Source organism: Cucurbita pepo, chromosome LG11, assembly GCF_002806865.2.
Source record: "Cucurbita pepo subsp. pepo cultivar mu-cu-16 chromosome LG11, ASM280686v2, whole genome shotgun sequence".
Lineage (NCBI taxonomy): Eukaryota > Viridiplantae > Streptophyta > Magnoliopsida > Cucurbitales > Cucurbitaceae > Cucurbita > Cucurbita pepo.
This window is the reverse complement of record NC_036648.1, coordinates 3,989,240-4,057,517: the sequence shown is the minus strand read 5'-3', so window position 1 is coordinate 4,057,517 and position 68,278 is coordinate 3,989,240. Positions and strand designations below refer to the sequence as shown.

The window sequence follows — 68,278 nt, the reverse complement described above, 5'->3', positions numbered from 1 at the left end:
AAAAAAAAAAAAAAAAAATCGTTTGGATATAAAATAAGTGAAGAAGAAAAACTGGGAATTTTTGGTACTTCTCCGTGGTACTTTCGACTTTTCACCTAATAACAAAAATCTTTTTTTTTTTTTTAATTTTTTAATTTTTTTTTTTCCTAAAAAAGAGCTTTTCACGTTTCAATGGTTCTGTCCCCACCTGTCACTTAACCGACCATCCTTGAATTCAACAATAGTTTCGGATATTATTTTCATTTTTTTCCTGTTTTACCCTTCCCTGTTGTCGGTATTTACGCCGCCACCACCGCCGGAGTACTCAGCGCGTGTACCACACGCGCTGAGCACATGGTTTGTTTTTCGGTGGTGGAGCTCACTTTGTGAATTTTTAGTCAACGTGCCTGTGATTACGGATTTGACATCTTCCTGATCGTTGAATTTCCATTTTCCCATTAAATTCTCTTGTCTGGTTTTCCCGAGTCTCACTCGGTAACTCGGCGGTGACTCGTTTTAAGGAAATCTTTGATTTGGGTTTATTCTTAAACATGAATCAGTGATCATGTTCTATGAATTATTCATGAACAACTTCGATTTTTGATTATATCAGGAGAAAATTCCTATTGAAGAAGTGTTTGAGCAGCTGAAATGTACAAGAGAAGGTTTAACTTCCCAAGAAGGGGAGAATCGTCTTCAAATCTTTGGACCCAACAAGCTAGAAGAGAAAAAGGTTTGATTTTTTTTTTTGGTTTATCATAGAGAAACGAGGAGTTTTTGTTTGATAATTGCTCTGTTTTCTGATGTGTTTTTGTATTGATATGATCAGGAAAGCAAGATTCTGAAGTTTCTTGGGTTTATGTGGAATCCCCTGTCTTGGGTCATGGAAGCTGCAGCTGTCATGGCCATTGCCTTGGCCAACGGCGGCGGTAGGGGCCCCGATTGGCAGGACTTCGTCGGTATCGTCTGTTTGTTGGTTATCAACTCCACCATTAGTTTCATTGAAGAGAACAATGCTGGTAATGCTGCAGCTGCTCTCATGGCTGGTCTTGCTCCTAAAACTAAGGTAACTACACAGATACTCATATTCATTGCCTAAAATTGCTTTTTGGATCTTCAATTTGCGGTCGTTTAAAAAGGCGTTTAAGTGTTTTTAAGTACTTAGAAATTTATTCGAAGTAGATGCTTAGCCGACTGTGAGTTGTGAAGGTACGAGATTAGTAGTCATTGTCGTAGATATTCGAGGTTATACGTAAGTGGCGCGTGTGGCTTGAAGTAATGGTTTTTGTTGGTTGTGTTATGGTGTTAGGTTCTAAGGGATGGAAAATGGTGTGAACAAGATGCATCAATTCTGGTTCCAGGAGACGTGATTAGTGTGAAACTAGGAGACATCATCCCGGCTGATGCTCGTCTTCTCGAGGGTGATCCGTTAAAGGTTGATCAGTCTGCGTTGACCGGAGAATCACTTCCCGTGACGAAGAATCCAGGGGATGAAGTTTTCTCTGGCTCAACTTGCAAACAAGGAGAAATTGAAGCTGTTGTTATTGCCACTGGTGTCCACACCTTCTTTGGAAAGGCAGCTCATCTTGTTGATAGCACCAACCAAGTTGGACACTTCCAAAAGGTTCTTACTGCCATTGGGAACTTCTGTATTTGCTCCATTGCCATTGGTATGCTGATCGAGATCATCGTCATGTACCCGATCCAACGCCGTGCCTACCGAGATGGAATCGACAATCTTTTGGTTCTTTTGATTGGAGGCATTCCAATTGCTATGCCTACTGTCTTGTCTGTCACTATGGCTATTGGGTCTCACAAGCTGTCCCAACAGGGTGCTATCACTAAGAGAATGACTGCTATCGAAGAAATGGCCGGTATGGACGTCCTCTGCAGCGACAAAACCGGAACGCTAACTCTTAACAAGTTGAGTGTCGATAAGAACTTGATCGAGGTATTCGTTAAGGGCATCGACAAGGAACATGTCATTCTTCTTGCTGCAAGAGCTTCTAGGACTGAAAACCAGGATGCGATCGATGCTGCCATGGTCGGAATGCTTGCTGACCCGAAAGAGGTACGATTATCTTCGATTGTTAGTTCCCTTTTCATTATGCTGAGACAACTCTGAATCAAAGTGCTGACATGTTTTAGGCAAGAGCTGGAATTAGAGAAATTCACTTCTTCCCATTCAACCCTGTTGATAAGAGAACTGCTTTGACTTACATTGATTCTAATGGAAACTGGCACCGTGCTAGCAAAGGCGCTCCCGAGCAGGTAACATCCCGTTCGATACTGTCGTGGTTGTTGTTTATCATGCCGTATAACCATATGATCTTTGTGAACAGATCTTGACACTTTGCAACTGTAAAGAGGACTTCAAGAGGAAGGTGTTTTCTGTGATCGACAAGTTCGCCGAGCGCGGGCTTCGATCGTTGGCTGTTTCTAGACAGGTTTGAATCTCGATGCTCGATAAAATAGTTTGTACGTAAACTTTGATCCTTGAACTGTTCTTTTTGTAATACGTTCACAGGAAGTGCCTGAGAAAAACAAGGAGAGTCCCGGTGCTCCATGGCAATTCGTCGGTCTGTTGCCCCTTTTCGACCCTCCGAGGCACGACAGTGCAGAAACCATCCGAAGAGCTCTCAACTTGGGTGTGAATGTCAAGATGATTACTGGTAATTCACTTAAGTTTCATGGAAATTCTTCTCATCGTGTTCGTTATGCAAACACCTGACTCGGTCGAACCCGTATACCAGGTGATCAACTTGCTATTGCTAAGGAAACTGGCCGACGACTTGGAATGGGAACGAATATGTATCCATCTTCTTCGTTACTCGGCCAACACAAGGACGAAAGCATCGCTGGCCTCCCGGTTGAAGAGTTGATCGAGAAAGCTGATGGATTTGCTGGAGTATTTCCAGGTGATGACAGTTGACTATATCACGAGACGTCGATGCGACATTTTTGTTTACAATCCTCCTAACGTTTTCGATTTTAATGCAACGTTTAGAGCACAAATACGAAATCGTAAAGAAGTTGCAAGAGAGAAAGCACATTTGTGGAATGACAGGAGATGGTGTGAATGATGCTCCTGCTTTAAAGAAGGCAGACATTGGTATAGCTGTTGCTGATGCTACCGATGCAGCACGAGGCGCTTCCGACATTGTTCTTACCGAGCCTGGATTGAGTGTTATCATCAGCGCCGTGTTGACCAGCAGAGCAATCTTTCAGAGGATGAAGAACTATACCGTAAGTCGACATACTCGACTCGAGTTATATGTTTTCGGGAAAGCGCTTAACCGTTTCTCCTCCTCTGTTTTCTCTTTGACAGATTTATGCAGTTTCGATCACTATTCGTATTGTGGTACGTGTGCAGTCCTTGCTTAAACTCGATTCAATCGTTTCGATCCGATTTTCTTTGATCTTATTCGATATATTCCGTTTTTTCTTTTGCAGTTTGGTTTCATGTTGATTGCTCTCATTTGGAAGTTTGATTTTTCACCGTTCATGGTTTTGATTATTGCTATATTGAATGATGGTGAGTTCTTGTCCCTTTGATATCTCCATAGAATCAAAGCTATCAATATTGATAGGCCTGTTTTTGTTGAAGGTACCATTATGACAATTTCAAAGGACAGGGTGAAGCCATCACCATTACCTGACAGTTGGAAACTGAAAGAGATTTTTGCGACCGGGGTAGTACTCGGAGGGTACTTAGCGTTGATGACGGTTATATTCTTTTGGTTAATGGAGGGAACGAACTTCTTTTCGGTATGTTTCGTGCTACTATAGCCTTAGAATCATTTGAAAAATACTTTGATCCAATGAGTTACGTTCTTGTTTGTTAATGTAGAATACGTTTGGTGTAAGATCGATTCGTCATAGTGAATATGAAATGATGGCTGCTTTGTACCTGCAAGTGAGTATTGTGAGCCAGGCTTTGATTTTTGTGACTCGATCGCGGAGCTGGTCGTACATCGAGAGACCTGGACTTCTATTAGTCGGTGCGTTCTTCATTGCACAGATGGTAAGAATGAAGTAGAATGGTTTAGACTAAATGATTCAAACCAAAGGAAGGGTGAAAAGCTAAAACGACGTTGTTGGTGTCTCAGGTTGCAACGGTGATCGCCGTGTACGCGGACTGGCGTTTCGCAAAGATTAAGGGAATCGGATGGGGATGGGCCGGTGTCATCTGGTTGTACAGCATCATTTTCTATATTCCGCTCGATCTCATGAAGTTTGCTATTCGATATATATTGAGCGGAAAGGCATGGCTCAACTTGTTAGAAAACAAGGTACATCTTTCTTTCTAGTTTCTTATAGTGAACGAACGATTTGGTGAACTCTTATTCATACTACTACATTGTTGTTATCGCGCAATAGACTGCTTTTACCACCAAGAAAGACTACGGAAAAGAGGAACGAGAAGCTCAATGGGCCCTTGCTCAAAGGACATTACACGGACTTCAACCTCCCGAGTCGACAAACATCTTCTCCGAAAAAAGTAGCTACAGAGAACTCTCGGAGATCGCAGAGCAAGCTAAGAGACGTGCCGAGATTGCAAGGTATAAGATATAACAACACCATTCACATTCACATTCATATTGGAAAACCATTAGTATTCTGAAATGTTTTTCTGCTTTGGTTTCAGGCTCCGGGAGCTGAACACGCTCAAGGGTCATGTCGAGTCGGTCGTGAAGTTGAAGGGACTCGACATCGACACGATCCAGCAACACTACACAGTGTGAAAAGTATTGGTTCCTCCAATGAAGTAATGAGTTTGATTCACTTTGCTGTGCCAAGGAAAGAAAGAGACAATGTTTGAGAAAGAGAGAGAGACAACAAACAAACAAAAAAAAAGATCCTAATCTTGACAAACCTTTCCAACATATAGGGAGCTTGTCTGTCTGTCTTGGCTGCCTTGCCTTGTAATTTTTCTAGTTTTTTTGCTTACTATTTTTCTTCCATATGTATTTCCAATATTAGTAACATAAAATAATTCTGTTTGGCTTCATAAACTCATCACCATAATGCAATTTTAAGCATTAAATCAAATTTCTATATCCGATTTCGTTCTTAAACTTTTAAAATTTGTATGCTTCGAGAAAACTAAGACGAATGGACACCTTTCCTTTGAATTTGAATAGCTCACAAATTTGAATTATAATTAAAAAAAAAGTTCTATATGGCCTGTCATAAAAGACTAGGTATGCAACTAGTTAGTTCCCTGCTTGACCGACTAACATACGTGTGTGAGCCAGCCATAAAAGACCCATCACTACTAGAGGTTAGTTAACAATCATTTAGAGCTCCAACATAGTAATATGCTAACATCATAGGCATAAGAGAAGCGACCTTGTGTATGGACCAACTAAGATACATATGTGTGTTGGATGTAACCAACTCCTCGCTATTATACTTTAGTTGTTAACCCTCCAACAACCCCATCATAGTAACCTAATAGCACCATAAATACGAGGGAAACAATTCCCTGCTATACCAAGTAGTGGTTAGTTTACGACCCTCTAGCATCCCCATAGTAATTCTCGTGTCATGCTATAACCAAATTGGTTGAACCAAACCTTATTAAACTAGCTCAGACACATCGGTAAATGGAAACCAACCTACACGGTAACATGGTGAGATTTCAATTTTTAATAAATATTATTTCACGGGACTTTTAAATATTATTTTTTGGTATTTGTTTAAAATTTTCTTTAAAAAAAAAAAACTTCGTTCTTGCTCTTTTTTTTATATTATTTTTATAATATTAGATTTGTACTATTTTGGCATTCTTAAAAAATCTGAATATATTAAAAGAAAATGAGTAGAATGTTTTGTTTATTTTGACTTTGATGTAGTTGGCCACTCATTGACANACTTCGTTCTTGCTCTTTTTTTTATATTATTTTTATAATATTAGATTTGTACTATTTTGGCATTCTTAAAAAATCTGAATATATTAAAAGAAAATGAGTAGAATGTTTTGTTTATTTTGACTTTGATGTAGTTGGCCACTCATTGACATAGGAACAAGAGAATCCAACCACACATTCTTTATAGAGTTTGTCAACGGGTTGACTTATCTCTCCAAAATTGTGGTTGAAAAGTCAACGAAATCCAACAATATTTTTATTTTAATTGACAAATTTAGTCTACTTCCTCTAGTTGTTTTATACTTTTAGAGAACAATTTAAAAATTCTACTCGTTGAATGATAAAAGTCCCACTTCGACTAAAAATTCTACTCGTTGAATGATAAAAGTCCCACTTCGACTAATTTAAGAAATGATCATGGGTTTATAATCAAACAATACTATCTTCATTTGTATGAGGTCATTTGGATAAGCACATAGCAAAACATGAGAGTTTATGCTCAAAGTGGACAATATCATACCATTGTGGAGAGTCGTGTTCATCTAACATGAAAAAAGAAATTTAATTATAGGCGTACACGGGTTGGTTTGGAGAAATCTTTTAAACCGTCCTAAAATGTAACAGACGTTAAATATTCTTAATTTTCATAAAAAAAAATGTGGGGTAGTCAAGTTAGTCTGATTATGAATGCCCTATGTAGCGTTTTAAGTATTAATGAAGAATAGTATTTTGAACCGACCCAAAATGTTGTTAGGAATCACGACTCTCCACAATGGTATGATATTGTCCACTTTGAGCATAAGCTCTCATGGCTTTGCTTTGGGCTTCCCTAAAAGGCCTCATACCAATGAAGTTAGTATTCTTCACTTATAAACCCATGATCTTCCACTAAATTAACCAAGGTGGGACACTCACTCCCAGTAAACCTCAACAATCCTCCCCTCGAACAAAGTACACTAGAATGTTTGAGAAAGAGAGAGAGACAACAAACAAACAAAAAAAAAAGATCCTAATCTGACAAACCTTTCCAACATATAGGGAGCTTGTCTGTCTGTCTGGCTGCCTTGCCTTGTAATTTTTCTAGTCTTTTTGCTTACTATTTTTCTTCCATATGTATTTCCATTATTAGTAACATAAAATAATTCTGTTTGGCTTCATAAACTCATCACCATAATGCAATTTTAAGCATTAAATCAAATTTCTATATCCGATTTCGTTCTTAAACTTTTAAAATTTGTATGCTTCGAGAAAACTAAGACGAATGGACACCTTTCCTTTGAATTTGAATAGCTCACAAATTTGAATTATAATTAAAAAAAAAGTTCTATATGGCCTGTCATAAAAGACTAGGTATGCAACTAGTTAGTTCCCTGCTTGACCGACTAACATACGTGTGTGAGCCAGCCATAAAAGACCCATCACTACTAGAGGTTAGTTAACAATCATTTAGAGCTCCAACATAGTAATATTCTAACATCATAGGCATAAGAGAAGCGACCTTGTGTATGGACCAACTAAAATACATATGTGTGTTGGATGTAACCAACTCCTCGCTATTATACTTTAGTTGTTAACCCTCCAACAACCCCATCATAGTAACCTAATAGCACCATAAATACGAGGGAAACAATTCCCTGCTATACCAAGTAGTGGTTAGTTTACGACCCTCTAGCATCCCCATAGTAATTCTCGTGTCATGCTATAACCAAATTGGTTGAACCAAACCTTATTAAACTAGCTCAGACACATCGGTAAATGGAAACCAACCTACACGGTAACATGGTGAGATTTCAATTTTTAATAAATATTATTTCACGGGACTTTTAAATATTATTTTTTGGTATTTGTTTAAAATTTTCTTTAAAAAAAAAAAACTTCGTTCTTGCTCTTTTTTTTATATTATTTTTATAATATTAGATTTGTACTATTTTGGCATTCTTANAAGTACACCCTTTGTTCGACACTTTAGTCACTTTTTGACTACACCTTCGAGGCTCACAATTCTTTGTTCGATATTTGAGGATTCTAGTGACATGGTTAAGTTTAGGGCATGGCTCTGATACCATGTTAGGAATCACGACTCTCCACAATGGTATGATATTGTCCACTTTGAGCATAAGCTCTCATGGTAATGTTGAACACAATTCACTGTGAAAAACACTCGCACTCTTTATTAACACCGATCGAGAAGAGAATACAGGACACTCTGTAGAATACTTCTGCTTTTTATTGTTTTTGGATTTCTTGGATGAATAATCTAGGTAGGGTGGAGGGGTATTTATACCGAGCCTAAACAATCTATATTTAACCAATCTAAATCTAGACCTACCAGATTTGTATCTAGACCTAACAAATCTGAATCTTTCTCCTAAAATATCTAGATCTCTTACTCCTAAAATCTCTACTAAAATAAATATACTGGCTGGTACAATAATTGGGCTTGACTCTATTGGGCTAGTACAATTATTGGGCTTGACTCTATTGGGCTAGTGATGATATTTCAATAAATGTAACTCGCCCTATAATAGCCCAAGCCCATTGCTAATAGATATTATCCACTCTCCTCGTTACTTAACACGTAAAAATTTCATACATTGCTAAATCTTCTTTTCCACATAGAAATTTCCAAAAAAAAAAAAAAGGATTAAATTGTGTTTGTTTCAACCAAACATCTAAGAACATTCACCTGCAACTCAAGACATTTTATGTAACTTTCAGTTTGTTTCAACAATTCTTCCTCTTCCAAACCTCCATTAAAACCACCACCACCATCGCCGCCGCCGCCTCCACCGCCGCCTGGTATGATCTTCCTCAGCTTCTTCAACCCATTTTCCATCTTCTCTTCCTCTTCTTCTTCTCTTTCTAAATGTTCTCGAGAAAATTTCAGTGTTTGGAGAGAGAAATCAAAGCCATTGGCAACTTTTGTTTGAAGAAGCTTCTTCTTTAGAGCATTGCCCCACGCAAATTGAGTAGCTGATTCAGCCATTGCCATATCAACTTCAAACTTCACAAGTTTATGAAATTTTTGTGGAGAAAGATTATTTGATGAAATTTTTACTAAAGATTTCATCAAATATTTGGCATACTTTGTTGCAAATTTGTTTGGATCTATGGAAAATACCCTTCTTTTTCTCACAATTTGCCTTCCCATTCACTCAAAATTTAACGATGTGGGAATGAAAAAGATTGGAACTTGAACAACAAATTGAAGTTGGAAGAGAAAAAAATTGATGGGTTTTGGAGAAGAGAGGGCAAAGGAGGAGTCTATGTTTATGTAGCAATGGAATGATCAATCATGATGGAGAGACTTGGAGAGAGAATTTCAAAATTAAAGAAAGAATTCTTTTGGTTAAATTACATTTTAGTCCTTGGACCTCACTCGTTCACAAAGTTACGAATCTGAGAAAAATGGAAAAATGAATCATTTTTTATAAGGGTGTGGAAACCTCTCTCTAGCATACCCGTTTTAAAAACTATGAGAGAAAACTTGAGAAGTAAAGTCTAAAGAAGACAATATCTGCTCGTAGTGAGCCTGAACGGTTACATATGCACGGTAAATTAGTTTAGTTACTCTAATGGTACGATTTAATATGGGAAAGAGGTCACATGGGTTCACATGCATGGGTTTTCCTTAGGGTTTATAAACCTACCTGAAGATGGACCCTTTGGGCATGTGGTTATGCAAACAAAAACACCAAAACCCCACTTTAAATGCCATCACATGGATCTCTCTATATCATCAATATCAAACTTTTTGTATACTCTCTCTCTCTCTCTCTCTCCTCCCATTTCAAATCAAAACAGCTCATTTATGCCATTTCATAGCTCTTTTTTCACTAAATTTGGTTTGGTTCTTTTCCCATTTTGTGGATTTATTTGTTTGTACTCGTCGACTCTTTTTGTGAAAGGTTTGATCATAATTCGGGTTTGTTCGATTTCAGTCTTTGTTTACACTGAAATCTCTACTTCATGCATGTTATGACAGTCTTTCAAAATTCATTCGGGTTTGATTTTATTAACTATAGATTCTCTTCAATAAAATAGATTTTTACTTGAAATTTCAAGAGAACCCATGAACCGACTCAATCTATAAAATTGTCATTTATTTGAACTCAACCCAACCCAAAACGGACGAAGGTGATATGACAAAGTCGGCCACGACCCACATTAGCGAGAGGTAGGGCAAGGATGAGCAAACAAGTGTGGGTCGCAAACATTTGACGATCAAAATGAAAGGATGGAAACACAATCTTTGAATGATTTAGGGTTAGCAGAGAAATGCATGTGGGCAGTGGTGGCCACAATTCATTGCAATAATGCTACATCTCACCAGCTGCATTCAATTTTAACCCTATTTTAGATATGGCTATGATTTGGATCATCTATATATTTGAATGTGGGGTTTCTCACTTTTGAACTGTTATTTCATCCATTTATTGCATCATTTTGTTTGGACGCCGTTTCGTTTGTACGGAATTACGATGCGAAAATTATAGATCTATCTAAGAATCTCGATCGATGATTAGACATTTGCATGCCTGTGTGCTTACTTTATATAGATATCATGTGAGGATGTCTCCGAACATGAAATAAGCGGTATTTTTTTTAACGAATTTTCTCCATTTATTTTAGTTAGGAGTGTTTACGAGTTCGGTTTGGTTATTATAACATTTTTTTTAGACGTAGCTCTATTATTTAGATTGTCAATTTTTTTAACCTAAACAATCTTTATTAAATAATTAACTCTACCTAAACAATCTTTATTAAATAATTAACTCAATCTAACAATAAAATGTTTGTGTCCGTTATAATTGTTTGGGGACGTTTGCTTAATTTTTTGTTTTTATTTATAGTAAAATGTTGATAGATAAAACATTCCAACTCAATTTCAATATATTTTTTAAAAATTATATTACAAAAACATAAAATATATATTTTTTAAGTTATTAGAGAATGAATAATTGAGAAATAAAATAAACTAAAACGTGTTCCCTTCAAGACTTCCTCGGAAGGTTCTAAAATTTGTCTACTATGAAGAAGGTCTAAGGTCTAGTCTTACTTTGACTAGTGTCTCGTACCATCTGTTGACTGGCTCTGATACTAAATTTGTCTACTATGAAGAAGATCTAGCCTTACTTTGACTAGTGTCTCGTGCCATCTGCTGACGGGCTTTGACATTAAATTTGTCTATTATGATTTTAAAACATGTTTATCAGAAGGAATGACTCATTCCCCTCTTCAACCGATGTGGGATCTCATGATCGACCCCCTTGAGGGCCCAACATTCTCACAGGCACATCTTGTGGTGTTTACCTCATACTATTTGTAAGAGCCTAAACCCACCATTAACATATATTATTCTATTTGAGCTTTTTCTTTAGTGGCTTCCCTCAAAGTTAGCCCAGTGATTCATACTTTGATACCATTTTTGGGCTTTCTCTTCAATGGCTTTCCAGCCCTACTCCCATTAGTGATTCATACTTTGATACCAGCTCAAGCTCATCGGTAGCATATCAACTTCTGAATTTTTTGTGTGGAAAAATATAAAAAATGAATTTTTTTTTTATGCTTCTACAAGATTATTATGATTTATTCAAAGCTCAAAGGTTTTTCATATTTGTATAACCCTTCTATCCAAAAATTTCAATGTCTAAAAATTATTTTTTACTTTTTCTTAGCAACATCTTCCTTTTGAAGTAAATCTATATACTAATTTAAATAGATGCAGAAATGAATTCTAGGCAGCATTCCAAAGCCTTTATCATCATTCATGATACCAATATTCACTGAAATGATCCAATTATTTGTCAGTTTCTTACAGTTTGTGATGTTCAAAGTGATGAATGCGACCAACTTGAAAACAGTTGAATAATGAAATGCCAAAAGGAGCATCACAACAGGAAAATGCTGGAAAAACCCAACTTAGCTCATGTAATTATGAACAGGATCTATCTTTGCAATACAATTTGGGAAGCCTTTTAAAGCCCACAATGGCTTGCCAACTCACCCTTCTCACTAAGAAATATGAATGCTCTAAATGGCTTGCCAACTCACCCTTCTCACTAAGAAATATGAATGCTCTAATTTGTCTCACTAAGAAATATGAATGTTCTAATTTGACTATTGCTACCATGGCCAAAATGTGGTAAGAAGTTAAAGGCAAGTGAAAAAAAAAAACACATAAATAAATAAAATACAGAGAGGAATGGAGGGAGGAGAAGAGGCGACCTTTTTCAATTCTACTTAGAACTCTGAGAAGTCAAAATTTGATGTGGATAGAACTCTTCAGTTCAATCTCACGAGAGCTTAAGGGGATGAACTGCAACTCCGTTCCAAGCAGCTGGGATTCTCCCCCACCTTCCTAGTCGAGGTTCCTGTCATGAAGTTCATATAATGTCAAGCACTGAGCAACCCGTTACGCTCTTGGCATAGCGTGTAGACAAAACTTACCAAGGGCGAAGACAACTGACTGACAATTATCTTGCCAAGTAAACAAAATCCAAGAAAATAGAAGACAAATATATTCAATAAGAGAAAACAATAATGGAAGCGATATGAATCAAATTCATCATAATGTCCACAGAGCGGGCAGGGGAAGCCTCCCCGCCACCTATTTCATTTCCCATCTCCGCAAACTTTTCTATTTATTTTTGCGAACTTCAAAGAAGGCTAGCAAGCACACCGGAATCTACCGTAAAACAGGACTGAAGTTAAATTTGCATCATGATTACCTGCCCAACTCCAGCTACCACAAACTTTCCAGATTTGGCAAAAGTCAAGGAGTTCACAAACCCAACCTGGAATCAAAAAGATTAAGCCATATGTAAGCAATATACACTAGACTACTACACCTTCAGCATAATTGAGGTTGAGGCAACTCCAAAAATAAATAATAGCAATGATGCATAAAGCGGAAGTCGAATTCAGAAACGGGGTATTTCCAAAAGCAAAAGATATGGAAAATAGAAACAGAGTTATTTCAAGCAGAAGTCAAATTCAGAAGGTGCCCGAAAGCTCTTCTTGGGGTGGGGGTATACAAGATTACAAATTCAAGCAAGTTCTTGAGTAATATAAGCCACATTCAAGTTATTGATGTAAAGTAAAAGAGAAGGATATTGCATACCAGAGGGAGGTCATATAATGGTCGAACATCTTTCTTATCACTTGTGAGAGTCCATAAACGAACACAACCATTGCCAGCACCCGATGCAGCAAGGTCACTGTTTCTACATACTGAGACTGAACTTACCCAAGAGTATGCCGACGAACTGTGAGAGGTATTATGATTCGCATCCCCATTTCCTGCAAAGTAAACAAAAGTTACGATTTGATAATAATTTGACTAATAATGGGCAAAAGAAAGGCTATTAAAGTGAACTAAAAGAAAGAATGAAAGAAATTAGAAGATGTAAGATCCATCTTGCATGTAGGATTGTAAGAACACAGAAAGACCAACTGACCAAGTGAAGATTATGAACTGGTTTGTGCATTAGTGGCAACATTAAAACTAGAAATAACCACCAATCCCTCTCCAGTCCAGTGATAATTTGCAGAATGATTGAAGAGAAAAACATATAAGATCCTTGAAGAAACTCATACCCATACAACCATTGGGGATGGCTCCATTTTCCTTTAGCTCCAAATTTGAGCAAGACAATGAAGAAGGATGAGCATTTCGTACAATATAAACAGGCTTCTTTTTTAATGCAGTCCATTGCTCAATACTGCCGTCGGATGATCCAGATAAGAACTCGTCATTGCTAATAAAACAGCAACATTCCAAGGATGATGCAGGCGCACGAAATACTAAACGGGACTCCTCTGGAACCTGTTTCAAGCATCCAAAGCAATAACTAGTCAAAATATTGAAAGGAAAATAGAACTACTGCAGGTACACAAGCATGCTGCCCGAACTTACATTAGCAAAAAGAGAAAAAAAAAATGGCAAGTCCACTAAGAGAATCATTAAAAACTGAAAGTACTAAAAAAACGGGGGTCTACCTTCCATAATTGCATACTCCGATCACGTCCAACAGTAAGTAATCTTTCTTTCCGTAGGCAATCGATAGTCAATACTTCGCTTTGGTGACCAAATAATGTATTTATATAAGCTCTGTCCTCCACATTCCATATTTTGACAGTTCGATCATGTGAACCAGAAAAAAGTTCTGAGGTCCCTTGCCTGAAAGTCAAACACGAAACAGGTCCTCTATGACCAGGAAATGCCTATAAGAAGCCACAACAAAATGACTGAGAAAAGCCTTCGACAGCTATCATACTTCATTTTCTATCCTACTTCCCCCTCCTTTTTTTCCTGATAGGTCTCCAAAGGGAGGAAGAGGGAAGCTTCCAATCAAAGTAGTTAAGAAAAGATAGACACTGAATTTGGCATAACATTGTCCATACTTTCTTGATATTCATTTTTGTAACTACATATCCTATATTTGGGTCATTTGGAGGATCCTTTTGCAGCTTCTTTGGTTTATGTGGGATTTTTACCTCTTTCTTTATATCAATGAAAATGGTTGTTAAATTTAAAATAAAGAACTTAAAGCCCCAATTGAAAAGCACAACAAAAGAAGGATAATTTCATAAAAGCCTCATATATTTATGCCACAAACCCAACCCAAATTAGTTTTGGTTTAGAATTGATCTCAAGAGTTTTTAACCATGCCATGTAAAGTAACAGTAAGCAATAAGTTATAGCAATAAATAGCAATTACCTGAATATGCTCTCTTGTCCGAGTATCCCATATATGCACATGGCGGTCTAAGCCTCCACTTGCCAAATATCGACCATCAGAACTGACTGCTAACGACAAAGTGACTTTACTATGCCTAGTAGCTCGACCTTGGGGGTCCTTAGCACCATGCAATCTCAATGCTTCATCACTGGGCCATTGGTACTTTTCCCATTTACCACTATCTACATCCCAGTGTAAGATGGTACCATCCTTAGATGATGAAAACCCCTTCAAATCATCCTCGGATAGAGCCACAGCTGTAACGGACTGTCTGTGCTTAACCAAGAGTTGAAATTCATCGCTAGCTACTGGATTCTGAACCCTGAAAGATGTATAATCATTAACAATTTAAAGCCACCATGCACCTCTTGAAAAATATTTGAAATTTTTTTTACACATTTTTTCTTTGCCTCTGTTTTTTCCCTCACATACAGGATCTAAGAAACAAGCATATCATAGGAACATGCTCTCCAAGCTTCTTTGTAAACATCACAGTGATTGTTAATGTCAAAAAGCATATAGATTTTTAACGTGCTATGAACTTGGAAAAAACAAGAACAATAAACAAAATGTAATCAGCAGAAAGACAAATAAGAGATTCCAACGAAAATTAAACCAACAGAAACCAATACCGTGAAGCAATTTCTCTCCGAACCCTTCCACTATCTTCGAGCTGCTCCTGCTGAAGAATCTGAGCAACAAGTGAATCTTTTTCGCCTTCGTCGTTACTCTCATCCTCATCCTTCTCTTTATCCTCCCTCTCCTTTTCTCTCCTCGCAATTTCCCGAATTTTCTCCAAGTACTCGCTAGCTACTCTCTTCCTTTTCTCGTCAGCAGTTTCTTCCTCAAACTCCACATCCTCAGCGCTCACGAACCCATTGTCCTCGTCTGACTCGCCGCTCTCAATCTCATCATCTACAATCTTCCTTCGTTTCCTTGATTCAGAGCTAAAGAAAGGGTCTTTACTAAGTGGAAAATTCTTCCCCTTCTTTGCCCCTTTGGGAGGAGCCAAAGTTTTCTTCTTCGCCATCTTCACTACAAAACAGAGAAGGTACAAAGAGACGCAAATTCCTCAAGCTGATTACGATTAATTATTTGCACTGACAGAGAAAACAGCCATAACAAAAGCAATAGTTAACGGCAACTCGAGAGAAAAGCGCCGCCGCCGTTCATGTTCTTGGGAAGATAGTTTTTGTTCATGAAAATGGTTTCTGAAGCAGAAGATGAAGCATCGCCGGAGAACAGAAAAGGAACGACAGAAGGAAAACGCACCCGCCGCCGCTCGCGGAAGTTCGTTGGTTGCTAACGAATCGCCGAGAGAAAGACTCTGAACAGTCCTTGGGACGCTGCCGTCGCTGGGAGAAGCTCGCCGTCGCTTGTCGGGGAGGCCAGTGGCAGCGCGGGCTGAAGAAGAAAACGTAAGGGGTTGCGGCTGGGTTTAACGAGACGGAGAGGGATGAAAAATAGTCTTAGGGTTTAAGGAAATTTCTATTTAATTATTAAAATAAATATTTCTAATCTTAATCGGTGATTAACTGAAATACCCGCCCTTTTTTAGTCTCCAGATAAACATTTAATATCTATCGTTTATTTTATTATTTTTTAGTAAATTAAACTAAAAAAATTTAATTCATGTAGAAATTTTTATTCATTTGTATTTTTATTGATTAATTCATTAATTAATTAATATACCAATATATTAAGTAATAAAAATATTCATTTGTATTTTGTATTTTTCAATCAATTCTAAATTTAACCTATTTTAAAATATAAAAAAAATTAATAAATAGAATTAGTGATTATAAACAAATTCAAATGACTATCGTTTATTGTTTAGATTTGAAAACTTGAATTTCAAAAATATTTGTAGAAGGTGAGAGGAAATAAATTATTTGTCAAAGAAGAAATTTAATTTTAAAAAATAAAAAAAATACATTGTTATGAAACGGGTATAAATTTTTTACCAAATAAGATTTTTTAAGATAGTTTTCAAATGCAAAAGATTATATTCTCGTCCAGTAGTTAAGATATCTTGCTTTCACCCCGAAGATCTCGGTTTAATTCCAAGCAACGAAAAATTTTGTTTCATTTTAAAAGATATTTGATTTACATAGATATTGATTATCTTTAATCCATTTTTTATTTTGGATATCTGCATAACTGTGAAGAAGTTTAGAGGCACTTAGGACATAGAAGCATTCATTGTCACCGGATATTTGGCTTCCACCCAAGACACTGAAGTTCAATTCCTTCTTTTCATTTGGAAAGATATTTGATTTACATAAATATTGATTATCCTTAATTCATTTTTAATTTTTAATATTTGTATAACGGTCGAGAAGTTTAGAGGCGCTCAAAATAAAGAAACATCTATTGTTGTCCAGCGCCCAGTGGTTAGTATATTTGACTTTCACTCAAGAGACCTTGAAGTTCAATTTCGGGTGCGCTTAGGACATAGAAACATTTATTGTCGTAGCAAGTTAGGATATTTAGTTTTCACCAAGGAGGGCAGGATTATTTATTTTGGATATCTGTATAACTATGGACAAGTTCATTCATCCTAGGTTAGGATATTTGGCTTTCACCCAGGAGACCCGGGTTCAATTCCCGGCAATGCAAAACATTATTTCATTTTGAAAGATATTTGATTTTCATAAATATTGATTATCCTTAATTCATTTTTCTTTTGGATATCTGTATAACCATCGAGAAGTTTAGAGGCACTTAAGACAAAGGAACATCCATTGTCGTCCAGCGGTTGGGATATCTGGCTTTCACCCAGGAGACTCGGGTTCAACTCCCGGCAATGGAAAACATTATTTCATTTTGAAAAAGATATTTGATTTTCATAAATATTGATTATCCTTAATCCATCTTTCTTTTGGATATCTGTATAACCATCGAGAAGTTTAGAGGTACTTAAGACAAAGGAACATCCATTGTCGTCCAGCGGTTAAGATATCTGGCTTTCACCCAGGAGACCCGGGTTCAATTCCTGGCAATGGAAAACATTATTTCATTTTGAAAAAGATATTTGATTTTCTTAAATATTGATTATTCTTAATCCATCTCTTCTTCGGATATCTGTATAACCATCCCGGCAATGATTTAATTCCCGTCAACATTTTTGATTATCCTTACTCTATCTCTGATTTATATAAATATTGATTTTCATTCTTTTTGTCTGTCACTCTTATAGTTCAGAAATCAATGAAGAGAAAATAATGAAATGAAAAGAGAAAATGAGGTGAGCATGTATGAATCAAAGCTGGTTCTATTCTATAAGCTGCACAGCTGCAATGGCTGGTATTTTCTCCCTCAACTTCTGTGTGAGAGCAACTCGAACTGTCATAACTCCAGCCGCTGGTCCACTTAGCCGCACTTTAACAACGTAATCTTTTATCTCTATCAGCTCCAGAATTCCACCCCCTGTGCCAGCCAAGTATGGCCTAATCTCTGCAAGTAACTGAAAAACATACCCCACTTTCAAACCTCTAATCTTTTTAGTCTATATATACCAATGCGTGAGATCCCACTTCGATTAGAGAGAAAAACGAGTACCAGCGAGAATGCTGGGCCTCAAATGGGTAGATTTGTGAAATCCCACGTCAGTTGGAGAGAAGAACGAAACATGAAAACTTCTCCCTAGCAGACACATTTTAAAAACCTTGAGGGGAAGTCCGAAAGAGAAAGCATAAAGAGGACAGTATTTGCTAATGGTAGGCTTGAGCCATTACAAATGGTATCAGAGCCTGAGTTTTGTGCTAGCGAGGATGCTAGGTCCCCAAGGAGGGTGGATTGTGAAATCCCACATCGGTTGGAGAGAAGAACGAAACATTCCTTGTGTGGAAACCTCCCCAATAGACGCGTTTTAAAATTATGAGGGGAAGTTTAGAAGGAAAGGCCCAAAGAAGATGATATCTACGAGCAGTATCTCAACATATAAAGCTAGAACTCATAACAAACCAAATTAGCATGCTTCTTGTATCAGTTAAGTTCTTGCAAAGAAATTCTATGATCATCTATGCAAGTGTTATTAAATTCGTAACATAGCAGAAAAGTGAACAGAGAATCTGACCTTTTCAACATTGTCGTGGTTGAGTTCAAGTCCTGTTTCAGTGTCTATGATCTGCTCAACTTCCAAAATTTCAGGAATTTTGTCTCTGAGTCTGGTCTCGATTCCCATTTTCAGTGTCATGGTTGAGCTTGGGCAAGAGCCACATGCTCCTTGAAGCTTCAATATCACAACAAGCCCATCTATCTCATGCAAAGCAACATTCCCTCCATCAGCCATCAAGCTTGGCCTTACTTCGTCCAACACTTTCTCCACATTTTCCTCAGTCAATGGAAGAACACAACTGGGTGACACCACGTTTCCTTACCAACACCAAAACCCATCAAATCCAATCAAATTCAAGTCAAAATTTGATAATTAGTTTTAGTAGCTAGTTTGTTCTTGATAGTTTCTTACTTGCTATAGTTAGTGGATTTGTTTTTAATAGTTTCTTACCTACTATAGTTAGTGGACCGACTAGAGACTATGAACTAGGATGAACAAGCACAAGGCTTTTAAAACGCGTTTGCTAAGGAGAGGTTTCCTGACCCTTATAAAAGAACGTTTCGTTCTCCTCCTCATCCGATGTGGGATCTCACAATCCACCCCCATTCGGGGTCCAGCGTCCTCACTGGCACTCGTTCCCTTCTCCAATCGATGTGGGACCCCCTAATCCATCCCCTTTCGAAGTCTGGCGTCCTTGCTGGCACACCGCATTGTATCCACCCCCTTCAAGGCTCAGCCTCTTCATTGACACATCGCCCAGTGTCTGACTCTGATACCATTTGTAACGTCTCAAGCCCACCCCTAGCAGATATTGTCCTCTTTGGGTTTTCTCTTTCGGGTTTCTCCTCATGGCTTTTAAAACGTGTCTACTAGGAGAGGTTTCCACACTCATATAAAGAATGCTTCATTCTCCAACTCAACCGATGTGGGATCTCATAATCTACCCCCCCTTCAGAATCCAGTGTTCTCGCGGGCACTCGTTCCCTTCTCCAATTGATATGGGACTCCCCAATCCAACCTCCTTCGAAGCCTAGCGTCGTTGCTGGCACACCTCCTCGCTAACACATCGCCCGGTGTCTGGCTCTAATACCATTTGTAACGGCTCAAGCCCAACGCTAGTAGATATTGTCCTTTTCGGGTTTTCTCTTTTGGGTTTCTCTAGGTTTTAAAATGCGTGGGGGGAGGTTTCCACGCCCTTCTAAAAAAAATTTCGTTCTCCTCCCCAACCGACGTGAGATCTCACAGATACAGGATAAGCTCAATCAGAAGGTTACAAACCTAATGGCTTCAGTTATAAGCATTTAGTAGAGAAAAGAAGCAGGAAATTGGAATTTGGGAGAGAAATGGCATCCAACACTGTTACATGATCTTGAATCTATCATCCCATCACTCCAAGAATAACCAAATTTTCATATTCGTTATGGATCATCGTAAAAGCAAAATCCAGAAATGCTACCTAAATGACGCCTCCGAGTACAACTTGAGTTGAATCCAAGAAAGCGCCTGCTACAAAATTGACCTCTAAAGAACGAACTCTGATTCAAATAATACCGCCCAATCAGTTGCCTAACAAAAAATTTGCACAAACAAAACAAAGGAATTGCAGAAGATCAAAAACAGAATCAAGAAACCAACCTTGAAGAATGACAAATGGGAAGCCGAAGTTCGCTCAGACGGTGACCGATACAGAGGTGCAGTGGTTGGAGTTGGTTTAAGAGCTTGAGCTCGAGTTGAGAAAGCGGCTACCATTGGAATGCGAGCTATGGAGACTCATAAACAGTGGAATGCGGTGCTGAGTTAGGGCATTGTGTTTGGGTTATGAATTTTGCAGAAGGGAAACGCAGTGATTGGGTGATAAAGATGAAGATCGTCATTGGTGTGGCCAAATTTTGTGGATGGAAATTGGGAAGGAGAAAAGGAAGAATGTGGATAAAGGGAGCCACACGTTCGATTTGAACTTATATGTTATTTAAACCTTTCTTTCTCTTGCTCACACTCATATAACACTATTTTCTTCCATTTTTTTTAAATTTATTTCCAAATGTATTTATTCACCTCTCACCTCACGACCAGCCTTAACGAATTAAGCCCCATATATATTTTTCGCCCCCAGCTTTGTGGCTTTGTGGGATTCGCCCCAGCTTTGTGGCTTTGTGGGACCTTAAGTGAGGTTTGTTTTCGTCAATCAAACATTGCTGGTGCCGAATTCAAGGTTGTTCAACCACACACACCGCATTCAAGGTTGTTCAACCACACACACCGCCTGCACGTGCATGTTCAATCGTCTACAACACATTCGACTTGCCTCTACACTAGGCCAAGTCATTCGGCTCGACCTTGCCTTTGCTCGGGCCAAGGTCTCTCAATGCAATGTCGCATCTCATCTTGTCATCTCAATCCCTGTCGATATGGTCCATATGTCTTTGACGCCACCCCGAGTCTCGGGATGTTGTCAGCCATCACAATTCGTTTGGTCATGCCATCGAAAACGAGCCCGCATATCGCTCATCTCATCGGGACTTCCCAAACATCCATCTATCCAGGTTCTATCGAGGCATTGGCCTTCCCGTGCCCATGCCGTGTCATTTACAGATGCCGTGCCGGTATTGCGCCCCAGCCCACGTATTAGAGGTTGCTACATACACTCACTTAGAATAAATGTTGCACAATCGTTATACCATTACCGCAAGAATATAATTGTGGCAAGTGGTATTTCTCTGACGCGATATTATTTAATTTGTACCTCATTAGACTTCCGTGGAAAAAATATATATAATTTTTACCTCACACTAATATGATAGTGTTCTAATTATATATATCATAAATCTTCTTCCTTAATACGAGACATTATTCAATATCAAATTCAAAAGAAAACTGCTTTCTCGACTTGGTTTTGAACATTGTCTGAGTTCAAACTTTAAAGATCAAAAATTGTATTTTTCCAAAGAATAATTAGATTCCACTCTAATCGAATAATTATCAAACTTTGAAATAATTAGAATCCAAAGAATAATTAGTTCAAACTAGAATCATCGTTATGCCAATCCGAGAAATATAGCACTAACTATCATTTTAAAGGTCGATGGTTCAATCTTTGATCCCGTAATTATTGAACTCAAACAAAATCCATCGAGCTAATTTAGTCCAATAATCATAAACTCGCCCTAAAGTGGCAAATTTCAAAAAGGAACTCCCTATAAAATGGGTCCTTTTTTCTTTATTTAAATCATCTGAATGTAGAGAACAAAACTAGTAAAACACAAGTTATCACTGAACAACCAGACCATCAAAATAAAGTGTTCATCAGATAAACACTGAATTGGTGACAAAATGGAAACTGTAAATAACCATTTGCCGGAAAATATACCAAGTTTCAGACACTCAACTCATGAAGCCATAGCCATCCACAGGAACACTTACTGTTCATTTTACTCTCTTCTCCAAAATCTATCTTCCAATCCAAAATATGGAAAATAAACAAGAAAAAGAGAGGGCAGATTGTCTTGCCTAGATCCACTGGTTATTTAAAACAATTACCTGCAACTGAGAAGAATAAAAGCCATTAATATCGTTAAAAAGAAAACTTGCTGTTCAAAATAATGAATACATAAATATCAGTATTGACACGCTTAAAGAACAGAGAAGTCGGGATAGATCTTCAGTGCATAAAATGAGTATCAACAGATTATGATTAGGTCATTGTGGATGAAAAGTATTGATATGAGGACCAAGTATGATGAAGGATTACTATATTTGATTGCAACGAAATCTTTTATAATTTTATTTTGAGTTATCAACTTCTCTATTTTTATTCATTTTGGATCGGAAAATAGAAGAGCTGCGTGAATAAAAAATACAAGGGAGGTTCATGGCCAAGGGTAAAGATGCCCGAGTAATAGTTATTTTGGAATGTACTCGATGCGTTCGAAACGGTGTTAATAAGGAATCCGTGAGGATTTCTAGATATATTACTCAAAAGAATCAACACAATACGCCTGGTCGATTGGAATTGAGAAAATTCTGTCCCAGTTGTTCTTCAATCTTTTGCACTAGATGTTCAAAGATGGAAATACCCATTTTTCTAGTTTTTCTGATTCTGAAAATATTAGCAGCCATGATACTGCCAAGAAAAGTAAAATATCTATTGCGAACAAGAAACTCATGTACCTGATACATGTGAAGTGAACAGAATGATGAACTTTTTAGATGCCGTGGAGGACTTTCTGAGGATCAAGTTGGCCACTACAGTAACTTGAAGGAACAGCAGAAAGCTCCAGTCTTCCTCTCCATTCCTCGCCAGGTTTCAGAGCGATTGGTTTTTCGATAGCTGCAGCCTCCACACACAGCATGTACTTGTACTCTTCATCTCCGAAATCAGATATTGCCTTTGCTTTCTTATCCCAAGGATTCCAGACCACTGAGCCAATAAAATAAAATTGTATTGAGATTCAAATAAGGAACATTTGGGGGACGCGAAAGCAGAATAAAAGCCATTAATTCACACTGATCATGTGGGTCTTATCCTTGGTTATAATACTCATATTAATTAGTAAGTTTAATAATATTGAGCCCCTAAGAAACCATTAGGGTAAGGAGATTTGGTCCCTCGAAGGCAGTGGAGCCTTCTCTGTTGGATCCTTAGTGCCAACCTTTTTGAGTAGCAACCCATCCTCAACCAACATTTCACGAACCTTATTAGGAAAGCCAAATTCCCCAAAATGTTGAAGGTCAGAATTTTTCCTACAAAGTTCTTTAGAAGGTACCTAGTGCTATGCTATGCCCCTGCTGGTGTTTATGAGAAAAAATGATATGGAGGATCAAGATCACTTTCTCTTCACTTGCCTGTTTGCTGCAGCTTGCTGGGGTCACTTGCTCAAAATTCTCAACATCAAATGGTGCTCCTAAGAATAGTTCAGCATCAGCAACTCTTTTCCATTACCTTCTTTAATGGTAGTGCTAGACTTATTTGGTCCTATGCTGTGGGGCCTCTTCTACGGAAGCTTTGGTATGGAAGGGACAAACGGGTGCTTCATCTGATGACGATGAATCTTATCGGGACTTTTCCAGATCTAGTCAAACTCTTTGCTTTTACTCAGTGCTCTGCTTCTCAAGTGTTTTGTAATTTTGATTTGTCGCACATTTATACCAGTTGAGAATCCTTCTTGTAATTCCTGTCCCATTCACTTGTTGTAGGATTTCTTTCGGGTGGTTTTTTATGGAAAAGGTTTTGGTGAAAACTAGAGATGCAGAGCTGGAATTGAGAAAATTCTGTCCCAGTTGTTCTTCAATCTTTTGCACTAGATGTTCAAAGATGGAAATACCCATTTTTCTAGTTTTTCTGATTCTGAAAATATTAGCAGCCATGATACTGCCAAGAAAAGTAAAATATCTATTGCGAACAAGAAACTCATGTACCTGATACATGTGAAGTGAACAGAATGATGAACTTTTTAGATGCCGTGGAGGACTTTCTGAGGATCAAGTTGGCCACTACAGTAACTTGAAGGAACAGCAGAAAGCTCCAGTCTTCCTCTCCATTCCTCGCCAGGTTTCAGAGCGATTGGTTTTTCGATAGCTGCAGCCTCCACACACAGCATGTACTTGTACTCTTCATCTCCGAAATCAGATATTGCCTTTGCTTTCTTATCCCAAGGATTCCAGACCACTGAGCCAATAAAATAAAATTGTATTGAGATTCAAATAAGGAACATTTGGGGGACGCGAAAGCAGAATAAAAGCCATTAATTCACACTGATCATGTGGGTCTTATCCTTGGTTATAATACTCATATTAATTAGTAAGTTTAATAATATTGAGCCCCTAAGAAACCATTAGGGTAAGGAGATTTGGTCCCTCGAAGGCAGTGGAGCCTTCTCTGTTGGATCCTTAGTGCCAACCTTTTTGAGTAGCAACCCATCCTCAACCAACATTTCACGAACCTTATTAGGAAAGCCAAATTCCCCAAAATGTTGAAGGTCAGAATTTTTCCTACAAAGTTCTTTAGAAGGTACCTAGTGCTATGCTATGCCCCTGCTGGTGTTTATGAGAAAAAATGATATGGAGGATCAAGATCACTTTCTCTTCACTTGCCTGTTTGCTGCAGCTTGCTGGGGTCACTTGCTCAAAATTCTCAACATCAAATGGTGCTCCTAAGAATAGTTCAGCATCAGCAACTCTTTTCCATTACCTTCTTTAATGGTAGTGCTAGACTTATTTGGTCCTACGCTGTGGGGCCTCTTCTACGGAGGCTTTGGAATGGAAGGGACAAACGGGTGCTTCATCCGATGACAATGAATCTTATCGGGACTTTTCCAGATCTAGTCAAACTCTTTGCTTTTACTCAGTACTCAGGTTTTCTCAAGTGTTTTGTAATTTTGATTTGTGGCACATTTATACCAGTTGAGAATCCGTCTTGTAATTCCTGTCCCATTCACTTGTTGTAGGATTTCTTTCAGGTGGTATTTTATGGAAAAGGTTTTGGTGAAAACTAGAGATGCAGAGCTTCAATTGTCCAGATATCTTTTGTTTTTTTTTTAAGAAACAGAACTAAAAAAAAAACAGTAAAATATTCAAAAGAGACTGAAGCATCCAAGGAAAATGAAGGTTACAAAACTACCATTCCAATAAGCACAAAAAAGACACTATTAAAAAGAAAGGACTTCTGTCTTTGGCTAAAGGAATCATATGGTTTCTCTCGATCTATGTGCACTGATGAGATTAAGGCAAAAAAAATGTCTTTTCTTGAAAGGAGAGAGTAAATATTTGCTGAATTCTGAGTTCAAAGAAAAGCACCAGCCGAAGGGAGAGAAAAGCATGTTCCAAAACGAGGTTGCCTTGTTACTGTGATTGATGTATGTGATTTTGAGATTAAGCTACACTTGGAGAAAGAGTTATGAATTGAAGGGTTCCTAGGATCTTATCTGAAGCGGATGATTTGTTCTTAAAATAAGCTCCCCAGGTGAAAATTTTAACTTTTCTAGGATATTTATCCTCCCAAATTAAACAACAAAGATTTTGATCCAGAACCCTTGTGTGAGAGTAAAGATCCTGAATGAGGGAACTACAACTAAAAGAACTCGAAGCCTCAAGGACGACCCCCGTTCCTTGAAATTAAACAGGAAAATAAAAAGAAAAACATTTCTTACCAGCATCTGGAAGTCCTTCTTTTCGAACTACAAAAGTCCTTTTCTTCTCATGATCCAGAATTGCAATCTTAGATGGAGAGCTAAGAAATATCTTGTCCACCTATTCAACCAAAACACAAAAGAGAATGTCTTGAGTACAATGTAATGACTAAAAGAACGAGAAGAAATAGAATACCTGAACTCACTTCTGATTCAAAAGTTAAAGCATCCCCCTGTTCAGTAAAACGCGCTCTACCCTGCAAGTTGTCAAGATAGTCCAAGGTCTCCAAACCTTCCACCCGAACTTCACTGACCATAGGCAACTATCTCTTTTTAGATACAAGATAAACAAGCCTTGAATTACCCTTAACAATTTTTCAAATTTTGTGCCAATAAGCGAAAATGAACTGCAAAAATGGATGGTTTACCGTAAAGAAACAGAGGAAAAAAACTTTTTCTTTCCGTATAAGATTTGTAAGATGGTCAGAATTCAATTTATTTGAAAATGTTATTTCTCCTAATTAGCTAATTCTTTACACGGAAACCTCCACTGGAATGTATTAACAGAAGAGGAAGATACACACAAATCAGAAACCATAATTAATCACAATAAACCAATGTCAATCAGGCACTCAACTCCAAAAGAAAACACCACAACCATCTAGACAAAGTAGTTCCCAATTATATATACTCGTAACTGAGCTAATTGGCCAAAAGCCTATTACCTTTCTTCTGCCCTTCTTAGAAATTAGACAAATATAAGTTTCATTCATGATGCAATTATACCTCTCTCCTCTCATAGAACTCACTAAAGACCTTCCAAAAAACACCCTTCAAGCTCTCTCAATTATCTTGAAAGAAAGCCATCATGAAGTCATTCGAGCTTGTCACCTTGTCCCTCTCAAAACCAAAGACTACCTTACAAATTTCTTCCAAAGAGACAGGAGCCTTCAATTCTTTCCTAACTTTAAGGAAAACGAGGGCTGAGAAAATAGACAATCCCATTCTTCACCGCACTGTTCCTCTAATGAATTTCACCATTCTCACCAACTAAAGAATCAATGAGATTCTTATTCCTCCTCCCCTTTGCTAATTTATTATGGAAAAAAGACATATCGTAGACCCCCTCTTTGGCCCACTTCACCTTAGATTTAACTCTCATAAAGCCTCCTTCCTATCAAGATCTTCAAATTTTCCCTTCAATAGAATTTTCTCCTCTCGCAGGATAATCAATGTTAATTTATCTTTAAAAAATTAGGTGGTACACAACTAACACATTACTCACAGTACAAATTTAACTTTTTTTCCTTTGGATAAGTAACTAAACTTTCATTGAGAAAAAATAAGAACACACAGAAAGGTTTCACCATACAAGCCCATAGAGAAAACTAGAATCTAAAAGATGACTAAACCTTGCACTGAGATCTCTTGAAGCAAAGGAGAGGACAAGGAATGAGATAGAACGGCACCTACCGACTCCTCATTAAGGATAAATGGAATAAATGAGGAAACAAAGAGCAGAGGGTTCTATCTTTCAACCACTTACCCTCCCAAAAAAAGTGTCCCATGCCCAACTGACTGTCAAGGAAAAGGAATGAAGACTAGAAGCTCCTCAATGATGCGTTCCAAAGGATTTTGTAAGTGCTTCTAACCCAATAGAGATCCATTCAGACGGATATGGCCCAAAATTTGATCACAATAACCTTATGCAACAAGGTATTGCACTCGAGATAAAAATGCAAAAACTATTTAGCTAAAAGGGGCTTGCTCAACCGTTTCAATTTGAAAATGCTGGAAAATCAGGACCTCATATTAGTAGTCACGTTTAAATTACAGAAAATGTAGACTCATTACTTCCTTGATATTACACCAATACTCAGTGGTAAATCTAATTCTGTCAGCTTATTTCAATTTGTTTGATAAAGAAGGAAAGAGATAGCACAGCTGTAGTGAAGGATTTTATTTTTTTATTTTTTTTATTTGTAGCTTTGAGAAAAAAATACCTCAGAGATGTTTTTCCTCACTACGGTGCAAATGGAAACTGAAAAGCACTAGAGAAGCAACCAAAGGAAGATTCCTAAAAAGTACTGACGAAACAATCTTCAATATATTGAGAACATCTTTCTCAGCTACACACAATCAAGTTTATTGCTAAGATACGTGTCCAATTTCACAACGTCATGTTATTCTCTTTTTCCTTTTCCTTTTTTTTTTCCCCCCCTCTCTCTCTTCTTGTAAGAAGTGGAGGAAGATGAAACCTCCAAACTAGCCAACATAGCTACAAAAACCCTCCAATTGACTAGTATATGAAAAGAAGAATAACTACGCAAAGACTTTGAAAGCATAAACCATCTACTCATCCAAAACATAGCTTTGTAAAAAGACTGTTCCTAGCAAAGGAATCCTCAAAATGGTTTCCAATTTCTCTCTAACCAAATATTGCTCACACACCGAAAAACCAAGAGTTCCCAAGAATACCAGAGAAATGTTTTCCATGTGCATGGAAAACAAAATGACGATCCATCAACATGTCCCTGCTTCAATTTCAAAAGCAATCGAACTATAGTACAACAAAAATTGCATAATTGTGATGATAAAACCCACACTGATGGCTGGGGAAGAGAATTAAGCTTCAACTTGCTTGAAAAAATGAGGTGAAAGTAAACATTTTCAAAATTGATGGTAGAAACCAGTTCTAAGCTCTGTCTAGTATGTCTTATACCATAACTCTACCTCCTTTTGACTGTTTTAGATAAGAGCTGAGAACCTCATCAACAATTTGTAAATATTTGAAAAACACAGACAAGTATTAGGTGAAGTTGCTAGTACCTTATGTCTGATACTGAGAAGTAAGTGTGATAAGCAAATGTGAACGAGAAAGGCTTTCCATCTGCATTGGTATTCCTAACACGTGATGTCAACGATAGCTCTCCAGAAGGTCCTAGAGATACCCTCAGACGGTACTCATAACTACAATTTAGTAAAAGAACGATATTATTGACTGAATGGAAATTTTTGTAGTGATAGGAATGATAACGCTGCATGAACCCTATATGGAATTTTAAGAATAATTCCCAAGTAAACATGTAACATTTTACCTATGAGGCCAAACCCTTGCATCTTCTTCAGAGGGCTTTAGGATTAGATCAACAAAAGTCTTACTGGAGGTATTCGTTTGAAGAGGAGGTGGATTGTTATCAATGTTCCAAAGTCTTATTCTAGCAAATCCATGTGCCTCAAGAGGACCAAGATTTGAAAACTGCACTGAAGAGGAGGTGGATTATTATCAATGCTCCAAAGTCTTATTCTAGCAAATCCATGAGCCTCAAGAGGACCAAGATTTGAAAACTGCACGAATGCATAATTATTATGCAACAGAATAAGAACAAACATAAGGTCCGTTCCATGCATTAACTTGCAAAGAAGCACATACTTGAGGAAAACATATCGGAATCCCTCCACGAATTGGTTTTGGAGGCTTGAAAATGGCCTGCACCGCAACAAAAAATTATTAATCATTCTGATAAAGTACCTGAAATTACAAGAAACTCAAAGTTCAAGGATAAATTAATGACAGCAACAACCTTAAGCTCTTGCGGTTACCAAGGATAAAAATATCAGTGTCAAAGAAACAATCACGTTTCAGTTAACAGAAAATCTCAAATTCATTCTTAACAGGATTTATGAATTTAGAAGACTAAATTGTCCATCATAAGAAATAAGAGTACAAATACATGGAAATGGTATCAAGTATATAAGATTTAACAAGAAAATAATAGCGTAGGCCAATGTTAATTATGATCTTAAGAATGTTAGAATGGAAAAAGTATATCAATAATTGAACGTTCTCTGAATCCTTCTAAATTTTTTTTAATAAGAAGCATAACAATGTCAAGGACAACCCAAACGAGTCAGAAACTAATGGTTGGGGTAGAGATGACCACCACCAAGTAACACCTTCGATCAAGGTTAATCAAACTTACATAGTGATTACAAAAGTTTAGTCTTTTTGGAAATATTACATTACACCATAAACAGGGGCAGGGGAAAATGGGGATTGAACTCCTCACCAGGAGGGAGGAAACATTGCCACCAAACCAACGAGTTACCCAAGAAAGCTCAATTAAAAATAATTTATTATGAAGGGCACTCAATCCTAAAAATCCTCCAAAGAGTTGGGACTCTACACTCAAACATCCCTTCTCCCAAGCCTAAAAATGACCTCCACAAGCAAGGCAGAGAGACAACATTTATTGTGTCATTATCAGTCAAAGAGCAACAAAACCAAAACAAAAAGCAAACTGATCTTCCCAACCAGACCAAAAAATCAGACATCACACGATTTTTAAAGAAGACAAATGATAGAGACAAGGGAATGCAAAGCAAAGGGATCTATCTCCCGCCTACTGATCTTCCCAATAATACGTTTCCTACCCCTGACCGTCACACAATGAACCAAGTGAGAGAAAGCAGGGAGCTCAAAATAGATATCATTCCACAAATTATGGTAAGTGCCTTTAACCCTACCCAATAGCCACTCAAAAGGATGAGGACCAAACTTGCTTTCAATGACCCTGTGACAGAGAGAGTTGGGTTCAAGGGTGAAATGCCAAAGCCATTTGGCTAATAAACCAGCCTCTCAATACCTCCCACCAAACCAAGTACGACAAGTTTCCTCATTCCATCCCTTCCCAAAGAAAATTGGGTATAAGCTTCTCAATGTTCTTACAAACTGCATATGGAGCTCTAAAGAAGGAGAAATAATAAACAGGATACCACTCGAGACAAAGCAAATCAAAGTTAGTCTACCAGCTTTAGAAACTTTTCTTTCAAGAGGCTAATCTTTTCCTAACTTTGCCCACCACCAGATTCTAAAAGGAGATGGATTTGGGATTACTTCCCAAAGGGAGACCCATCATTTTTGCCTCAACTCTTGAGCTTCTCTGCATCGCAATGAGTCCAATAATCTGACATTTACTCGTGTTAATCCTAGGCCCAAAAAAATCTTCTAAAAACACCGAGAAATTATTCATGATTAAGAACGCAACCTCATTTCTAGAACCAAAAAAAANTCAGGAAATTGAAGATAAGAACAACTCAAGAACTGTTTCATTATTTCTACTATTCTAACCAAGGTTAGAATAGTCGAAAGTAAGAGAGTATATAAAAGAAATTAGAATGATTCAATTGGTTAAAAATATGTAAAATGAAAATTCAATAGCACCTTGTTACTAACAAAAAGCATCTCTTCCCCATGATCATTCTTCCAAGATGTCACGTGGGCCCCATATAAATATACCTGGAGAGAACAAACATTAATCAGTTGCCACATAAAGAAACAAAACCTGTCTGCTCAAATCTGAACAACACTACAGAAAAATGAAATCCAGGAGTTGAGTAGAATGATAAGCATGAACTCATCGAGTAATAAATAACATAGGTTTTAGAATCAAGAGAAGATAATAGTCTTGTCACAGGGTTGTTTTCCCTACAGCCACCGTCCCCCTTCTGAAGGTAGAAATTTTGTCCAGCTACAGTTCCTTCCAAGAATTCATTACAGTAACTAAAATATTTGATGCACGTGAAAATAAGAGATCAGAAATGTCATGCACACATACACAGCCCGAAAATGGCCGAGCCCAAGATCCTAACGACGTGCACAAATATAAATACAAGAACAGATCAACCAAATTTTAACCCGAGAGATCATGCAAATCAATCCAGGAATCCAATAGAATCAAAGCAACAAAGAAAGAAACGCAAGCCACAGAAATTAAGATCCCAACTCCACTCCCCCGATTAAAATCGGAAGAAGGCGAACGCGAACACCTTAGTTCAAAATCAGATCAATTCCACATCTCAAAAGAGCTCACAAAAACAAATTCACAAATAAATCAAGCAAAACATTCAAATAACAAAGCCTAGAAAATTCCAGCAATGATCTCATTTCTCAATTACTCAAATCCCCCACAATACCTCAGCAGAACTACCACGCGGATCGCGAAGGACGACTTTATCAAGGCCATTGATGCCCTTAACGACGTCCACAGAACCCGAAGAAGCTCCAGAAGATGCCACAACCTTTTCGCCGCTCATTTAGAAGCCCTTTATGATTTCGTTGTTGGAAATCTTCGCCGTCGGTGGTGTAGTGTTCGTCCTTGTTCCTGATTCAGATCGGGAATCGTAGCGCTGTTAATCCATAGCCGTGTACTCGAATTTTGGTTTATATTGTTGTTGGCATTTTGATCAGAAACTGGAAAGCAGAACAGTCACCATCAAGTCACTGCAAATCTCGGAATCTCGTGAAACTCCTTTCTCTGGATTTCCTTTTGTCTTTTGTCTTCACATTAAACTCCGTAAAACTTTTTTAAATTAATAATACTAATATTAAATACTATTAAGGTTTTAATTCTACTTTTATTAATATATATTATATATATATATATATATATATATATATATATATATATATAATATAAGCAAAATAAATAAAATGTTACTTTTCCCTTAGCAAAATTTTAACATAAATGTTTATATTTATTATAACTTATTGATATGTATTTATTTTATAGATATAAATATAATTCAATAATTACCAAAAATTTAATTTAAAAGATTACACACCATAAATACTCAAAAGTACTTTTATTTTATTTTGTCGTTATTTTAATTTTAATTAATACTTAAATTGATTTTTATTTTCTCCTTCAATATTATTTAGAATTTACTTGCCTCGTTACTGCTATGTTAAGCTACTTAAATTATGTTTATTTATTTCCATTTACCTGGCATGTTATACGTTATAAGTAATTGCATTTCTCATTTTCGTCCTTATCTCCAACCTTGACTCCGGCTCCGCCCATCCCCACCCTATCCTACTACATATTTATATATAAATATATTTATATCAATATTTATATATAAATATATTTATATCAATATTTATATATACGATATAAATATATAATAACTTATTATATATATGCACTTTAAATAAATAGAATAGTTTTTAAAATAAATATTTAAAAAGTATATAACATATGGAAAAATAAAATCTTCGTCGTACCATCTTAAAAATTTTCCATCGAACCAAGAATCATTGCCTGTAATGTCCCACATTGGTTAAAGTGTCCCACATTGGTTAAAGTGTCCCACATTGGTTAAAGAGGATAACAAATCCACGTTTATAAGGGTGTGGAAATCCTCCCCTAACAGACGCATCCACCTTTGTAAGGGTGTGGAAACCCTCGCTACCAGTGGATCTGGTTACACTACCTGATCCCTACATCTGGTTACACTACCTGATCCCTACAAAAATTAATAAACACGAGACCAATATGGAAAAGACTTCTCTATCCCTGATTACATGTAAATAATGCAGCACATCCTTATAGGTGATTTATGCTAATTTTTGCTTAATTAAAAGCGTGAGAATGGGAAAATGAAGTTAGGATCTTCCATTTATAGAAGACGACGAAATTAGGTTCCGGAAGTTTCCATTTTCTTTGGCAATAAAAAAAGAAAACGCGAGGAATCTGTCTTCAATTCAAACTCCTTCCAGATCTCATCTTTGATCAACAACGATTTAGCTGTTTAATTTGATCTCACGCCACCGGTAATTCAAATTCATTCCGGAGATTTCTTCTGACCTTAATTCTTTCTTTATTCCGTAGGCTCAAGATCATCATTTTGCTCGAACTTTACTTCACAATCCAAGGAGTTCGAACGATTTCTTGAATTCGACGCAGGAGCAACGTCTTCCCTACGGCTGCGCCTTCAGATAAGTTTAATTTCCATGGCGCCTAGTGGAATGTTCTATGTTTGTTAGTTTAGAATTTCATCGAAGGTCTGGTTTTAAATCTTGAATTGGCTTGGGGAAACTGAATGAATTAGGTTGTTACAAAACTGAATCTGCTTTTAAGTTGGGATTACGTGTTCTTCATATGAGTGAATATGAATTTATTACCATTTTAGGAAAATACTTATCTCTGGAGTAAAATTAGGTTATATTGTTGTTTGAGCAATAAAATTAAGAAAGCTTTGTTGTAGATTCAATCCTTACTCAAAATAGCACCTACAGGTCACAAGCTTGAATGCTTCACAATGTCTGAAGGTATGTGACACACTATTCACGCACTTTAGATCTGTTTGACAACTCGTTCTTTACAACAGTTGATGAAAGATGACAACCTTGGAATATCAAACATCCCGAACAGAAATGTCGAAATTGAAAGAGTGAGCGCAGGAAAACTTAGAGGGAAAGATATAATGAAAATCACACTTTTTATAAGTTTATTGTCATCTGAAGTATTACACTCTGCTGTACACACGGTTCTTCTTCCTCGGGAAATGCAAATAAAAGGAAAACTAAATTGCAGACCACCTAACTGCTCTCCTGAAAAAAATTGAATGAAAAAATAAAACTGAAAACTAAACATATGCTCAAAAAGGTGGGGAAAATTGCAAGCTCACAACATAGGTTTAACATTAAAATGAATACCAAATGCTTAGTAAAGAAATAAATAAGGTAAAGATGTTTGCAAGGACGCAAGCAAAAACCAGAACTTGAATTTGTCCATCAATCATGAACACAAGTCTCTGGGCAACAGAAGCAGCTAAAAATGCACTGAAGCTGGCCCTTCCACTCCTTACCAGTTGAGTCCAGCCAGTTCAGAAGGCTTCTTACATCTAACAACAAATAGATTTGAAAACCAAGCCTCTTCCACTGGTAACATAGAACTGCAGGAAACTGAGTGAAATGATCAGAGGAAACCATACAGGAGTTAGAATAGTTGAAGGGCCATTTTATGCTTATTCTGTTTCCATTTTGGCAACTTATAAAATGCATCCTTGGTCATTCCAAACTTTGCCCTGAACTCTTCTGATGAGAGGTAAGTCTGCAGAGTTGCAAATTTAAGCATCTTAGAAAATATCATATTAAGAATCTATAGACTCAAGTTGAAGCATTACTTTTTTAATATTACCTCTCGTCTTGTCACATCAATGTCTGAAATGGGGTCGGTAGATGTAGTTTTTAGACGGTCATATGGATATATTGCGAGGCCTTCATCATCTTCAGCCTCACCTTCTTTCACATCTTCCTGTATGGTGAGAGTTTCAATTCCGACCGTCTTTGAGTTTTGCTTCTCCTTATCATTAACCTCACCATTATTATTAGTCTCCGGCTTAGGTTTGGGAGGCTCTGGAGGAGTCAGTTCACCCAATACAAGGTAATTATGTCAGGTATGAAGCCATGAAATAGCTGCCATGGATTTATAAATTGAAGGCTACCTTTTATTGAATGTGGTATAATAGCTTCTCGAGCAGGTGGTGGCTGTTCAAAGCTAGCACCAAGAGCTGCTATGGTAGATTTTGCGGCAGCTAATTTTGCTGAATCTGGGCTCACTGATTTCGGGTAGATCTTTCTAACTGGGGGTGGAGTAGAAAGGTTCCTTGTATTGGGGTTCTCAAAAGTAGCAGCCAAGGCATTGAAAGCAGGAGACCTCCCCCTTACACGGACCCTTTCAGGACTAAAAGACATGCTCCTAGAGCGTTGTGATTTGTCTGGGACTGCAGACCTCCCACCATATGATACCGGTGTTCTTCGCTTTGGTTTCTGAGTAATAGTGAAGTCACTTATTAATGGGGGCATCAATAAAGACCAGGAAACTAGGAAAAGAATGTGAAGAGAAGAAGAGGGTGGTTGATGATAATGTGAAGAAATAAAAGGAACATAATGCAGATTAAGAAAATCAATGGACTGTGTTTGTGGGTGGGGGTTAAGAATTGAAACTATATAAAGAAGCCTTACATCTCGAGCAGGAGTGCCTCCGCTTTTGACTATTGTAAGTTTTCTTTGGAACGAGTTTCCGTGCATCTGTTTAAGATTGAAAATCTTAATTGCTTGCAGATAATTTATAGGCATACATACTAGAATAAATGTCGAATGCTTACCAAAGATTTTGCAGAGTCCCATTTAAAGAAGCGAGTAAAGAAAGGGGGTTCACTACCTTCCGCGATAATGTACACCGGAGCTTCAGAAGATAGATTTTCCAGAAGAAAATCATGTTTTAGAAATTTCTGTTGCAATAAGAAAGAAAATTACCAATAATGAGAATATCATAGTTTGTCAAAAAGACAATGATGAATGAACAACCTGGAAAACTTTTAGTATCAGACTCCCAAGATATGAAAATAACATAGAACCGATGACATTGATATATCAGGAACTTAGATATAACATTGGTGGGGAAAAGAAAGGGGCAGACTGCATGTCAAAAAATTTCTTCCCAGTTGAATAGCCAGATGATATAACGGAACATTGGCGAAAAGTAACACGTGAAGTTGGCTAGGAAATACGTTATTCGTACCTCACCAATAGTTAAAGCATGCAATCTACTCTTGGAGTCGACTTGTTGGCCGATCCATACATATATCTCTGAGTGATTATCCAGAATGTGTATGTCTTCGGTCATCAAATCATCTTGATCAAAGTTATATACCTCCACCACCTGCGAAACTTCACATTAACTAACCTTCTCGGGAAAGACGGTCATTTACAGTAGCTTCTTAATGTTTTCGTTTCTTTTGTTTCTACTCTTTTTTTGTTCTTTTTGGGGAAACTAAGCTTGTATTGAGAAGAAATGAAAGAACATGATAGTATAAATTATAGGAAATTTATGGATCAGAACGAGAAAAGAATGTACCTTCAAATTTCCTGCAAGTTCATCATGGCCATCACAAGTTCACAGGAAAAGGGGTCATATTTAGAAGTATAGCGGAATGGAAGAGTACAGGACAAAGCATAAATTTTTCACTAGCAGGAAGAATTATACTAACCTCCAGAGAAGGTACAAGAAAATAGGTGTGGATCACTTTCAGCCTCTCGACTGACTTTTTGGCTAGGATATTCAGATTTGCCTCCCAGCAAATTCCAAAATTGTTCAGATTCTGTACCTTCTTTTTGTGATCTAGATTGTACATTGGGCTGCTGGCAATTGAAACACAAGTGAGAAATCAACAAAAAGAAATGTAACGAGATAAACAAAATGGCCTATCTTGTTAAACAAAACTCAAACTCAGATAAGCTTTGGCAAAGTGAAAGGCGTATGGTTATTTCATACAGAACACATTTGTCAAGAAGCTCTGTTTAGAAATCAAACTCTTGTGTCCAAGCTGAGAGAACTTCACAACCTTTATCAAATCCAGCAATCGCTCGACAAGTTCTTGATTATCTGAGTTTGTGAGGCTTCCAGACCATGTAAAGACAGAGGAGCTGCTATTCAATATGTAGCAGTAGGAGGAATTTAAAGACGATGCAACCTGCCGAGGGAGAAAAAAGATGGGGAAAGGTAAGAATATATACATAAAGATTTAAATACATCATAATCTATCAATTTAACCTTTCAAGTTTATTAGTGATCAAAATGATGTCAATGTAGTCTTTGAGCTAAGCTAGTTATGCTATGTTTAGTATTGACTTATTATGATATCAATTTCAGGAGCTCTTGTGAAATTTTCTCTCTAATTGATACCAATAGTTCACACGTACCTTTTCTCATATGGAGGAGAGTGATAAGACTGTAGAAAAGATTAAATAAACTTTAATCTTTCTACTATACCTTTTGCAATCATGTTAACTAAAGACATCTTTGTCATATGTGTGCATGATTAAAGAACTAACGAAATGCTATTAGTACAAGTACCGGGTCTACTTGTATTGCTTGCATATTTTCGGGTCCAGAGCCCTGGACTCTAAATAATGCAATCCCATCCTCTTGGTAAGTTTCATCTTGAATTTCCTTCTCCGCAACATAATTCTTGTATCCCTTACTTAGGCCTCCCTGAAGTATGTATTTCATCACATTATCTTTTAGGAAATCAAAATTCATGTATGGAATAAGAAGAAAAAAATATTCTCCCACAACTTTCTTTAACTGCAGATTATATCTAACAAACCTTGAAGACAACAAAGCTCTGGAAAATTGAATAAAATTGAATCGGTTCATTCCCTTCGTAAAGGCGAGCCTATAATACAATGAAATGAATCAGAAACAAGAAGATACCAAAGAAATGAATGTACATCAATTGGAAATCACAACCCCAAGTGATGAACCTACCTGGACTGGGAGAAACTTTAATGACTCAACCATCTTGTTTACCAGTGATAATGCTGTAGCTCTTTCTTCCTGGAGGAGATGAGCAAAAACGAATCCCAACAATAATAAGGCCTCGGATTAGAATGTATTCATGTAGTACAAAGAGTATGAGGGGGGAAACATTAGATACACAAAGAAACTAAAACTCTTATTCCCATCAGAGTGTCCATTATGTGAAGAAGTCCTACTTTTGAGCCTCCTATTCTAATTTCAATACTATTAGCCAAAATTTCTCTCATAAAGAGAGAGCATACAAGGACAACTGAAATCTAAGATGCAAGATCTGTTAATGAGTAATAGATCATGTTCGAAGTCCTATAATCAAACTAGCAAATGTTAAACCATGTCCCAAATTCTTGGTCAAGGTAAACTATAAACCTAACAGAAAGAAGCATAAAGGAATATTTAAATTGATGTTATGGATTTATCCCAACACAACAAATTACAGTTGAAGCTTTCCTTCCTAATTCATAGTTTCCAAAAAATATTTTAACATATCAATAATTTACGACTTTAACTTCTCCCATAACCATCAACCATCATGTTAAAGTGAGGTATTGAATGCGTAAATGAACGATAAGTAACTTTAAATTTTGGTGTGATTTTTTTTTCTCCAAGTTGAGGGCATCTAGAAGCTTTTTGAGCATTTATTACCTCAACGCTTTGCTTCCCAAACCACGTTCCTATAAGATATTCATCTTTATCGTCTCCAGGATACGAGTATTGAAAGATATAGCAATCCCCACTGTAAAATTTTGACTGATCAGAGGTAGGAATGAGAATCTTTTCATTGCCACTGACTCGCCAAACCTGTGTCAGGGAGGAACAGGAATCGTTAACGACAAAGAAGAGCAGTCGTTGAGAACCATGTCTTGTTCTATATAGAAGAGCAAACAATGAGCATTCATTAAAAAAGAAGTTCCAGAAAACCTAAGATATAATTGACTAGTCCTGGGTAGACTAGCAATTTCCAGTCAATATAGTTGACAGACTCATTTCATAAAACAATTGCAAGAGCTTCAGAAGCCACACCTGCAAATTCCCAGTGCAATCAATGTATGGTTGAGGTTCTTCTTTTATAGGATCAGCTTTTAGAAGACCCTTAACATTAACCCCTTGACGCTTCAGAAGAGCTAAAAGAAACACCAAAAATCAACACACAAGGAATGAAGTCAGTGTAGCAATATAGATAAAATTGTAACAATGGAAAAATATCTTTAAATTTTTTACTTCCTAACCTGCGACCTTTCCTCTACCATCCTCTGACACAACTACATTAGTAACTTGAGGCCACGAATCAAATTTAGATCGGAATGTTGCTGTCTCGAAACCTTCAATCACACTAGTTATTTGTGATCTTGGTCTTTCAGGTCCATGCACCAGTTTCTGTTCACTTAACGACACAAATTAATAAGAAATTCTATGATGTCATGTTACCCAAGTAAAATGGATTTGCAGGTATAGGGTGAGCTGACCTCGGCAGCTCCAGTCGCCTTCTTTCGGTCATCGAGTGAGGTATTTCTTCCCATCCATGCAAATACTTCAAATCCAGAATCTAGAATATAGCATTTTTGTGTGTCTAGCAGGTCCCTTGTCAAAGAATCAGCACCAAGTGGTTCCAGCTCCCCCTTCTCAATTCTTTAAAAGCAGACATATTGCTTCAGAACTACATAATAACGGTTACCAATTTACCATCTCACATGAAAGTCCAATGTATTTAGTTTTAGGATTTGTTAATGTCAGGTTATTACTCTATTAGCTCAATAATCTTCTATTCAAAACCCTTGAAACCTTTTAAAGGGAGGGGAGAAATATATGTGCGTGCGTGTTTATAAAGACGTTCAATTACATAATATCTCGTTTTTTTACGTTGCAGGGTCGTCTCCTTATCTGGCTGAAGCAAACATTCTCATAAATATCACATGAGAAGAACCCGAAAAGGAGATAATATATTACCGAAAAAGCTTAGTTGGATGAGAATCAACATGCTTATCCTCATCACTAGTTGTTTTCCTTGGAAGTGGAGCAAAGCCACCAAAAAAGCTCCAAAATTCTCCAGTTTCAGGATCGGCCATCAACTTTCCATCCTCTACAAAAAGGTAACTCACAAACTGATATTCCTCAACGTTCATCTTTCACTTCTAACTCACAGATCAATCGTAACTTACCAATGGCAGCCATCTCACATTTTCCATTGTGATATGTATCCTTAACATATTGAACAACTTCCAATGCTTTTGCTCTCTCTTGAATAGACGAGTTCGAACCGTTGAATTGGAAAATTTTGGACTTGGTATCGAGAATAAAAATGTCATCGTGGTTGAGTGAAGATCGACTGAAAGGAACCTATCATCACAATTCCAGAAAACTCAGCAAGCATTCATAAAAAGCTAGAGATATCAGTGATACCCAACCAAAAACAAGAACTTGCCTCCTTGACATGGACGACACGTTTTCCTTTACACACAAACAACCGAGTCTTATGTTCCTCAGCCTCAGCATGTTTGAACCCGGATGCAAATCCACCTTCCTGAGGTATAATACATGGTTTGAAACAGGACAGGAACTTCTCTGTTTCGTGACCTTGAACCTCACGGTATTGTACAGCACGTCCACCTAGTGCTGCGTCTAGTTCAATTGTCTTGATGGCAGCAGTACCAGCTTCATCCTGTGTATAAATAAGTCTCTGAATCAAAACTCCGTGGAAAAAATTGATGTTGAAGAGTACTTCAATGGTATTACTTGTTTGCCAGAGGTATTTTACCTGAGTGGTATCTCTACCAAGCCAGTAATGAATATCATGTCGCAAGGTGCCACTTTTTAGGGAGGTTGTCTGCACAAAAAAGGTTTAAGACATGAAGACAGTCATTCAGGGCATAGTCTTCATGCCAAAGAAGAACACTACAAACACAATGACTGAAATCTTTTCCTTTTTTTTTTTTTTTAGTTTGATTGATGATATGTNAGAAGGTTTAAGACATGAAGACAGTCATTCAGGGCATAGAGACTTCATGCCAAAGAAGAACACTACAAACACAATGACTGAAATCGTTTCCATTTTTTTTAGTTTGATTGATGATCTGTTTCTAGAACACATGAACTTTGAGTTTGTGTAGCCAACAATTTGTTGGTAAGAGATATAGTTTAATACTTATAGAACTGACAAATTGAACGCTTTGGACACAAAGCCCCATACATCTCGGTATCTAACCCTATGCCACACAAATCCAACCTATTAACTAAAAACTCTCTAAAATCAATTTGAGCATAGCTTAATTGATTAAGACATGCACAAGCTCGACTAAAAAGTAAGAGGTTTGAATCTTCCCACCCCATTTGTTGAACTCAATGAAAAGATAAACCCTAAAGCATCTAACTAAACCATATAATAAATAACCCACTCCAACTAAACCATATAATAAATAACCCACTCCAAAGTTTGTATTAAATGTTGAATTTCATTTTGGTTTCATAGTCATTACTTTTCAACTCCTCTAATAAATGGTTTATAAATTACAACGAGACACTTTATACGTGCAACAATTCAAGTCCACCGCTAGTAGATATTGTCCGCTTTGACTTGTTACGTATCGTCGCCAGCCTTACAATTTTAAAACGCGTCTACTGGGGAGAGGTTTTCATATCCTTATAAGGGATGATTTGTTCCCCTCTCCAACCAATGTAGGATCTCACAATCCACCCCTTTGGGGGCCAGCTTGGCACACCGCTCAGTGTCTGGCTCTGAAACCATTTGTAACAGAAGTCCACCACTATTGTTCACTTTGACATGTTATGTATTGCCGTCAACCTCACGGTTTTAAAACACGTCTACTAGGGAGAGGTGTCTACACCCATATAAGGAATATTTCATTCCCCTCTCCAACCGACGTAGGATCTCCCCATTTCATGCACAACCCATGAACCCAAATTCATCTATCGTTTCATGTCTAATCATTCTAAACCAAAAGATAGCCACTTTCCACAAGTTGAGCATATAACCTTATCTGTGTCACAAATAATTCCAATACTTAGATACATATAGTGCTTCTTAAGGGAGAAAATATGCATATATGTATGTATATGTTGCAATTTAGGGAATTAAAATGAATCCTTTACCTTGAGAATGATATAGGAGTCACCAGTAAAGAACTTTCCATAAGAAGCCTTTGGAACAGGAACAGGATTAAAATTTTCAATCCGCCATATTTCAAGCCCACTTTTAAGTGTCAAGGAACAAAATATGAACTCATTAGTTTCATGGGAATAAGGTTGATCGGATGTTTTGTACACAAAATGGATATCAAACCAGAAAATTTCAAAATCTTATGCATAAAGGATACGCCTTTTGACCTGCCCCTTGGAAGGCTGGGTCCAAATCTCTCATGGAGACAGCCATATTGTTCTTGCACCTCTAGTTCTATATTGTTTACCACTCCTCTGTAGAAATACAGCACTTCCAACCTGAAGAACAAAACAAGTAACTACGAAATGAAGAAGATTGATCTCGAGACTGGAATGATGTTCTAGTGTCTAAGAAAGCGTTTTTAGGCACTTAGAAAGTCATTTCGGACAGACCCTTTACGCAGAAAATAAGAACAAATCAACATACAACGTAGATTCGTTTATTTGCATCAAGCTTTTGAGGGGCTCATTCAAGACTTACTCGAACTATTACACAACAGAAAATAAGAGCTTTGGCTTCAGGTTATCGGGATAGAGGTAGGTAAAAAGGAAATTTTCGACAATTCTGGATCACTCGAATAAATGCAGTAACTCGCTATAATAAGGTAGACTACAGTTATAGTAGATTCATACACAATCTGTACAAGAGGCAGTTGCTTCTTAATCGTAAAATACTTGCCCAANTATGATTCACTAGTAAGCTTTACCGAGTTCAAGAAATCCAGGACAAAAGATTCGAATGTATTACATATCTTGACTTTAGCTTGAAAACAAATAAACGGGTAGAGAAGCTCACCTCGCGAATAGTCCTACGGACACAGCGTTGCAGTAGGAGGGTTTTCGTTACTAGAACGGGTGGCAAAATCAGCTACAGGAGAACTGTACGTAAAATCAAAGACAAGCGCAACACTCGAGTTATGGGAAGAATCATCTATAAGTCCACTTGGTGAATTAGAACATCAAACAAACAGAAGAACAATCCTATAAATGTATGTATATCAGTAAACAGCTTAAACCCTCCCTTGATAGAGAAATTATGAACTAACTACAACAATACAAACTTCTACGAATGAATCGAATCAAATCTAGTTTTTCAACAAAACTCGGCTAAACCAGGAGGCCATAGAACATGTTCATAATCACCAATCCCAGAAGACCCATTACTCGATTATATCAAAAACGATTCAAACCAAAACAAAGAACAGAAATCAGCAGCTTCACAAATTTCCAATAACAACGCCTCAAACAAGAATCCCTAATAAAAACGAAGAACAACCCTGTTTCAGAAACTAGCTAAGCAAGCGGAATTCAAAACCAAACAAAGAAAAAGGATTAAACGGCAGAAAGTTGCGAGTACCCAAGGCCGATGAAGACAATCAGGTATTGAAAATTGAAGCGGAGAAGCACCCAGATCCACCAAGGATCAGAATCATACAAACAATAGTGTTTTCCAATTCCACAGCGCACAAGAGAGAGAGAGAGAGTAAAGTGTTAGAGGTGAAGAAGAGAGAAAAGGGAGTAGAAATGTAGAGAGAGAGAAACCCAAAGAAGTATTTGTATTTTGTAGTGAGAGAGAGAAGAGAATGATGAAGGGCAAGGCGTGCTAATCACTAACCCCAACACAAGAACGAACCCACGCAAGCACAAATGAACTGGAATCTTAATAATCAATCAATTAAATTGAATTTCTTCTTCTTTTGTTTTTGGGGTTTCAGTATGTGACAGATAGATTGATTCTTCAAAGAAATTTAATCCAAAAACATTCTTCAAATCAATCATTCAGAAACTTTCGGCCAACAACAACTTGTTTCCATTGTTTTTGGATCAATTTTAGACAACCTTTTTGTGTAATTCAATTTAAAGTCCAAAGTCGCTTTCTTTTTTGGTTCAATTTGGTAATCGAAGTTCGACTCCTTTTTCTTTTGGAGTCGATTTGGTTCATTTTTTACTATGTCTTTGAGGCTCACAATACTTTGTTCCAGATTTGAGTATAAGCTTTTGTAGCTTTGCTTTGGGATTCCACAAAAGGCGTCACAAAGATAGTATTCTTTTATTATAAACTCATGATCATTCTCTCGACGTACGACTTTCACCCACCTGGCACAAATAAGAAAGAACTTGATTGTTGAAATTTGATACTTCGACTCCCATTTGTGCCATTGTTCAATTCAAAAAAATAAATAATTAAACATGCCATTAATATTAAGCCAATTATAATTTTTAATATTAATATGAACCTATAATTATAAAATTATAGATTGATTTAAGAAAAAAGTCTAATTCTTTTAAATAAGCTAATTTGAGACGTTATTATCTTGTTTATATATTCAATAATTTAAGTAATAAACGAAATGAACCTACTAAATGTGCTCGTATAAGTACAATATAGACCTGACTAAGGGCTAGCGTACATTAACACTACCAAAAACTAATAGAAAAAAAAAAAGGAGTATAATATCGTGATGTACATGTCCTTGTGTAGCATATTAGGTAAGTATTTCATGTTTGTGACATACAACATACACGATATCTTGTATTTAAAATCATGGTACAATGTAATGATGTTCATAATACTTCCAGACATTTCATGATACGAATTCCCAACGAGACATGCTTACATGTTCATAATCTTTCATACATGCTTGTAATGTACGATGTATCATGGTATTTCATAAGACATAAACGTAACCATAGCAATATAGTTGTGATGTCCCACATTGATTAGGGGAGAACAAACCACAAGGGTGTAGAAACCTTCCCTTAGCGCGTTTTAAAGCCTTAAGGGGAAGTCAGAAAGGGAAACCCCAAAGAGGACAATATCTGCTAGCGGTAGGCGTAGGTTGTTACAAAAGCAAACAACATGCGTCGCATAAATTCACTAAATGATATTCATACTTCTTTCGGTTCATCCAATCTAGCTCATAGGCGTTCCAACAGTAAGTTCACTTACAGTGTTGGCTTCAGCCAATGTTACTAACTTTCCTTAGTCGATAGTAATCTTGTTCGGTTTTATTCCACCTATAACGTTCCACAATATCGATCGTTGAATATATTGAATAAATTAATTTAACATAATTTTTTAAAATTGATCCAAAATAACTCAAAAAATATAAAATTGGGCTAAAGTGCCATGATTAATGGCCTACTGTGAGAGTAATTAAAACATATTTATAATAATTATTTGTAGTTGACTTATATTTTATCCATTATTATTTACATTCATAATTAAAACCCAAAATCTCAATTTTAGACCTTTTATTTTATTTTCTCACTATTAAAATATAATTCTCCTTTAATAATTAAAATTAAAAAATATTTAAATAATCATTAGATACGTTGAATTTGAACCATATTTATTTTCTATCTCTAAATTAAAAAATTATTACATCGTGACAAAAAAAATTAAAATTCTATAAAAAAAAATTAAAATTTAATATTACAATATAATTTTCAACAGTTATATATATAAAGTGAGATCGTGTGAAATGGGCAGTAATGGAGACAAAGACAGAGAATATAATCTCTATCTCAAATCTGTGTGAATCTCAGCATGTTAAATAAACATATTTATTACGTGTGTCGTAATATTAAAATAAAAAAAAATTAATGACCAAAATATATATTAAAAGAAAAATTATAAATTATAAAGGTCAAATTAACAATATGTTTAAAAAAATTTATCTAATAAATAACAAAAAGTAATTTAAAATTTGAAAATTTTAGATACGAGATTTCAACATTTTGTTTTTTTTAATTATGCTAAAAAAAATAATAAAAGTTTTATTTCCCAAAAGGGTTTAAGAGTTCAATCAAATCAATGATGAAATTGTGAGGGTAAATCCGTCATTTGACGAAGCCAAACCCTCGTTTTCCTCTCTCGCTAGGGTTTCGTCTCTCGACATAAAAACCAAACACAATCCACTGAAGAGCCGTCCACTCCAACGCTCTCGTTTTTATTCTTCGTAATTCGCTTCAAGCAGAATCCCAGTTCGAAGATCAAACAATGGGAGTTTTCACCTTCATCTGTCGGAGCTCCGGTGGCAAGTGGACTGCCAATCAGTATTCGGGTGACCTTGAAGGCTCTGCCGATTCCACCTACGATCTCCAGAGGACGCTCGTTCAGAATGTTCTCTCCGTCGATTGCTCCGGTGGTGTTCAGTCCTCTTTCTCTTATGTCACTCCCACCTCCGCCGTTTTCCAGGTATTCATTGTTCTCTCCTCTATTCCAGTTTGTCTTGTGGATTCTTCGAATACTTCTGATTTTATTACTCATTGTTCTCGATCTAATGTTCAAAAAATGCTCCCCTTCTAAATGTAATCAATGTTTATTTGATTGTTTAATCTGGTTACTAATGTTTTTGTCAATATGAATAGTTATCTTTTACCTTTCCTGTGCGATGAGGGTCGATCCTTTTTTTGGTCTATTTGATCTATAGGTTGGCGTTTAACAATTGCGATTATGTGTTTATGGGTACATGATCGATTAAGCAACTATTAATTGAGGGAATTTTCCAAATATATGGTTTTATAATGAACTAAAGCAATGTTGGTTATTATATTTTTAGTATGTTCATTGGTGAGTTCCTTGATTAGTATAACTTATCTGCATTCTCTCATTGAATTTTACATTTTCTGGATAAACATGGATTTATAAAAATATATATTTGTGTAATTCCTTGTTAGAGGTTGTCTGAATTTGCAGAGGTATTTGGAAGAAGTTGGTTTGAGAGTATTTATGATTTATGATATCTCTTCAATATCTCAAGTAGCTTCCTCCCTGCTTGCCTGTTGTTACTCGTTGTGCATGCCTTGTTTAAACATTAGCATTTCAGGTGATCATTGGCGGCAGTAGTGGTGGCGGTTTCATTGGCGGTGGAGGAGCTGCAGCCGCCCCTGCTGGAGGAGATGCACCAGCTGCTGCAGAAGCCCCAGCTGAGAAGAAGGAAGAGGTGAAGGAGGAGAGTGATGACGACGACCTTGGCTTTTCACTTTTTGATTAATTGGTATAATTACTCGTTATTGTTTATCAAACTCAGAATCTTTAGCATTCAACTTTTATATTCAGCAAATTATGGCTATGCATTTAGTTGAATTTTGCAAGTTCAATTGCTGTTCTTGTTAAGGACGTAAAATTTTGTTACTGACCTTTGTCAAATGGTTGGGGTGTTCTTTTGGGCATTGTTTTTCAAAAGGAATACCAATTTGGTGTGGTTGGTTGTAGCACATCTATTATTTGACTTGAATGGTGGTGCCTTTTCAAGAATAGGTTGAGGTTTTAAAATGGTTTTAGGGTTCAGATTTTATGCTATGATAAGATATATTACCCTTGTTTATAGATTAATATCCAAACTCAAGTAATATTAGGAACTCTCATAAACCATAAGTAAATTACCTACTTTTCTATCATGTCCGTTTAGAATTCTATCGACATAGCGCTTATCGACATAGCTCGTGACTTTGAAAGTAGAGATATGAACAACATACCTCTACTATTGTATGATATTGTTTATTTTGAGTATAAACTCTCTTTGTTTTGCCAAAAAACCTCGTACTTATGGAGATAGTGTCCCTTATATATCAATGATCTTCTTAATTAGTTACTGAGAGAGTACTTATGGAGATAGTGTCCCTTATATATCAATGATCTTCTTAATTAGTTACTGAGAGATTTCAATCATCGTTAACATCATGAAGACATACCTATTTTTATGGTTTAGCCTTTGGTTCAGTATTAATTAGAGAAGTTACAAATGGAAGTTACAAATGGAAATGCAAGTGAGCTATAATATAAAAGCTTATGAAATAATATTTGTGATCTTCATCACTAAGTCATTATTTAGCGATAGCATTTTTGGATCTTTTGAGTTTGATAGCATTTTTGGACTCGATAGCATTTTTGGATCTTTAGAATTGCATCTTTAGAATCTTTAGAGCTTGAATTTGATAGCATTTTTGGATCTTTAGAGCTTGAGTTTGATAGCATTTTGGAAGGTGATGTGACAATGCTATCAAACACAATTTCCTGATGGTTTAAATAACGGATTTGAAAAATGAGTGACTAACATGTTACAAAATTCAAATTTTGACCAATTTCAACTGTCGAAAGCATAATTTTTTTCACCAAAAAATAGTTGATCACCTTCATTTGAACATATCTATACAACTAACTCGATTTTTATTGATATCAACTTTGACAAAGATCAAACTAACTCGCACCCTAAAAAAAATAAGAGAGGGAGTAGCAAAAATTACATGAAGCTAAGTTAGATTTAAACTATGAAGCCAAATAAAGAATACTAAGCTACAAATAAAGCATTTGTAATTACATTCCAATCCTACTTGATGAGCCTATTGTGCCATTTGGCTGCTGTCTCCTTTTGGCATTTTCTTAAGAAGATCACTATATCCATCCGCAGAACTGATAGCAAATTCAGTCAGTGAGCTCATAGCAAATGACAGCCCAGCACACAGCACCCTTATGGCTACTTCCGCCATTTTTTCTCCACTCATCACCTCTTCAACCTTCCCAAACTCTACCATCTCCATGTTCCCCCCTGATTCTTCGAATCTCTTCGACCCAACTCGAACGCGGTGAGGGTCGTCTCTTTGCTGTTGTTGTGCATGGAGCGACCCCATTCCAGCAGCAAAGAAGTCGAGCCCGTCTAGCACTGCCTTCTCTTGAACGTCATCCAAGAACCTCTTCCATTGGATGCAAAGTCCAAATATTGGAAGTGCAGATGCATTCGATCTACGAGGTGAAAATGGAGGCTTCGTAGTGTCGGAGGAATCCGAATTTACACACCGGAGGAGCCATCCAGTTATTGCGTGCACATAGGATCGCTGAGAAGTGATCCATGACTCGAAACAGCTTCGCCAGTTCCTGAGCTCTATCTCGAGATTGGCTGATGCACGCGCTAACCAAGTTGGCTCAATGACCGGAGCTGAAGAGAGCTTTCTACTGTCTGACTTCGACGGTATACCGGCGAGTAGAAGCTTTGCTTCATCTAAAGCTCGCTTCTGTAATTGATGGCATTTTGCCATTACTTTCCACATCCTTGCTAACCTGTGTAATCATAAGAAGTATGGTCGTTGATTATCTCAATATAACTATAGAGATGTCCAACAATGGAGACTTACCCTTGAACCAATTCTAGAAGTTGAGGCTGCAACTCTTCATCTCTTAAAGTTTCGATTCTTTTCGCCACAGCTTCAACTGAGTGAATCGAAACCTTTATCTGAGTATGGAGACCTCTCATGGCAGATCTTGTTTTTTCCACTGAAGATGGATCGTCGCCTTTTACATCTTGGTTCCTGAGTTGATTACATTTCTTCTCGTACGCGATTCGAATCTTTTCTCCAGACTGTTTAATAAGAAGGAAACTATAAAGATCAACTCGTGTCGAAGCCAAACAATCGTCAGCGTATCATGATGGAAGAACAGAAACATCCACGGGATTCAATGAAAGTAGAAATTAGAAGTCAGGAGAGGATTTGAGCTACACACCCTCACTTCCTGGTAGAGCTTTTTCTCCCAAGCATATAATCGATCCAATGTCGATTGATGACTGTGTGAAAATGAGCTGGATTCTTCCGATACGTTGCCATTGCTCTCGTAAGCACTTTCGTCCTTAGTTGCTGAAGAGCTGATTAGAAATCTCGATGAGGAAGAACGAGATGAAGTCGAGCGGAATAGAGCTACTGGGTTCAACATTTTCATTGCTGCAAGGAGAAATAAGACTTCATGAATTGGATTATGGTCAAATGACTTGAGGGAATTAGATTGAAGTGTTTATGTATCCAACCTGAAGGTTCATTTGAAGTGGCCATATATGGAGCTTTTCTAGCCTCTAAAAGTGCTGAGACCTCATTTGCTGAATTGCAAACTGCTATAAACTGAGCTTCCAGTTCTTTGATTACCTCTGCCATGCTCGTCGGTTTTCGGTTCACATAAACAGTAAAACCCGGTGTTTCTTCCTTGGATTCGGGATCGGCTACCCCCGATTCTTGGCTTGTACTTGCAATAGGTCCAGCATTCTGGAGCCTTGATACATCAATCTTCCCTTCCGGTTCAAGATCCATCTCACTTCCATTGTTTGTTTCCTCCTCGTCCTCATCCTCGTCCTCATCGTCATCCTCGTCTTCTTCGTCCTCATCCACGTCCTCAACAACAACTTCCTCTCTACAACAACTTTGGCTCCCTCGTGTTCTTTCTTCAGTGACGTTTACTCTATTGCTATTGTCTTCCTGCTCGGTTTCATCTTCTTCCAGTTCAGGAATCCCTTCTTCTTCTCTAACTTGTCTTAGCCCTCGTATCTCATCGTCGATTGCCATATGATTGAGACCAATGTTCGAGGGGTAGCCATAGTTATCCAAAGACGAAAACGGGTTCCAGAAAAAGTCCCATTGCGAATGTTCGGGTGATGGGGGAGGGATATTTGGTCTGTTGTTAGGAGAATAAGAGAAGAATGAGGAATTCATTGGTGAGGATTGCATTGGGAAGAAGCCATCAAATCCATACTGATTCATTGGTGAATAAGATTGAACTCTCACAGTTTCAGGTGATTGAGGTCTCTCTTCTACAGAAACTGCCCCATTCCCTCCTGATCTAAGGTAATTTACTCTCACCACTCTATTCGGTTTAGATTCGATAGGAAGCGTCGAGAACGAATTCGGCGTTATGGATATAAAACCAGGACTTGTTTTCTTTACAGATGTGTAAGGAGGTGTAATGAATGAATCTAACAACTGCTCACGAGGCTCGTATCCATCGACATACTCACGAAGAGCGGCAGATACTCGTTTCAATGACTGAATGTAGGCTAGATGTCCACAAGCAAATAATCTCCTCTGCTCAACAGCTTGTTTGATAAAACTCTTCCGATCTTTACAAAGTTTAACTGCCTCTTCATCTTCCAGCTTTGACATGGAACATCCCATATCTCAATTTCTACCCTTTCTTCAAACTTTTCGTACACTACGAATTCGTCAAGCTCGAATCGAAACCAAAATCACAAGGATATTGCTGTGTGTTTCTTGCCAGATTCATAAGGTTTCTCTGGGCTGTTCAGGCAAAAGCAATGCCAAATTCACACACAGAACAAGAACCAGGAAGAACAACAGGGAATCAAGATCCTATTTCAAATCAAAACCAACAGAGATGGAGGATTCTACAACATATTTGAGTATACAGAGAGGAGGGTTTAGAGGATTAATGCTTTTCTTGATTTAGAAGTTAAAGAACACAAAAAAAGAACAAAAGATTCCATTGAAGAGTTGTCAAAGATTTCAGCTGAAACAACAGGAACCTCTAATCCTTAACTTGCCAGTTCGAAATTCAAAAGGAAACTGATGAGATATATTATATTATGAACCAAAAAACAAAAGGATAGCAATATAAAATTACAAAATAATGAAAAGAAAGTCAAAAACAGGCAGAATGAAGAATGATGACTGTCATATTTCGAGCTTAGCAAAACACAAGAAAAGAAGATAAAGGGCTCAAAGTAAAGGACCCATTTGCAGACTTCACATGGAGAAACCGATCAAATATCAAATTACAAATAAACCCCTCTCTGTTTCTCTCTCTCTCTCTCTCTCTCTCTCTACAAAGTGGTCTGAGGCATTCATTGAGAAGGAGAAGAGAGCGAGAGAGTGAACAAAAATTTATAGTTTCACAAGAAATATAGAAACCATGTTGTTCCTATTTCCTCAAGAAAACAATAGCAACCCAGAAGAGGAAATGTAGAGAAAAAGCACATAATCCTTCCAAAATTGTGATCCCCACAGAAAACATAGCAATCCAGAACAGGAAAAAACACTTAATCCCTGAAAATTTACAGTTCAACAACAAATATTTCAGCAATGTTAAAGCAACCTAGAAGGAAATGTTGAGATAAAATCACATGATCCCTGAAAGATTACAGTTCATCAAGCAACACAGAAGAAATATCGTTATCCCCACGGAAAACTATGACAACCCAGAGGAACAAATGATGAGAAAAAGCACAAAATCCCTAAGAATTCATAGTTCAAGAACAAATACTGGAGCAATGTTATGATTTCAACAGAAAACAATAGCAACCCAGAAGAACAAATGATGATAAAAGGCACAAAATCCCTAAGAATTCATAGTTCAACAACAAATACTTCATCGATCTTAATATATTCACAGAAAACAATGGAAACCCAGAAGAAGAATTAGAGAAAAAAAACACAAAATCATTGAAGTACCTGGTGGGATGAATGAATCACGGCCGGCGGGAAGTAACAGAGAATAGTGTAAGAATGCTTGATCACACACTGCCACTGACAGAGACGATCATGAAGGTAAAGAGAGAAATGGGGGTTTTAGAAGAAAATCAACGGTCAAAAAACCCAGAATGGAGAAGAAGAAAATCACGGAAGAACACAAACAAAACGATTCATTCACGTCGAACTAGCTCATTAAACAAAACTCAGGTAGAAGAGAGAAATAAAGGAGAGAATATGAGCCCTCCAATACTACCCTTCTTTCTCCCTTTTATTTCAATAATGCCATTCCCACGTGGCATTAAATTGGTTATTAAATTTTTTAAGTCCATTTTAAAATATTTAGACCAAAATATATTATTCTAATAATACTAATTTAATATAATTTCAATCTACATAATTTTTTTTAATAACTTAATACTTCAGTTNTGGAGAAGAAGAAAATCACGGAAGAACACAAACAAAACGATTCATTCACGTCGAACTAGCTCATTAAACAAAACTCAGGTAGAAGAGAGAAATAAAGGAGAGAATATGAGCCCTCCAATACTACCCTTCTTTCTCCCTTTTATTTCAATAATGCCATTCCCACGTGGCATTAAATTGGTTATTAAATTTTTAAGTCCATTTTAAAATATTTAGACCAAAATATATTATTCTAATAATACTAATTTAATATAATTTCAATCTACATAATTTTTTTTAATAACTTAATACTTCAGTTTATATCAATTTTATAATTTTATTTTCATAATTTTTTTTAGTATTAAATATTATTTTTCGATTTTAAATTGAAATACTTGAATTTATTTTGAAAAAAGAAAATTATGTAGTTGATAGTGCTTTTGAAATTAGATAAATAAAATAATTTTATTTTTACATTAATGGGAATTTTGATTTAAATCTCTTTTATTTCTCCAAAATTTTCCAAATTATTTAATTTTGGAATTATGTTAAAAAAAAAAAAAAAAAGAATGTCAAAAGCTCAGTCTTTTTCTTATAATTTTTTTTTAATAAAAATATATTATTGAGTGAGTGGAAATGCAAATTCTCAATTTTAATTTGAAATTGGAAAAGGAATATGCTCATCATAACCGAAAGTGGGGAAAAAAAAAACAAGAGATTTTTGTTTTTATGACGTCATTCTTTATCTTAGTGAATATATTCCAAATTCCAATCCTTGTTTAATAAAAATTTAAATAATTTTATATTCAAGAGGTATATGAATGAATCGAGACTACACGAGAGTGATAATAAAAATAGGATAATTAAGAAAGACTTTAAAGAATTGTGAGTCGTTATTTATACCAATAAGATGCGTATTCTTTGGTGGTTCAAACAATGGAACAATTCGCGAAAAACTCGGATTGGTTTGTGACTCAATTAATATAGACTTATTTCCTGTTGGGTTGTGATCGTAAATATATTTTAGATTATACAGTGAATTGAAATTCTTTTAGTCAATTTACGAATATTTTGTAAGTTATCATTCATTTTTAGTTTATTTCAAGTTGAATGATGGGAAAATAGAAAATTATTCTCTTTAATATTCTTATCTTTGTGCATATTTGTCTCTAAGTTCAAATTAATTTCAATAGCATCGAGATTTGATTGATAGTATGCTCGATCTCATTGATATATATTATATTAGGTTGGATAGGGTTTCAATTCTACTTGGGAGGCTGCATTGTAGTCGTACTTTTCGTAGTTATTGTGTGTAGGCTACTATAGAGTATCGTTGTCACACATTGCTTAGCCTAGTGGTTGCCATTGCCAGTAACACGTGCAAGCGAGAGAAAGGTGAATTTAACGTCACTAGAGGAACGTATGTTGAATGCAAGATGTTATGGAACTCTTGGATTTTGATCTAAAAACTTTGTTAAANTTAGCCTAGTGGTTGCCATTGCCAGTAACACGTGCAAGCGAGAGAAAGGTGAATTTAACGTCACTAGAGGAACGTATGTTGAATGCAAGATGTTATGGAACTCTTGGATTTTGATCTAAAAACTTTGTTAAAGAGATCTCTAGATCTAAATTATTAGAGAACTACTAAAACCATAAGAAATTAACTAAAGGAAATTTTTTTGGAAAAGATTACCTTGATGATCAAGATTAAAGAGAACTCGTCTGATAAAGACAAGTTGAGTGTTATTGACCTACACACTCCTCGATGAGAGTATCTAAATATATTTTATATAAGGGTTGATCTTATTTTTAGAATTTGGTTCCGCATAATATTTTCTCTTATTTTTAGGATTTAGTTTGTAATTTGTATTCTACCATTTCTTCAACTCCTAAACTTCCACTCCAAACTCCGGTTGCCATTCTTGAACTCCTAACCTTCCGTTGAAACTTTTGAACTCCCGAACTCCCCTTGCAATTTCCCAACCTTCCGTTGAAATTTTTGAACTCTCGAACTCCCATTGCAATTCTTGAACTCCAAACTACCGTTGCTATTCTTTAACTCCCGAACTCCTGTTGCCATTCCCATTGCCATTCTTGAACTCCCGACCTCCCTTTGCAATTCTTGAACTCCAAACTCCTGTTGCCATTCTTGAACTCCGAAACTCCTGTGAACTCCAAACTCCCATTGCCATTCTTGAACTCCCGTTGCAATTTTTGAACTCACGAACTCCCGTTGCATTCTTGAACTCCCGACCTTTCATTGCCGTTCTTGAAATCCCGAACTCCCGTTGCCATTCTTGAACTTATGAAATCTCGTTATCATTCTTGAACTCCAAACTCCTGTTGCCATTCTTAAACTCCCGAACTCCCGTTGCCATTCTTGAACTCTCGAACTCTCTATTCCATTCTTGAACTCCCAACCTTTCGTTGCCATTCTTGAACTCCAAAATCCTATTACCATTCTTGAACTTCAAACTCCCGTCGCCATTTTTTAACTCTCGAACTCCCGTTGTCATTTTTGAACTCCCGAACTCTCGTTGCCATTCTTGAACTTCCGACCTTCCGTTGCAAGTCTTAAACGCCTGAACTTCCGTTTCCATTCTTAAACTCCTGACCTCCCGTTGCCATTCTTGAACTCCCGTTGCAAGTCTTGAACTCCTGAACTTCCGTTCCCATTCTTGAACTCCTGAACTCTCGTTGCCATTCTTGAACTCCCGGCCTCCCATTGCCATTCTTGAACTCTCGACCTCCTGTTGCCATTCATGAACTCCCAGCCTCCCGTTGCCATTCTTGAACTCTCGAACTCTCGTTGTCATGCTCAAGTTTGTTATTACAAGTAGAAGGCTCTTTGAAATTTGTGAAAGAATACTTGTAGTGCATCTGTTGAACAAGGCTCCTTGAAAGTCTTTCGACAATTATTTATGACAACAGAGGAAAGGAGGGGTACATGAATAAACCAAGACCACATCCTAGTGAAAACGATCCTTAAGATAGAATGACTAAGAAATACTTGAACGTCACTACCTATAACTACAAAAAACACCTTCCTGTTTTATGGCTCAATAATAGGAACTTCATAAGTAAACGTGTTTTCGTGAAGCAATTCGATGTTAGTTGATCTCTTGAAAATTTTCCTAGGATGCATATGAGTGAGGATAAAACATTTGAACTCCGGAATTCTCATTACCCCTGTTGAAAGCTTGAACTCCCATTGCCATTCTTAAATTTCTAAATTTCCATTGAACCCCGAACTCCTATCGCCATTCTTGAACTCTCATTACCATTAACGATGTCTGGCTGGCGTTGGTTCTCCATAGCTAGGGCACTCAACATCGTAGTTTGAGTAGCATTCTTTGCGGGGGATCAAGTTACACGTTGCGTCCTGTTGAGGCTACTTGAATGACTCTAGCATGCAAATCTAAACACAAGAAATGTATAGGAACAAACTTATGGCTTCATAATATGCAACTTTCATTATAATNTGGCGTTGGTTCTCCATAGCTAGGGCACTCAACATCGTAGTTTGAGTAGCATTCTTTGCGGGGGATCAAGTTACACGTTGCGTCCTGTTGAGGCTACTTGAATGACTCTAGCATGCAAATCTAAACACAAGAAATGTATAGGAACAAACTTATGGCTTCATAATATGCAACTTTCATTATAATATCCAAAATCTTCCCGCTAGAGCAACTATATGAATGAGTTTTTGTAGCCTTGAAAATAGACTTAAGGTAACTCATGATCAATTGAAGGATTGTAACTTACATGCTCATCAATACCATAATTATCACTAACAAAATCTTTAAAATAAGATTCTAAAATTGATAATACAATCTTTTCATCCACAGTGAAGTTTTTGTTGCATGATTAAGACACCTGATTTCATATCACAAGAGGCACTAGGATTTTACATATGGTTTACACGCATTGTGTTGAAGGTTGGATTGGTTTAGTTAGGCTGACATGACTTAGTTCGATCTAGTTCAACAAGATCGATTTGGTTCAACAAATTTAGTTTGGTTTTTAAGGTCAATATATATAAGTTTCCTTTGTTTTAAGCTAGAATTTTCTTCGTTAAGACTAACTTAGGGCATTCGGTTAGAAATTGACAAATAAAAAATGCAATAGAAAGTTACTACCTATACCAAAAAAAAAAAACCTTCCTTTTTTAAGACTCAATCATAGTAACTTTGTAGCTAAATGTGTTTTGCCTTGAGTAATTCTGTATTGGGTGACCTCTTGATTTTTTTTTAAGATACATGTGAATTAGGACAGACTCGTGTTAGTATATCAGAATTGTCTTCATTTTTAAGAAGCGAAAAGTTGGTAATGTGACAATGTCGCAGAGGAATATCGGGGGTTATCAGGTGCAAAATCTGAATTCCGAATCCTAGGTATAGGTCATTACATTATTAATTTCGAAGAGACCCACCATTTTACTTCTTAAAGAGGGTCCAACATAGCGGAAGATCACGACTTTTGTGAGTGTTCGACAAAATATGGTACGGTATGCCATCAACCGAGACATGGGCGTGATTGAGTTAACATAATGTAGCAAATAATTCAATAATTAATGTTCATGCTATTTCCACTTCCAACAATTATATATATAGATAGATAGGTAATATATTTTAAGAATAAAATAGTAATATTTTTAATTTTGTGTGACATTATTGCTGACGACATAACAAATCAGCTAAGATTATGTACGATGTCTGAGGGAACGGGGGTGGTGCCAGTTACAGTCGGAAGTGATCCTGAGCCGTCAGATCAGTTCAAATGGTGATGGGCACTGCGATTGGCCAGGTCAAACAACACCCATCTGTCCGATTCTAATCAGGACACGTGTACGGCGAGAGATCCAAGGGGAATAATTATTATTAAGAAGAATTATAAAAAAGAAAAAAGCAAAATAAAGTGAAGACAGAAAAAGTAAAAAATAAATAAAATCCGGTCCCACACAAAAAGAGGAGCCCTCAGCCTTATCGATTTTCGTAAATAGAAAAATGCCCCTATTTTCATTCTTAAATATCGAATATGCCCCTCTGGAAAATTTATAATAATTTTTTTTAATTTATAATTTCCATGTAAATGAGAATTTTAAAATATAATAACATTTTCCTTACAAATTAGTTCTTATTATTTTATCAATAATTAATTTAATTTTTAATCCTATTATCTAACTTTTTTTGAATAACTATTCCATAAAATAAATTATTTTTCCCAAAATAAATAGAAATTTATCATTATAATTGCTTTAAACCGTTTATATCAAATGTATATGATTTTTGTGTACAATTTGTTTGGTCAAAGGTGCTACACTTTGGTCAAAGCTATGATAATCAATTTATTTTCGGTTTTTTTTAATTAAAAATTTGAATTTACGGTTTTGTCCTTTCATGCTAATTATAATTTGGAAGGGCTTTTTATGGATCTTTAATTAAATCCTTTTGTTTTCCTTTTCTTTTCATACCATTATAAAACTATTATTTATATTCTATATTTACGGTCAAACCACAATTTTGTATAAATATTAATAGTTTATTATCCTCTTTTTATTTATTTATTTATTTTTAACTCTATCCGGATTCAGACTCATGTATTGATCTATGATACATATATTTATGCAATTGAGTTAGAGATATTCGGGGCAGGGACGAGGAAGCCTTTCTATCCTCCGCCCAGACTCTTATTTTAGTTTGCATTCGAGCAAAATAAAAAAAAATAAAAAAATTCATTTATTTTTTTAAAGGATCGAGACCAAAAATTTTTGTAATGAATAATTTTTATTTTTAATATAATTTATATTTGAAAAATATAAAATATCATAAAAATTTCAATAATATTTCAATTTTATCGACAAAAAAAAAATATTTATACCTTAGTTTTAATATAATATAGATATATTTATATTAATATGTAAAAAGTGAGTGCAATAAAGTGAAATTTAGGTGAGGTTAGAAGCGGGGACAATAGGAACAAAGAATATAATCCATGTCTTCGGCCCCGTTTAGTTCACGGACCATTCCCAATTTTATATTTAAACAGAGATTTTTCACCCTATTCAAAATGAATTTTCGTAGTTTAATTGATATATGTAAATTGAGGTATGCACGTTGGTTATTTATATTTATATTAAAATTTGATTATCTATTTAAAATGTTTAGAACATTTGCATTATTAAAAAATATTACGATATATGATTACTAAGAAATAAAATATAGTCATGATTGACGTTTGATAGTAGGGTCTAATTAATTTATACCATTTTTATTTTTAAAAAATAACTTTTGAAAATAATAGATTTGGAACAAGTTGGTCACCAAACTCCCACCTCTCCCTCGCTTTATGAATTGAATTTTTTAAAAATTAATTTCTTTGTGTTAATTGAATAAAATTTAAAATAAAATAGGAAGACGTCCAAAAATTATCGTCATCATTAATTATTTAAATCTTAAATATTTTTAATTGCTAAATCTTGCCGCTCAAGTTAGCAAAATCCTATTTTTTTTCATTTAAAAAAAAAATACTTTTTACCATAGAAATTTTGGGGTGAAATTATTAAAAAAAAAAAAATTGTAGATCAACCAATGCAATATGATATTATATACCCTTTAATCTCTGACGTTTGTAAAATGATTCTATATAATATAACAAAGATTTAACGGTCAATTTAATGACTTATAGTGCTCATTATATGAAGTGACAATTTCATTAATTTTTTAGTTCAGTAAAGTTCATGCAGCAAATTTCGATTATAGATGAATATTTGTCTTGATCGAAGATGTTTTAGAGATAATTAGCAATTAAAAGCGACATATATATTATTCAAATTAAATATTTGAAAATGCGAAATCAATCTTATAATTCAATGTTAACTTTTCCACGCATATTTATCTTATCCTATATATATAATAAGACAAACGACATTAATGTTTGGTAATATTCACATATTTTATTCTTAGGATATTACAGTGATGTCACACTGTCAAATACTACTGTTGAGCTCGAAATTTGTTTGCTAGCATTAGTAAACTATTTATTTATTTTCACTTTATTTTAAGGATTTTGTGGCGAGAAATATCGTTGGATTGAGAATTTTTTTAAAAATAAAAAGTGTATAAGATCATTATTATATGTATTTTATATTAAAATTTGTCATGAACGGGAATATTTATATGCTTGCAATCACGAATGAAAAACGGATTAATCATCTCGTAACATTGAAAAATAAAAAATATCATCATCATTATATCACCTTTTCAATAGACACCGTTATCTAACCTGAGACAGACTCTTGTGTTTGATGAATATTTAAAAATATTTGTGAAAGTTGGGCCTTAAAAGATCGCAACAGGCCCATTGGGCCTCAAATAAGGAAGGCCCAAATTTTCAAGAGTCAATTTCTGTTATATAATTCCAATTTCCTCCTCTCGTTTTAAAGCTCAAAAGGAATGCTGAGAATAAAATCTTCTCCACATCTCATTTCCCGCTATCTCAACTTCGACAAAACACATTCAAAACCAAATCCCAATCGTCAAGCTCTTTCCGAAAAGCTTGTCACTTTCTTGCAACAATGTGTAAGCATCAAACAATTGAAGCAAATCCACAACCAGATGCTCACGAACTCAATTCACAAACCCAATTCGTTTCTCTACAAGGTTGTCGACCTCAAAGATTTCGCTTATGCGTCGGATTTCTTCTCCAAGATTCTCGAGCCCACCGAGTACACTTTCAATGTCATGATTCGTGGTCTCTCGACGACTTGGAATAAGTCTTCTCTTGCCCTTGAATTCTATTCTCGAATGAAATTTCTGGGTTTGAAACCCAATAAGCTCACGTACCCATTTCTGTTTATTGCGTGTTCGAATCTTTTGGCTGTTGAAAATGGACGGGTGGGTCATTCTTCTGTGATTAAGCGTGGGTTGGATGAGGATGGTCATGTGAGTCATTCTTTGATTACGATGTATGCGAGGTGTGGGGAAGTGGGTGATGCACGGAAGGTGTTTGATGAAATTCCTGAGAAGGATTTGGTTTCGTGGAACTCTATGATTTCGGGTTACTCGAAGATGAGGCATGCTGTTGAGGCCGTGGGTCTGTTTAGAGATATGATGCAAGCTGGGTTTGATCCCAATGAGATGACTTTAGTTAGTGTTTTGGGGGCTTGTGGAGAGCTGGGGGATTTGAAACTTGGCACTTGGGTGGAGGAGTTTGTGGTGGATAATCGGATGGTGTTGAATTCTTATATGGGTTCTGCATTGATCCATATGTATGGGAAATGTGGCGATTTAGTGTCAGCAAGGAGGATTTTTGACTCTATGAAGAAGAAAGATAAAGTTACCTGGAATGCCATGATTACTGGGCAAGTGAATCAATCACCCACCTTCGCTTTGAATCTATACTTTATGTTATACTCTCTCTAGTATAAAAGGTTTCAATTTAGGCTCTTATATTAAAAAACTTTCAACAAAACCATTTTTGTTAGTGATGTTAGATATGGCTCATGATTAACTTATGTAGTATGATACTAAGTGAATTTGCACAAGAACTTGGAGGAGGAATTCACCCACTCGGCTCAGATATTAGTGACTAAGTCATGTACTTAGTTTAGATAATAATGTCCTTCTCTGTTCTTAAGTTTATGGAATCTTACATTTTTCTTTTCCTCCAATCAACCAATGCAGATATGCGCAGAATGGGATGTCAGAGGAAGCTATTAAATTGTTCCAGGACATGAGAATAAGCAGCACAGCTCCAGATCAAATCACATTGGTAGGAACGCTTTCTGCCTGTGCCTCCATTGGAGCCCTTGACTTGGGGAAGCAAGTCGAGATCTATGCATCGGAAAGAGGCTTGCAAGACAACATTTATGTTTCTACTGCATTAGTTGACATGTACGCAAAATGTGGAAGCTTGGACAATGCATTTAGAGTTTTCGATATCATGCCTCGAAAAAATGAGGTCTCCTGGAATGCTATGATATCTGCTCTTGCTTTCCATGGTCAAGCTCAAAAAGCCTTGGCATTGTTCAAATCCATGATCAATGAAGGTGGAGATGCTTCCCCCAATGACATCACATTTGTAGGAGTACTTTCTGCTTGTGTGCATGCAGGATTAGTTGACGAAGGACGTCGGTTCTTTCACATGATGAGTTCATCATTTGGATTGGTACCGAAAATTGAGCATTACTCGTGTATGGTCGACCTTTTGTCACGAGCAGGACATTTGGAAGAAGCTTGGGACTTTGTCAAGAAGATGCCCGAAAAACCAGATGAAGTTATTCTCGGAGCATTGCTTGGTGCTTGTCAGAAGCGCAAGAATGTCGAGATTAGCGAGCGTGTAATGGAGCTACTCCTTGAATTGGAGCCTTCAAATTCTGGAAATTACGTAATATCGTCGAGATTATATGCAAATTTGAGAAGATGGGACGACTCAGCTAGGATGAGAATGTTAATGAAACAAAAGGGTGTTTCTAAGACTCCTGGTTGCAGCTGGATTGATATCAATTCACAACTTCATGAGTTTCATGCTGGTGATGTTCTGCATCAAGAGTGGATTGAAATCCAACAAATCCTAGACCTGTTGATTGATGATCTGAGGAGGGAAGGTTATATTCCTAATACCACTCTTCTTTAGCTAGACAACTTTCATTCATGCTCATTGTTTTGTTCTGTAAGATGAAGTTCAAACACAAATTTTACATCAAGACATCGACATTTGCGACCTAGAGCTGCTCGGGCATCATATTTATACCTGTCGAAGCCAAAAGAATTTGGTTCGAGGCCGAAAAATTCTGTAAGATGCTCCACAAATCTTCGTTCTGCTGATGCTCGATATCCTTATGCACCTATATGCATGCAGTTGTAACTTATATCATACATACTCGTTGAGGATGTTGGACTAACATGAATGCATAATGAGCCGTTTCTTTATATGTAACCGCTCAAATCCGCCGCGAGTAGATATTGTTTTTTTTTTTTGGGCTTTACCTCAAGATTTTTAAAACACGCTGCTGGAAAGAGGTTTCCACACCCTAATAAAGAATGCTTTGTTCTCCTTCTCAACTGATGTGAGATCTCACAATCTAATCTACCTCCCTCTGGTTCCCAGCGTTCTTGTTGGCACTTGTTCCTTTCTCCAATCGATGTGAGACCCCCAATCCACCCTCCTTCAGGGCCCAATGTCCTTGTTGGCCCATTGTCTCGTGTCCACCCTCTTTTGGGGTTCAGCCTCCTCGCTGACACATCGTTCGTTATCTGGCTTTGATACAATTTGTAATAGCCCAAGTCTACCATCAATAAATATTGGTAATAGCCCAAGTCCACCATCAATAAATATTGTCATCTTTGGGCTTTTTCTTTCAGCCTTTTCCTCAAGGTTTTTAAAATGCGTGTAAAGGTTCCACACCCTTATAAAATGTTTCGTTCTCTTCCCTGATATGAGATTTATAAGGGTGTGAAAATCTCTCTCTACTTTTAAAAAAGGAAAGCAGTAGATACAATATACAATATCAATATTTGATTGTGGTGAAGAAAAGCTGTGCCTGTCTTGTCCCTTAGTAGATAATCATTTTATGTTTTTTTGAAATATAGATCCAAAATTTGTATGAAGTCGGGTACATTTTCTCTGATTTTCTGGACGTCCAAAGTGTAGTAGGGGCATTTTATGTAATTGATTATGTCCTACCCTTAAACTTTAGGTCAAAAAGGATTTTTTTTTTCTATAAATATTTTATTCAACCATCTTAAATGGTTGAATTTTCCTAGAAAATCATAAGAGCAATTTATGTTGAAAAAACTTGTGTTGGTCTATAGGGTCCGTCTTTACTCTCTAAAACATGTAGGTAGTGCCGTTAGGCCACATAGGATATAGAAAAATACCGAAACCATCAAGAATCAAGTCTAAATTTCAAATATGGGGCTTGAAGCATTACATTTAGCTATCGAACACTTAGAAGATCAACTTTGCCACGATAAATAACAATATCGACGTTGATTCAATTGAGCAATCCAATGAAAACCCAACAAATGAATCAGTGTCTTTTAGCATATACATTTTTTAATTTAATGTTGGCCAAGAACTCATATGGGGGATGATAATATAAAAATATTAGTGCTTTTGGGCATGTGTTTGCAACATTATTAGAATATTGGTAGTGGATTTGGACTTGGAATCCAACTTCCATTAGATTCCCCTCTCTTTTCTCCCAATTCCACTTGCAAATCTATTGGTACAACATTAAATTACTAAGATCCGGACTAGGGATGCTAAATATGATATAATTATGCATCTAATCTTATTTATGCATTGTTAGTGCCTTAATTCCCTTCCTTAAAATCCTTACTTAGATGATATTTACGTACGTCTTTTATAGGTTTTTTTTTTTGAACTTCCTATCTGTCCGATGTGTACTAAATATTAAATAACGAATCTCCATAATATTACTATGGTGATATATGAATAATTTAATATGCGTAAATTTTTGTGACTCTTCAATTATTAACTAAGTACATGTGTATATATAATATAAAATAATTGAAAGTCAAAGATTCAGATTTATTTAATAAAAAGTTCAAATTTGTTCCACTGCCTGCCATTACACAAACCATGGAGCCTTTGCCATTGAAATATTGTGCTATCAACTTCAATGTGTACTTTTCCTCAATACCAACATTACAACTATTTTAATAATGAAAAATGTTCCATTTATGTTTAAAGTAAGTTATCCACATATAATATAAATTTAAATTAGTTTCTTTTCAAAATGCCAAATTTAAATAAATTAAAAAAAAAAACAATTGGACATATACTTAATTCTTAGGTTTAAAATCATATTATCATATCGGGTCTCTAAACTTTTCATCCTCATCATGTTTTGGTCTCCAAAATTTATAAGAAAATTGTAACACCTCAAGTCTATTGCTAGTAAATATTGTCCGTTTTGACTTGTTACGTATTGCAGTCAGCCTCATGGTTTTAAAACGTATATGTTAGGGAGATGCTTGCATACCCTTATAAGGAATGCTTCGTTTTCCTCTCCAACCGATGTGAGCGAACTATTCACCATTGTAAAGTTCAGGCGGGCAATCCAAATTGTGAGATTCTACATCAGTTGGAGAGGGGAATGAAGCATTTCCTTATAAGGATGTGGAAACCTCTCCCTATCAGACGCGTTATAAAACTATGAAGCTGACGGCGATACGTAACAGACTAAAGATGACAAAGTTTATTCAGATTTAAATCTCGAGATATCTTTAGTATCATGCTATTATTTAATTTAACGGGTAAGAAATAATAATTTGAGGAGAGCACTAAAGCATATAATATAATAATTGGAAGAACAAANTCATCATGTTTTGGTCTCCAAAATTTATAAGAAAATTGTAACACCTCAAGTCTATTGCTAGTAAATATTGTCCGTTTTGACTTGTTACGTATTGCAGTCAGCCTCATGGTTTTAAAACGTATATGTTAGGGAGATGCTTGCATACCCTTATAAGGAATGCTTCGTTTTCCTCTCCAACCGATGTGAGCGAACTATTCACCATTGTAAAGTTCAGGCGGGCAATCCAAATTGTGAGATTCTACATCGGTTGGAGAGGGGAATGAAGCATTTCCTTATAAGGATGTGGAAACCTCTCCCTAACAGACGCGTTTTAAAACTATGAAGCTGACAGCGATACGTAACAAACTAAAGAAGACAAAGTTCATTCAGATTTAAATCTCGAGATATCTTTAGTATCATGCTATTATTTAATTTAACGGGTAAAAAATAATAATTTGTGGAGAGCACTAAAGCATATAATATAATAATTGGAAGAACAAATGAGAAAGGGAGTTAGAAAAGTAGTGTTGGGTGGGATTCTCCAATGAACATGTAAAGATGTGTAGAGAAAATGATCATAAAAAGCATAGTGGAAATAATATCAATATGCATTAAGAGTGGGAAGGGAGGCAAACAACTTTATAATAATCACACAAAGCCATGCCTTTAGGAATGCCTTACCATCTTTGGTTCTTTCTCAATTATTTCTTTCAATAATTCGCCACTACGATTATATTTATAATCATTTTCGATCCAAAATAATTCAAAACTTTGTCACGATTTAGCGTTATTGGTCACATTAAAAAAATCTAAACGATCCCAACTTTAAATATATAAATATTTTTTTGTCTCTTATTCCTTTTTTTAATACGGGTGAAAAAGTATTTCAGCTCGATTCAATTCAATCCAACTCGTAAATGCTTCTAAATATCGTTGTTTTGGTTATATTTTTAAATATATAAAAATAAAAAAATAAATTTGAAAGAGTCGTTAAATAAATAAACAATTTAAATAGTTATCAAACGAGAACAAAAAGATCAGAGCACTTTTGAAAAGTGCTAATTTGGAGAGTAGGCGATGGATCAGATATGAATGAAGTCAACCTCGGATAGATTTAAAATATTTTAATTTTATAAGAGAGTGGAATAATTTTTTTTATTTGCAAAAAGGTCCCAAAATCATTGGCCAAACTTCCAACTGCCCCAAAGTTTTCAATAATATAATATAATTATATATTTAATATTAAAAAGATTATGGAGGAAAATATAATTTTTTTTAAGATTCCCAAAAAAAAACTTTATTACAAAAAATAATGTCATTATTATAAGGAATGAAAAGGAAACATTATTTTATTAATTATTCTGTACCATAGAAAAGGAAACAAGTTGATATTGACTAAAATAATAAAGTTATAAAATAAAAAAATAAAAAAAAAACTAATTTTAGTTGCCATTCTTTTCAAATATCCTTATCTTTTCTATTCTAAAATTTTATTTGAATTTTAAAATTTTTTATACAAGAAAATCATGCACGGAGAGAAAGCTAGTGATTATGAGGTCCCAATTTTTGAGTGAACGGGACACCAAGGGTAGAGCTTGTTTTGATTTTTACATATTGTTAACGAGTTAGAACAATGATTCTTCGTATTGTCAAAGAGTTCAACAATGTAAATAGAGAACGCGTTCATGTAGGAACAAGGTTCAAGTCTACCGGTCTATTAGGATGCATAAGTTGCATACATCATCACTGCATTTTCACTTAACACCTATCATGATGATAAACAGCTCATCCCGCTCTAACCTTCTCTTGTATTCTCAAAATTACTTATGTTGCTCCATCCCNACATCATCACTGCATTTCCACTTAACACCTATCACGATGATAAACAGCTCATCCCGCTCTGACCTTCTCTTGTATTCTCAAAATTACTTATGTTGCTCTATCCCCGCAAGAGCAGAGAACCCATCGATGTCTCAACTATGCTACTACTTAGATGCTTTTAGCAGTTATCTGCTCTGCACTTAAGTACTTAATGTTTATCGTGCGGGGTGTAAAAGAAATACCGACTATGCTGGATTATGTTTATGGTAAGTATATTAAGTAGACTCGATCATATCACGATGGATAAGTATTCAACGAGAAATTTGATGCTAAATTGGGCACCGACTATGGTGTATAATTCTTGCATTTATTACCTATAGAGGAAGGAAAAGAAGATTCGTTCATCAAAAGATTGAACCACTAAATTTAAATCCCAATCATATTATAATGTTGTCTCATCACTACAAAAAAGAAAGGGCCCTTCTTTAATTTTGTTGAATGTCTTTTCATGTTTTCTTTACTTCTTTCATTTTCATCAAAACCCCCCTTTTTTTTTTTTTTTAATGCTTTTTAGGGTTTTCTTTTCATACCAAATTATTGAAATTAAACAATTCGTTTAATTAGTACAACTAGACGAATATCAAAATTTTAACTTACGACTTCACAACAAGAAGTACGCTAAATTATGGTCATAAGCACGTATACATTATGACCACATCTGAATGAGAACGATTTTGAAGATAGAATGATTAAGAAAGACTTTAATTTTTCTTTTTACTGGCTTAGTCATATGAACTTCAAAATAAAGCGTATTTTGTTGTTGGATCGTCTGTTATGAATTTTTTTTAGGAAGCATGCATTTTGAATCTTGTTCGGTATGAACGGAAGATTTTTAAATTGGGGAATTTTAAAAGTTGACGTATCAAAAGAAAAAGAAAAAGAAAAAAGGTAAATCAAACTAAATCAAATTTTTAATTTTTAAAAGACCAAGTACAAAGACAATAAAATAATTAAGGAATAATTAAAATTAAGATAAACTAATTAAAGAATATCAAGTTTATTAATTATTATTGGATGTATTTTCTAGAATATATTTTTAAAACATTATTTTGTAGACTATTTTTTCAAAATGATTTTATTTTCTTTTTAATTAAAATGTTATTTATAAATCCATGTTCCATGGGTCCCTTCACATTTCCTTAACAAATGTCACCCACAATATTACCATTTATAATTGGCTATCCTCAACTTGGATTTATTTAATTCTTAAAGTTTGACATATTTATTCGATAAACCTTCATCGATTCAGCACTAACAACAATAAAGTTTATAAATGAAATTCGAACATGTTGTTTTTAA

General features: G+C 36.1%; 9 protein-coding genes, 3 long non-coding RNA genes and 2 other non-coding genes across 16 annotated transcripts in view; 7 read left to right on the top strand and 7 right to left on the bottom strand.

Annotated features, from left to right (window-relative positions):
* Nucleotides 1-4,724, top strand: part of LOC111805035 (plasma membrane ATPase 4) — a 5,342-nt gene extending 618 nt beyond the window's left edge. The window contains exons 2-16 of the mRNA XM_023689897.1: nt 593-712; nt 809-1,045; nt 1,289-2,050; nt 2,128-2,250; nt 2,322-2,426; nt 2,507-2,651; nt 2,733-2,897; nt 2,987-3,225; nt 3,308-3,340; nt 3,433-3,514; nt 3,587-3,747; nt 3,830-4,003; nt 4,089-4,271; nt 4,360-4,541; nt 4,628-4,724. Coding sequence (XP_023545665.1) covers nt 593-712; nt 809-1,045; nt 1,289-2,050; nt 2,128-2,250; nt 2,322-2,426; nt 2,507-2,651; nt 2,733-2,897; nt 2,987-3,225; nt 3,308-3,340; nt 3,433-3,514; nt 3,587-3,747; nt 3,830-4,003; nt 4,089-4,271; nt 4,360-4,541; nt 4,628-4,724 — 2,808 coding nt within the window. The remainder of the gene's footprint in view (nt 1-592; nt 713-808; nt 1,046-1,288; nt 2,051-2,127; nt 2,251-2,321; nt 2,427-2,506; nt 2,652-2,732; nt 2,898-2,986; nt 3,226-3,307; nt 3,341-3,432; nt 3,515-3,586; nt 3,748-3,829; nt 4,004-4,088; nt 4,272-4,359; nt 4,542-4,627) is intronic.
* A 3,653-nt stretch (nt 4,725-8,377) lies between these two features.
* LOC111805041 (transcription factor bHLH146-like) lies at nt 8,378-9,163 on the bottom strand. Its single transcript, XM_023689905.1, has one exon. It carries the CDS (start codon nt 9,001-9,003, stop codon nt 8,497-8,499), a length of 507 nt encoding a protein of 168 aa, XP_023545673.1. The 5' UTR covers nt 9,004-9,163; the 3' UTR covers nt 8,378-8,496.
* A 2,587-nt stretch (nt 9,164-11,750) lies between these two features.
* LOC111805038 (U3 snoRNP-associated protein-like EMB2271) lies at nt 11,751-16,057 on the bottom strand. Of its 2 annotated transcripts, XM_023689902.1 has the most exons (8): nt 15,869-16,057; nt 15,229-15,631; nt 14,576-14,918; nt 13,854-14,078; nt 13,452-13,680; nt 12,976-13,154; nt 12,584-12,649; nt 11,751-12,226 (listed from the first exon to the last, which is right to left on the bottom strand). In XM_023689902.1, the coding sequence occupies exons 2-8, from the start codon at nt 15,624-15,626 to the stop codon at nt 12,149-12,151; spliced, it is 1,518 nt and encodes a 505-aa protein (XP_023545670.1). In that variant the 5' UTR covers nt 15,627-15,631; nt 15,869-16,057; the 3' UTR covers nt 11,751-12,148. The 2 variants fall into 2 exon arrangements, with proteins under 2 accessions (XP_023545670.1, XP_023545669.1); XM_023689901.1 differs by having other exon boundaries at nt 15,229-16,057.
* Nucleotides 16,058-17,336: 1,279 nt separating this feature from the next.
* On the top strand, nt 17,337-17,408 carry TRNAE-UUC. Its single transcript has one exon. It is a non-coding gene; the product is annotated as a tRNA-Glu (tRNA).
* Nucleotides 17,409-17,531: 123 nt separating this feature from the next.
* TRNAE-UUC lies at nt 17,532-17,603 on the top strand. Its single transcript has one exon. It is a non-coding gene; the product is annotated as a tRNA-Glu (tRNA).
* Nucleotides 17,604-17,711: 108 nt separating this feature from the next.
* Nucleotides 17,712-20,600, bottom strand: LOC111805040 (nifU-like protein 3, chloroplastic). The gene is made up of 4 exons (XM_023689904.1): nt 20,292-20,600; nt 20,113-20,191; nt 18,675-18,973; nt 17,712-18,062 (listed from the first exon to the last, which is right to left on the bottom strand). The coding sequence occupies exons 1-4, from the start codon at nt 20,403-20,405 to the stop codon at nt 17,871-17,873; spliced, it is 684 nt and encodes a 227-aa protein (XP_023545672.1). The 5' UTR covers nt 20,406-20,600; the 3' UTR covers nt 17,712-17,870.
* Nucleotides 20,601-21,833: 1,233 nt separating this feature from the next.
* On the bottom strand, nt 21,834-23,074 carry LOC111805043. Its single transcript, XR_002816601.1, has 2 exons — nt 22,824-23,074; nt 21,834-22,199 (listed from the first exon to the last, which is right to left on the bottom strand). It is a non-coding gene; the product is annotated as an uncharacterized LOC111805043 (long non-coding RNA).
* An 839-nt stretch (nt 23,075-23,913) lies between these two features.
* LOC111805039 (putative glucose-6-phosphate 1-epimerase) lies at nt 23,914-32,121 on the bottom strand. The gene is made up of 8 exons (XM_023689903.1): nt 31,757-32,121; nt 31,005-31,079; nt 29,214-29,270; nt 28,879-29,039; nt 28,610-28,750; nt 25,987-26,089; nt 25,802-25,901; nt 23,914-24,321 (listed from the first exon to the last, which is right to left on the bottom strand). Exons 1-8 carry the CDS (start codon nt 31,874-31,876, stop codon nt 24,107-24,109), a joined length of 972 nt encoding a protein of 323 aa, XP_023545671.1. The 5' UTR covers nt 31,877-32,121; the 3' UTR covers nt 23,914-24,106.
* A 1,923-nt stretch (nt 32,122-34,044) lies between these two features.
* On the bottom strand, nt 34,045-43,758 carry LOC111805034 (villin-4-like). Of its 2 annotated transcripts, none has more exons than XM_023689896.1 (24): nt 43,478-43,758; nt 42,917-42,999; nt 42,279-42,399; nt 42,055-42,154; nt 40,703-40,771; nt 40,370-40,606; nt 40,107-40,284; nt 39,895-40,027; nt 39,414-39,576; nt 39,177-39,324; nt 38,971-39,071; nt 38,593-38,748; nt 37,900-37,968; nt 37,739-37,807; nt 37,486-37,623; nt 36,974-37,102; nt 36,620-36,767; nt 36,487-36,497; nt 36,151-36,291; nt 35,735-35,860; nt 35,592-35,657; nt 35,072-35,396; nt 34,765-34,982; nt 34,045-34,677 (listed from the first exon to the last, which is right to left on the bottom strand). In XM_023689896.1, the coding sequence occupies exons 3-24, from the start codon at nt 42,332-42,334 to the stop codon at nt 34,564-34,566; spliced, it is 2,895 nt and encodes a 964-aa protein (XP_023545664.1). In that variant the 5' UTR covers nt 42,335-42,399; nt 42,917-42,999; nt 43,478-43,758; the 3' UTR covers nt 34,045-34,563. The 2 variants fall into 2 exon arrangements, with proteins under 2 accessions (XP_023545664.1, XP_023545663.1); XM_023689895.1 differs by having other exon boundaries at nt 36,620-36,770; nt 43,478-43,757.
* LOC111805045 lies at nt 37,017-39,909 on the top strand. Its single transcript, XR_002816603.1, has 3 exons — nt 37,017-37,131; nt 39,397-39,453; nt 39,815-39,909. It is a non-coding gene; the product is annotated as an uncharacterized LOC111805045 (long non-coding RNA).
* On the top strand, nt 39,933-40,327 carry LOC111805044. The gene is made up of 2 exons (XR_002816602.1): nt 39,933-40,037; nt 40,194-40,327. It is a non-coding gene; the product is annotated as an uncharacterized LOC111805044 (long non-coding RNA).
* A 2,240-nt stretch (nt 43,759-45,998) lies between the features above and the next one.
* Nucleotides 45,999-47,343, top strand: LOC111805042 (60S acidic ribosomal protein P3-2-like). Its single transcript, XM_023689906.1, has 2 exons — nt 45,999-46,321; nt 46,953-47,343. The coding sequence occupies exons 1-2, from the start codon at nt 46,124-46,126 to the stop codon at nt 47,118-47,120; spliced, it is 366 nt and encodes a 121-aa protein (XP_023545674.1). The 5' UTR covers nt 45,999-46,123; the 3' UTR covers nt 47,121-47,343.
* A 933-nt stretch (nt 47,344-48,276) lies between these two features.
* LOC111805036 (nitrate regulatory gene2 protein-like) lies at nt 48,277-52,550 on the bottom strand. Its single transcript, XM_023689899.1, has 5 exons — nt 52,351-52,550; nt 49,923-51,180; nt 49,625-49,839; nt 49,258-49,481; nt 48,277-49,183 (listed from the first exon to the last, which is right to left on the bottom strand). The coding sequence occupies exons 2-5, from the start codon at nt 51,055-51,057 to the stop codon at nt 48,469-48,471; spliced, it is 2,289 nt and encodes a 762-aa protein (XP_023545667.1). The 5' UTR covers nt 51,058-51,180; nt 52,351-52,550; the 3' UTR covers nt 48,277-48,468.
* A 7,677-nt stretch (nt 52,551-60,227) lies between these two features.
* LOC111805037 (pentatricopeptide repeat-containing protein At2g34400-like) lies at nt 60,228-62,712 on the top strand. The gene is made up of 2 exons (XM_023689900.1): nt 60,228-61,135; nt 61,458-62,712. Exons 1-2 carry the CDS (start codon nt 60,228-60,230, stop codon nt 62,407-62,409), a joined length of 1,860 nt encoding a protein of 619 aa, XP_023545668.1. The 3' UTR covers nt 62,410-62,712.
* Nucleotides 62,713-68,278: the final 5,566 nt, after the last annotated feature.

What these genes read in the sequence shown, in the direction of transcription:
- LOC111805041 (XM_023689905.1), bottom strand. Translation starts at nt 9,003, where the DNA reads ATGGGAAGGCAAATTGTGAGAAAAAGAAGGGTATTTTCCATAGATCCA.
- LOC111805038 (XM_023689901.1), bottom strand. Translation starts at nt 15,626, where the DNA reads ATGGCGAAGAAGAAAACTTTGGCTCCTCCCAAAGGGGCAAAGAAGGGG. An exon ending in GGAGTATGCAATTATGGAAG is followed by an intron (nt 13,681 to 13,853) that starts GTAGACCCCCGT and finishes TGCTTGAAACAG; the next exon opens with GTTCCAGAGGAGTCCCGTTT. An exon ending in CATTATATGACCTCCCTCTG is followed by an intron (nt 12,650 to 12,975) that starts GTATGCAATATC and finishes TTTTGATTCCAG; the next exon opens with GTTGGGTTTGTGAACTCCTT.
- LOC111805040 (XM_023689904.1), bottom strand. Translation starts at nt 20,405, where the DNA reads ATGGTAGCCGCTTTCTCAACTCGAGCTCAAGCTCTTAAACCAACTCCA. An exon ending in CCCATTTGTCATTCTTCAAG is followed by an intron (nt 20,192 to 20,291) that starts GTTGGTTTCTTG and finishes TATTTGAATCAG; the next exon opens with AGTTCGTTCTTTAGAGGTCA. An exon ending in TACTCGGAGGCGTCATTTAG is followed by an intron (nt 18,974 to 20,112) that starts GTAGCATTTCTG and finishes GGTGTTGGTAAG; the next exon opens with GAAACGTGGTGTCACCCAGT.
- LOC111805039 (XM_023689903.1), bottom strand. Translation starts at nt 31,876, where the DNA reads ATGAGCGGCGAAAAGGTTGTGGCATCTTCTGGAGCTTCTTCGGGTTCT. An exon ending in TTCCGATATGTTTTCCTCAA is followed by an intron (nt 29,040 to 29,213) that starts GTATGTGCTTCT and finishes TCTTCAGTGCAG; the next exon opens with TTTTCAAATCTTGGTCCTCT. An exon ending in CTTTAACTTTTGAATCAGAA is followed by an intron (nt 25,902 to 25,986) that starts GTGAGTTCAGGT and finishes TTGGTTGAATAG; the next exon opens with GTGGACAAGATATTTCTTAG.
- LOC111805034 (XM_023689895.1), bottom strand. Translation starts at nt 42,334, where the DNA reads ATGGCTGTCTCCATGAGAGATTTGGACCCAGCCTTCCAAGGGGCAGGT. An exon ending in ATGTGAGATGGCTGCCATTG is followed by an intron (nt 40,028 to 40,106) that starts GTAAGTTACGAT and finishes ACCTTTTTGTAG; the next exon opens with AGGATGGAAAGTTGATGGCC. An exon ending in GGGACTCTGCAAAATCTTTG is followed by an intron (nt 35,658 to 35,734) that starts GTAAGCATTCGA and finishes AATCTTAAACAG; the next exon opens with ATGCACGGAAACTCGTTCCA.
- LOC111805042 (XM_023689906.1), top strand. Translation starts at nt 46,124, where the DNA reads ATGGGAGTTTTCACCTTCATCTGTCGGAGCTCCGGTGGCAAGTGGACT. An exon ending in CCACCTCCGCCGTTTTCCAG is followed by an intron (nt 46,322 to 46,952) that starts GTATTCATTGTT and finishes TTAGCATTTCAG; the next exon opens with GTGATCATTGGCGGCAGTAG.
- LOC111805036 (XM_023689899.1), bottom strand. Translation starts at nt 51,057, where the DNA reads ATGGGATGTTCCATGTCAAAGCTGGAAGATGAAGAGGCAGTTAAACTT. An exon ending in CACTTCAAATGAACCTTCAG is followed by an intron (nt 49,840 to 49,922) that starts GTTGGATACATA and finishes TTCTCCTTGCAG; the next exon opens with CAATGAAAATGTTGAACCCA. An exon ending in AGCTCTACCAGGAAGTGAGG is followed by an intron (nt 49,482 to 49,624) that starts GTGTGTAGCTCA and finishes CTTATTAAACAG; the next exon opens with TCTGGAGAAAAGATTCGAAT.
- LOC111805037 (XM_023689900.1), top strand. Translation starts at nt 60,228, where the DNA reads ATGCTGAGAATAAAATCTTCTCCACATCTCATTTCCCGCTATCTCAAC. An exon ending in TGGAATGCCATGATTACTGG is followed by an intron (nt 61,136 to 61,457) that starts GCAAGTGAATCA and finishes CAACCAATGCAG; the next exon opens with ATATGCGCAGAATGGGATGT.